Below are 72,089 nucleotides of genomic sequence, written 5' to 3'. Positions count from 1 at the left end.
ATTATGGTTTTTGAGGTTAATAATACTTTGGGATCAAAATGACCCCCAAATTCTATGATTTAAGCTGTTTTTTAGTGTTTTTTTAAAAAAAAACACCCGAATCCAAAACACACCCGAATCCGACAAAAAAAATTCGGTGAGGTTTTGCCAAAACGCGGTCGAACCCAAAACACGGCCGCGGAACCGAACCCAAAACCAAAACACAAAACCCGAAAAATTTCAAGTGCACATCTCTAGAGCCAACTAACCTTCCAGTATATGTTTGGGTTGTGGGAGGAAACCGGAGTACCCGGAGGAAACTCATGCAAGTACGGAGGGAATAATTAATCTCCACACAGTTAAGGACATGGTGGGAATTGAACCCATGTCCTGAGAGCTGTGAGGCAGTAATGCTAACCATTAAACCATCCTTGCTGTCCTTAAAATCACACCTGGCAGATATCTAGTCACTGATAGCCTGCCAGGAGTTTTCAGCCAGACCAGCACACGGACATTTGTGGCGGAAAACAGAAATGCCCTCCCAACTTCATGATCTGTCGGCGTGCCCCCTGGGACCCGCCGTGCCCTTGCAGCTGCTTAGGTTGTCTAGTCAGGGGCAAACGCAGGATTTACTGGGGAAGGGGGTCCGTAGGAGTGTATATATATATATATATATATATATAAATAAAAAGAACAAACACGTCTGGCACTCTCCTCTGGACAGGCTGAGCAAGGCTCCTGCTCCGGTGCCCTCCCTGCAGACACAGCAGTCAGCATACATATAATGGAAGAATAATGGCGGCACTCTGGAGACTTTGTTTAAAGAGGTGAAAAAATTAGTGCAGTTTAATCAACGTTTCGGGGGTACTGGTCCCCGTCTTCAGGATACACTCACAAAGTGACACAGTGCAAAAAAAACAGAATTTAAATGACTTACCAAGCGCGCGTCCAGCCGCCCACTCCACGCCGCTGCCGACTTCCGGACTCAGCGCTTCCTGTCCCAGGATCCGGTCACCTGACCTGACGCGAGCTCCAAGAGCCGTCGTGCAGGGGCGGGAGGAAGCGTTGCTATGGAGAGCGCTATCAACAAAACAAACATAACATTGTTAAAACTGTGCACAAAGGACAAATAACGGACATCAAGTACATAATTTGATATATTGACAAAGTGCTAAAGCTTATATTAAAACATACATATCTATGCTGGATAAAGCTATTACTAAATCAAGTGAAAAAAACTCCTACCAGTGTACAAATGAACTATACCAATAAAAATATAAAAAAATAGCCGATGTTAATAGAATATGGAGCCAATATAGTTGACTTATAACTTGTAATAAGACCTACTTCCTCTATACCTGGCGGTAAACCTAACTTAGAACAAATGTATTGGTAAACTTACATATTTGGGTACAGCGTGGTCTATAACTATTTTACCTATCTAATATAGTAATTAATAAACGTGATGGCTTAACTTCAAGGTGTGTATTCCACAATGTTGGCATATCACAGATAGCTCAACTAATTATGGGCATAATGTGATGTTGCGTTATGTCATGGGACTCGAAACAAATTGTACTATACTAAGCTGCTGTTAAAGATGGACCATTATAAGAAATTACCCATGCCAAGGGACTCATTGAGCCCTCTTGGACTCAGGGTATCCAAAGTTAGATCCATCTTGTTTCTAATTGTAGGAGTCGTCTGGCTCTGTCCCCCTCTCTGATGGAAAATGGTACCTGATCTATAATGCGGTATCTTAATGATGCTAGGGGGTGTTTGGCCAGAGCAAAATGCCTCGCTACTGGTTGTTCACTTGTGCCTGTCTGTAAGGCTGCCCTGATAGATGATCTGTGTTGGGTCATCCTAACTTTAAATGTGCACTCCGTCTTGCCAACATAATATTGGCCGCATGGACATGATAATAAGTACACCACAAATTTAGAATTGCAGGTATAGGCAGCTTTAAGATTAATTTTTTTGCCTGTATATGGATGCTTAAAAGAATCCCCTGGTACAAGAAAGTTGCAGGTGGTGCATCCGCACCTATAGCAACCCTTCCTGGACCCCAAGAAACTTCTTTCAGTTGCCTTTTTTGTCGAGACATCCGTCTTGACAACCATGCTTCTAATATTTCTGCTACGTGTGTAGCTGGGCATAAACTTTGTGTCTTTGAGCATCCATAACTCAGGATCCGTCTTGATAATGGACCATAACTCTTTGGCTTTTTTACCCGTGTGCTTACTGGAAGTATTATACTGGTTGACCCAGGGAAATCTTTTCCCTTTTTCTTTAGTCTCCTGGACCTTCAGGAGTTCGCCTCTGGGTATTCTCGTGGCATTGTCCCGAGCCTGTTGTAACAGACCATTGGGATAACCCCGATCTTTAAATTTACGGATCATCTCATCCAACTGCTGATCCCGGACATCTATGTCACTATTGATTCTGCAGACCCTGAGCATTTGTGAATACGGTAGCCCATTAACCGTGGATCTGGGGTGGAAACTGTCAAATCTTAACAGGGTGTTTCGGTCCGTGCTCTTAGTATATAACGATGTGGTAATCTTGGTGTCAACTATAGATATATGCACATCTAAAAAATCAATTTTGTGCTCATCCATTGTCATGGTGAGCTTCACCGGACTAGATGACTCATTATGTATTCTGATGGTTTCCTCAAGATCTGACCGTGGACCTGACCAGAAAACCAGTAGGTCATCTATATAACGTGTATACAGAACCAAATGCTGCGTGATGGATGGATGGCTCAAAAACAAATCCCTGTCTACACCCCACATAAAGGAGTTAGCGAACGACGGGGCCACACAGGACCCCATCGCGCAACCCGTCAGTTGGATGTAGAAATGATTATCATGAATGAAATAATTGTGTGTCAACGTAAAATGTAACAACCTTAAAAAGAAATCTATGTCTGGCCCTTTATACAACACGTTGTTAGTTATAAGTATCTTCACCGCTTGCATTCCCATATCATGGGGAATATACGTGTACAGACTAGACACATCGATGGTGGCTAATGTCATCCCCTGTGGTACTGTCTTCAAACCCTCAAATATCCTCAAGAGGGCTGACGTGTCCTTGAGGTGCGTCTGGGTCGTCTGGATACAGGGCTGCAGGTAAGAATCTAAATAGATGGATATTGATTCACATAACGACCCTCTGGCCGAAATAATTGGTCTGCCAGGGGGGTTGTGCTCATCCTTATGTATCTTTGGGATGATGTAAAATAGTGGTACAACTGGATGGGGTTTGGACAAGGCTCGATGTTCAGCCATAGATATAATGCCTTCTCGGGTCGCCTCTGATAATATATTATCAAGTTCCTTCTGGAACTGTTGTGTCGGATCCCTAGGTAATCTGGCATAAGTCAAAGTGTCACTCAACAGTCTTGTGCATTCATCCAAGTACTTGTCTTTGTCCATCACCATGATGGCCCCCCCCTTGTCCGCTCCACGGATAACCACATCATCTCTGGCCTGTAAGTCCCTTAACGCCTGATATTCACCTTTTGATAAATTCGGGTAAGTCTTACCCCAGTATTCTGTGAGAGACCCCTCAACCATCCTGTGAAAAGTCTTAATGGAAGGATTAAGGGAAATTGGATCAAAACTGGACTTGGGTTTGATCCTTTTCAATATATTTGGTGCAGTGTTAACATCAATGATGTCTGTCGTTCTTGGATTCTTTCCATAGTATTCCTTAAGTTTCAGGTTGCGCAATAAGCGATGGTTATCGATTTTCCACTGTATCTCATCAGGGGTATGAGTGGGCACATATGAAAGACCCTTACTTAATACCCCTATGGTGTCAGGAGAAAGTGGACTAGATGATAAGTTAAAGATTAGCTGCGCATTCCTTTTGGAGGTTTCTTGTCTGCCTTCGCTCCTCTCCCTCCGCCTCGTCTGCCCGCCCCTTATTTCTTATTTCATGGAAAGACATTATCGGATTATTACCGGGCAAAGCAAATCCCTCGCGGTTTCCGCATTCACAACATGCCTACGATAGGCCGGTATAGCGTCACATTCTGCAAACGTTGGATATCAGTTTTAAATAAATGTTCTATGGATTTATTACTCTTGGTTATAGAGGAATCCAAGAAAGAGTTAAATAACACTAAGGAGAACATCAACAAATTTGAAACTGAACATCTACCAACGTTGGAGGCTGACACCACTACTAAATGGATGGAGAAATTAAAGCAACAACTGGAGCAGTATTAAAGAGAACTGATCAAATACAAAAAGGAAAAACTGATACGGGTCCAGCAAGATTACTCCCAACACAAGGTGTATGCATGGTTGGGAGCCAATCCGCAGAAACAACAGCAAGGCCCAAGAGGGTCCTTCAGGAGGAGGCACACTGTACGGTTCTCGAGCACGTCTGCCAGTGACACTGATGAAGCACAGGCCAACACAAGAGGAGATGGGCAACAGAGTGGCCCTTTAGGCGTACGCACCAGGGCAGTGGTGAATGGCCGAAAAGTAAGCCCACGAGGAGGGGCGGGCAGATGAGGATCAAACCCAAGTCCAGTTTTGATCCTATTTCCCTTAATCCTTCCATTAAGACTTTTCACAGGATGGTTGAGGGGTCTTTCACAGAATACCGGGGAAAGACTTACCCGAATTTATCAAAAGGTGAATATCAGGCGTTAAGGGACTTACAGGCCAGAGATGATGTGGTTATCCGTGGAGCGGACAAAGGGGGGCCATCGTGGTGATGGACAAAGACAAGTACTTGGATGAATGCACAAGACTGTTGAGTGACACTCTGACTTATGCCAGATTACCTAGGGATCCGACACAACAGTTCCAGAAGGAACTTGATAATATATTATCAGAGGCGACCCGAGAAGGCATTATATCTATGGCTGAACATCGAGCCTTGTCCAAACCCCATCCAGTTGTACCACTATTTTACATCATCCCAAAGATACATAAGGATGAGCACAACCCCCCTGGCAGACCAATTATTTCGGCCAGAGGGTCGTTATGTGAATCAATATCCATCTATTTAGATTCTTACCTGCAGCCCTGTATCCAGAAGACCCAGACGCACCTCAAGGACACGTCAGCCCTCTTGAGGATATTTGAGGGTTTGAAGACAGTACCACAGGGGACGACATTAGCCACCATCGATGTGTCTAGTCTGTACACGTGTATTCCCCATGATATGGGAATGCAAGCGGTGAAGATACTTATAACTAACAACGTGTTGTATAAAGGGCCAGACATAGATTTCTTTTTAAGGTTGTTACATTTGACGTTGACACACAATTATTTCATTCATGATAATCATTTCTACATCCAACTGACGGGTTGCGCAATGGGGTCCTGTGTGGCCCCGTCGTTCGCTAACTCCTTTATGTGGGGTGTAGACAGGGATTTGTTTTTGAGCCATCCATCCATCACGCAGCATTTGGTTCTGTATACACGTTATATAGATGACCTACTGGTTTTCTGGTCAGGTCCACGGTCAGATCTTGAGGAAACCATCAGAATACATAATGAGTCATCTAGTCCGGTGAAGCTCACCATGACAATTGATGAGCACAAAATTGATTTTTTAGATGTGCATATATCTATAGTTGACACCAAGATTACCACATTGTTATATACTAAGAGCACGGACCGAAACACCCTGTTAAGATTTGACAGTTTCCACCCCAGAGCCACGGTTAATGGGCTACCGTATTCACAAATGCTCAGGGTCTGCAGAATCAATAGTGACATAGATTGCCGGGATCAGCAGTTGGATGAGATGATCCGTAAATTTAAAGATCGGGGTTATCCCAATGGTCTGTTACAACAGGCTTGGGACAAGGCCACGAGAATACCCAGAGGCGAACTCCTGAAGGTCCAGGAGACTAAAGAAAAAGGGAAAAGATTTCCCTGGGTCAACCAGTATAATACTTCCAGTAAGCACACGGGTAAAAAAGCCAAAGAGTTATGGTCCATTATCAAGACGGACCCTGAGTTATGGATGCTCAAAGACACAAAGTTTATGCCCAGCTACACACGTAGCAGAAATATTAGAAGCATGGTTGTCAAGACGGATGTCTCGACAAAAAAGGCAACTGAAAGAAGTTTCTTGGGGTCCAGGAAGGGTTGCTATAGGTGCGGATGCACCACCTGCAACTTTCTTGTACCAGGGGATTCTTTTAAGCATCCATATACAGGCAAAAAAATTAATCTTAAAGCTGCCTATACCTGCAATTCTAAATTTGTGGTGTACTTATTATCATGTCCATGCGGCTAACATTATGTTGGCAAGACGGAGTGCACATTTAAAGTTAGGATGACCCAACACAGATCATCTATCAGGGCAGCCTTACAGACAGGCACAAGTGAACAACCAGTAGCGAGGCATTTTGCTCTGGCCAAACACCCCCTAGCATCATTAAGATACCGCATTATAGATCAGGTACCATTTTCCATCAGAGGGGGGGACAGAGCCAGACGACTTCTACAATTAGAAATAAGATGGATCTTAACTTTGGATACCCTGAGTCCAAGAGGGCTCAATGAGTCCCTTGGCATGGGTAATTTCTTATAATGGTCCATCTTTAACAGCAGCTTAGTATAGTACAATTTGTTTCAAGTCCCATGACATAATACAACACATCACATTATGCCCATAATTGGTTGAGCTATCTATGATATGCCAAATTGTGGAATACACACCTTGAAGTTAAGCCATCACGTTCATTAATTACTATATTAGATAGGTAAAATAGTTATAGACCACGCTGTACCCAAATATGTAAGTTTACCGATACATTTGTTCTAAGTTAGGTTTACCGCCAGGTATAGAGGAAGTAGGTCTTATTACAAGTTATAAGTCAACTATATTGGCTCCATATTCTATTAACATCGGCTATTTTTTAATATTTGTATTGGTATAGTTCATTTGTACACTGGTAGGAGTTTTTTTTCACTTGATTTAGTAATAGCTTTATCCAGCATAGATACGTATGTTTTAATATAAGCTTTAGCACTTTACACTTTGTCAATATATCAAATAATGTACTTGATGTCCGTTATTTGTCCTTTGTGCACAGTTTTAACAATGTTATGTTTGTTTTGTTGATAGCGCTCTCCATAGCAATGCTTCCTCCCGCCCCTGCATGACGGCTCTGGGAGCTCGCGTCAGGTCAGGTGACCGGATCCTGGGACAGGAAGCGCTGAGTCCGGAAGTCGGCAGCGGCGTGGAGCGGGCGGCTGGACGCGCGCTTGGTAAGTCATTTATATTCTGTTTTTTTTGCACTGTGTCACTTTGTGAGTGTATCCTGAAGACGGGGGCCAGTACCCCCGAAATGTTGATTAAACTGCACTGATTTTTTCACCTCTTTAAACAAAGTCTCCAGAGTGCCGCCATTGTTCTTCCATTATATATATATATATATATATATATATATATAGTATAGAAATAGAGGAAAAATGGCGCCCCAGGGGTTTACAAATACCCTTATACAAAGACTATTGCTTAACAGGATTTGCAATCAATATATATACAGGTTTTTAAAACACATAACGGACTGTTCTTTTCATAAAAATGTATTAAAACAATTATACAAAAACATGAAGTATATCCATCATTATTACATGTACATTATGATGTAGTTTCTCCTACAGAAATCCATCAATGGGATATGGAGGAAAGAAGGCAACCTTTCTGTTGTATCCTTATTCTTCCTCATTAAATATTCGGAGATAACATCAACAAGAAATATAGTAAACCAACGCGTTTCGTCTAGGAACTAGACTTCATCAGGGGTGCGTCTAGAAATTATAGAACAACCATTCAATAAAATATATAAATACATGAAAATACATAAAAATACATAAGAAAATGTACAAACAATCCGAAAGAACAGTCCGAAAAAACAAAGATGTGCAAGACAAGGAAAAAACCGAAAACATGGAATGAGCAGTTGATAATCTCACATAATTAGAAGAGACTTTAAGATGTTATTCATAAATATGGTCCACCGAAAAAGATTTTATGTTAGACATACCTTAGATAATAATGTCTATCCAAGAGAGTGATAGGCCCAGATCATTGGCCGAATAGGTTCATACGTGGGCTTCCAAACATCAATGAGGCGTGAAATAAGGGCATAAATTCAGCCTAATTGGGAATATAACAAGTTCTTAAAGGGATCTATTATCTAGATTCAATTAAACCGTAGAGGTTGAATAATGTACCACATACCTCGTGAATCTGGTAACTCAGATTACGTAGAGCTCAAAAGGGAAGCATTCGTATGAAAAAAGAGGAATCAGCAACTTCATGCACACATGGAGGACCTAATGAGTTAATTATCATTCGTTAGTGTCTCACCTTATCATGGTGAAAGGTATACATAAAGGGAGGGCCTAGACTCAGATACCACTCATTTCAAGAATCACTGGTATATGAACGCCTTCACATCTGAAATGTGAGGACTAGTCAGACCATAAAGATATGTTCTAGGAGATTACTATTAATCTTTCCATATGTCATAAACCTTAACCTTAATTTAAAATAAAATAAAAATGGGCGTATATTACCTCTAGTCTATTTTTTTCTGTCTTTTTAGACTAGAATTATAAAATTAATTGCTTCTATATGAAGCACATATGCTGATGAATCTGCACCTTATCAATGAAGACTCTATTTTTTATTGTAATTAATCTATTAACATTAAGATTCCACAAGCACAAAATACATTAGTCATAACATACCTCAGAAGTCACAATACAGGTGAAAAATGCAGAAATGTATACAGAGTCCTTATGGTATCCTATGGATATGATACCTAGAGGTTTTAATTGTATAACAGCAGTTAGGACCTATGTTAACTAAGTCCCAATCTGAGAACACATGTGTATAATCACACTAATTAAAACCAATTGACCCAGGGATATAAGGAAACAGACAGCAAAAACTCTAAAGAATCCACTACTTAATTACCAACAGGTGGACAATGAAAGGAAGCTGTGCTAGGAGTATAAAATTGCACAGCCCAGCATGAAGGCTTAAAAATAAAAATATATATCAGCAATTTAGCAAAGTATGAATACATATTTGTGTAAAAAGAAATCCAGCATCAACTTAAGCTAAATAGAGCCTGGTGTAGAATGTCATAAAGACAAGTTTTCCTTACCTTCCAAATAGTGATCAGCAGTGAGCCAGTGATCATGCAATGAAGCATGGAGGCTAAGTGCATGTTTATATAGGAGGAACTTTGATGACCTCACTTCCTTCAGTGATACTAATTAGTGTTTAAATGACTGTGAATAACTAGTATTATGAAGTAAAAAAGGGATCTTTATAAATCCCCAATAACAATGTTAGTATATAAATATTTTACAACTAGTGAAAATTACCATAAACCTAAAGTTAAGCCACATATAGTTTGATTAATTGGCTTTCCCATAATGCCCTGTTGTGGCTAGTGTCTATGTGAATTAAATGTGGTTCTGATTGACAGCTAACGGTAGCCTATAGAGAAGTGAATGGGAGTGGAGGCGGGACATAAACTTTCCACACTTATTCTAATTGGTGTCCGTCAGGACAGGCCTCCCCAGCAAGGCGACTTCGGTTGCCCATAGCAGCTCCAAACGTGCTGCACTCAGTCGTGCCGACGCTGGAGCTGAAAGCCCCGTCATCCGGCGCCGTGGGTTGTTAGTCAGACCGGGAAGTCAGGGAGACTGACCGCGTCACGTGACTGTGTCACGTGAACGGAAGACGTTGGGACGGGACGGCTTGCGTTCCGTCTCCATGGTGACCCTTACGTCCTAATTTCTCAATAGGAGTTACATTCTGTGAGACACCCACAGATTGTATCAATCGGCAACAGTGATTTATAAGTACATCATACATCCATAAATGCGCTATTTAGATAGATTCATCAGGAACTATGAGTATTTAACTCATAAAATATAGTTGTACTGTTAGTCTTATTAGATCTCACTATATACAGAAGGAACTTTGTGGAATAGCAGTAATATGAATTCTCTACAAGTGACAATAAGTGGTAAATTAGCAAAATATCTAAGGAATCAATTGAAATATTGATATTTGTTAGTCTTAAAATTACATAATAGACAAACTCAAAGTTTGAAGGACAGTATTACCTTCAGAAACAGGGGACCGCGATGGGGACCAAGTTTGCCCCATCGTATGCTAACATCTATATGGACCAGTGGGAACAGGAGTACATATATACCAAGGAGAAGTTTAAACATTCTAACATTAAGTTCTATAAAAGATACATCGACGATTTGATCCTAATTTGGGACGGTCAACTAGAGACACTCGTCAGTTTTATCTCCTGTATCCAAGATAACCCCTATAATCTGAGGTTCACATACAAGCAACATCCGTCAACGATAGATTATCTTGATATCCTCCTTAACATTGATGCAGATGGATTACTGAATACAAAAAGCCATTTTAAAGAAACCGATGCCAACAGTTTCATACCACGTAACAGTTGCCATCTCACTAGATGGAAGACAACAGTACCTTTTTCACAGTTTACTAGAATGCGAAAAAATTGTAACAACATGGTCAGCTACTGGGAACAATCCTCTGCATTAGTAGAACAGTTCGCTGATAGGGGATATGAAGATTCCGAGCTACGTAGGGATCAAATTCGGGCATCCGAGTTAGAAAGAGACAGATTTTTCACAACCGAAAGAAAAACTAAGGACCATCTAAAGAATGAGAGACCCTTCATCACACAATACAATCAAGAAAATGGGAAAATCAGACACATTTTGAATAAACACTGGCATCTGCTACGTAAGGATCCTATACTTGGACCACATCTATCAGAAAGACCTAATATGGTATTCAGGAAGTCTAATAACCTTAAGAATATTCTGGCACCTAGTAAACTACACCCCTGCCAACCAATCAGTGATAATACTGCTAAACACCCTTTAATATCACGAACAGGGCTATTTCCCTGCAATAGATGTATATGCTGTCGACATATTGATAAGAAAGCCTTTTGCTGGAAAGACGAAAGAATGAGAACTCATAAGTTGAAGTCAATTGTTACTTGTAACACGAATTATGTCATTTACAAAATCTGCTGTACCTGTAAGCTTTCGTATATCGGTAAGACTAAGAGAAGTCTAAAAATAAGAATTCAAGAACACCTGCGGAATATCAAAAATAAAGTCCAGAACCACAGCCTCCCCAGACATTTCCAAGAATACCACAACTCATTCATGAGTTGACGTTTACAGTCCTAGATCATATTCAGGAAAGTAAAAGGGGTGGGGATAGAGATATACGCTTGGCCCAAAGAGAATCATATTGGATTTACACATTGAATACGCTTATTCCGCATGAGAATATAGACATGACCTGCTTTTTATAGAAAGTGAAATCCATATTCTTCTTTTTTCTCTTTCCTCCCTGAGATTTCTTTAGACCTGTCCTTATTCAGCTTGTTAATAGCCAATATGTGTCTAGTTTACCACTCTGAGCCTTGGTTAGGGATCTGTAGAACTAGTAATATATCGACCAGTGGGAGGTCCTTATGATTACCATCACATTAATTATTCATTTACAATTGTTAGGTGTTAATGTGTCAAATGGTGTGTATACAAAAAAAATAAAAAAAAATTTGTAAAAATAGAGCCTTGTCTATTATGTCATTTTAAGACTAACAAATATCAATATTTCAATTAATTCCTTAGATATTTTGCTAATTTACCACTTATTGTCACGTGTAGAGAATTCATATTACTGCTATTCCACAAAGTTCCTTCTGTATATAGTGAGATCTAATAAGAATAACAGTACAACTATATTTTATGAGTTAAATACTCATAGTTCCTGATGAATCTATCTAAACAGCGCATTTATGGATGTATGATGTACTTATAAATCACTGTTGCCGATTGATACAATCTGTGGGTGTCTCACAGAATGTAACTCCTATTGAGGAACTGAGGACGTAAGGGTCACCATGGAGACGGAACGCAAGCCGTCCCGTCCCAACGTCTTCCGTTCACGTGACACAGTCACGTGACGCGGTCAGTCTCCCTGACTTCCCAGTCTGACTAACAACCCGTGGCGCCGGATGACGGGGCTTTCAGCTCCAGCGTCGGCGCGACTGAGTGCAGCGCGTTTGGAGCTGCTATGGGCAACCGAATTCGCCTTGCTGGGGAGGACTGTCCTGACGGACACCAATTAGAATAAGTGTGGAAAGTTTATGTCCCGCCTTTACTCCCATTCACTTCTCTATAGGCTCCGTTAGCTGTCAATCAGAACCACATTTAATTCACATAGACACCAGCCACAACAGGGCATTATGGGAAAGCCAATTAATCAAACTATATGTGGCTTAACTTTAGGTTTATGGTAATTTTCACTAGTTGTAAAATATTTATATACTAACATTGTTATTGGGGATTTATAAAGATCCCTTTTTTACTTCATAATACTAGTTATTCACATTCATTTAAACACTAATTAGTATCACTGAAGGAAGTGAGGTCATCAAAGTTCCTCCTATATAAACATGCACTTAGCCTCTATGCTTCATTGCATGATCACTGGCTCACTGCTGATCACTATTTGGAAGGTAAGGAAAACTTGTCTTTATGACATTCTACACCAGGCTCTATTTAGCTTAAGTTGATGCTGGATTTCTTTTTACACAAATATGTATTCATACTTTGCTAAATTGCTGATATATATTTTTATTTTTAAGCCTTCATGCTGGGCTGTGCAATTTTATACTCCTAGCACAGCCTCCTTTCATTGTCCACCTGTTGGTAATTAAGTAGTGGATTCTTTAGAGTTTTTGCTGTCTGTTTCCTTATATCCCTGGGTCAATTGGTTTTAATTAGTGTGATTATACACATGTGTTCTCAGATTGGGACTTAGTTAACATAGGTCCTAACTGCTGTTATACAATTAAATCCTCTAGGTATCATATCCATAGGATACCATAAGGACTCTGTATACATTTCTGCATTTTTCACCTGTATTGTGACTTCTGAGGTATGTTATGATTAATGTATTTTGTGCTTGTGGAATCTAAATGTTAATAGACTAAGTACAATAGAAAATAGAGTCTTCATTGATAAGGTGCAGATTCATCAGCATATGTGCTTCATATAGAAGTAATTAATTTCATACTTCTAGTCTAAAAAGACAGAAAAATTAGACTAGAGGTAATATACGCCCATTTTTATTTTATTTTAAATTAAGGTTAAGGTTTATGACATATGGAAAGATTAATAGTAATCTCCTAGAACATATCTTTATGGTCTGACTAGTCCTCACATTTCAGATGTGAAGGCGTTCATATACCAGTGATTCTTGAAATGAGTGGTATCTGAGTCTAGGCCCTCCCTTTATGTATACCTTTCACCATGATAAGGTGAGACACTAACGAATGATAATTAACTCATTAGGTCCTCCATGTGTGCATGAAGTTGCTGATTCCTCTTTTTTCATACGAATGCTTCCCTTTTGAGCTCTTCGTAATCTGAGTTACCAGATTCACGAGGTATGTGGTACATTATTCAACCTCTACGGTTTAATTGAATCTAGATAATAGATCCCTTTAAGAACTTGTTATATTCCCAATTAGGCTGAATTTATGCCCTTATTTCACGCCTCATTGATGTTTGGAAGCCCACGTATGAACCTATTCGGCCAATGATCTAGGCCTATCACTCTCTTGGATAGACATTATTATCTAAGGTATGTCTAACATAAAATCTTTTTCGGTGGACCATATTTATGAATAACATCTTAAAGTCTCTTCTAATTATGTGAGATTATCAACTGCTCATTCCATGTTTTCAGTTTTTTCCTTGTCTTGCCCATCTTTGTTTTTTCGGACTGTTCTTTCGGATTGTTTGTACATTTTCTTATGTATTTTTATGTATTTTCATGTATTTATATATTTTATTGAATGGTTGTTCTATAATTTCTAGACGCACCCCTGATGAAGTCTAGTTCCTAGACGAAACGCATTGGGCTAGGGCTGTAACACACACTCCGGTTTTTCCCGGATGGCAAAAAGCCGTAGAAACTTTGTCCGGCTTTTTGTCATCCCGGAGAAACCGGCAGAGTCTGTCACACAGGACGGCTTTGAGCCGTGTGTGATGCTGTGCGCATGCGCAGCATTAGACACGGCTTGGGGAAAAACCGTTGTGTGTGAAAGCTCCCCTTCACACACACGGTTTACTGGCTGCAAAGACGGCCAGGCGCCCGCCCGGCAGCCGGACCTTCCAGTGGTGAGACCCGGATGCAACCCGGCAGCCGGGCCGGGACCGTGCCATGTGTAAGGACACATTGCGCTGCATGTGTCTTTACATCACGGCAGCGGTTTAAAGTCGGCCGGGTGTTTGCCGGGCGGCGCCAGCCGCCTCGTGTGTTTCGGCCCTTACTGTATTTCTTGTTGATGTTATCTCCGAATATTTAATGTTGAAGAATAAGGATACAACAGAAAGGTTGCCTTCTTTCCTCCATATCCCATTGATGGATTTCTGTAGGAGAAACTACATCATAATGTACATGTAATAATGATGGATATACTTCATGTTTTTGTATAATTGTTTTAATACATTTTTATGAAAAGAACAGTCCGTTATGTGTTTTAAAAACCTGTATAAATATTGATTGCAAATCCTGCAATAGTCTTTGTATAAGGGTATTTGTAAACCCCTGGGGCGCCATTTTTCCTCTATTTCTATACTCTATTTTCTTTGCTCAGTTCCTCCTAACAAGGAACTCAGAGGAACCAGGCAGCCCATCCTAGAGATAGCTATACCTAATCGCCTATTTTGAAACCAATTAGCGCAGGAGGAGAGTGTTTGTGGAGTATATATATATATATATATATATATTGTGTGTATAATAAATACATATCTATTTTGTATTCGTGTCTCACACACACACACACACACACACACACACACACACACACACACACACGTGTACATTACTAACGCACAAAACACACCACTAACATACTGTACACACATACTGTACCCGGGGCCAGGCTGAGAGGAGAAAAAGCCAGGTCCTCTGAACAGTCTGCCAGTGATTTTTAACCTTTTTAAACTTGTACGTTTTTTTTTTAAATCAGATATATCAACAGAAATAAAACAAATACATTTACCCCAGCAGTAATGAAACATAGTAATAGTAATTCCACACACTGTCCCCCACAGTAAATACACCACACACTGTCCCCTAAAGTAATTCCACACATTGTACCCCCCTCCCCCCACAGTAATTCCACACACTGTGCCCACATAGTAATTCAACACATCGTAATCCACCCCATAGTAATGCCACACACTGTGTCCACATAGGGGGTCATTCTGAGTTGATCACTCGCTAGCTACTTATAGCAGCCGTGCAAACGCATAGTCGCCGTCCACGGGTGAGTTATTTTCGCTTTGCAAGAGTGCGAACGCCTGTGCAGCCGAGCGGTTACAAACACATTTTGTGCAGAACAAGACCAGCCCTGTAGTTACTTATTCTGTGCGATGATTGTTGCGACGAGGGTCCCGGAATTGACGTCAGATACCCGCCCTGCAAACGCCTGGCCACACCTGCGTTTTTCTAAACACTCCCAGAAAATGGTCAGTTGGTACCCATAAACTCCCACTTCCTGTCAATCTCCTTGCGATTGGCTGTGCGAATGGAATCGCCGCTAGAACCTGTGCAAAACCACGATGCACTTTGTACTCGTACGCTGCGCATTACAGCACATACGCATGCACAGTTTTGCCGTTTTTTTAAATGATCGCTGCACAGCGAACAACGGGAGCTAGCGATCAACTCGGAATGACCCCCATAGTAATGCCACACATTGTACCCCTCTCCCCCTACAGTAGTTCCACACACTGTGTCCACATCGTTTTTCCACACATTGTAAACACACACAATAATTCCAAAACTGGCCCCCCACTTCAATAAAAATAAAAATAAAAAAAAAACACTGGCTCCAACCTCAGTTTCCAGCTCAGTATCAGAGCAGTGAGGAGCAGCACAGAGACAGAGCATTCCCTTCCAGCATCTTAGCAGAGCCCGGCTCCAACCCCAACGAAGCAGGATTGGCTGGGCGGGCGAGCTTGCAGGCGATGTAGCGTGCATGACCTGTGAGGCACACCCACATAACCAAACAGCAGGTCACAGCCAGCCTCTGCGGTGCCCGAGCCCAATGGCAATGACTGCGGCAGCTGGCGTCTCTCTAGTAGGCGGGCGTGCGGTGGCTCATCTGACAGCATTGCTCTATGCAGAGCTCCCTGCAGCAGCTGTGATTGCGATCACGTACGCGATCGCGGTCGCGGTTTGTAGTGAGATGGAGGCACAGCTGTCTCCGTCTCTTAAAAGAATTTGGTAGATCAGGGGGGGGGGGTTTCTCGGTGCTCGGAAACCCCCCCTGCGTGCGCCACTGCTAGTGGTAAATCTGCTACTACATGGTAGCCAGTTCGCTAACTTAATTGTCCGTCCTCGTATAATGGAGTCACAATAAAGTCACTCATATATAGTCAATACAGTCACTGAGGGGTGCAGTGATGGGTAGTATAAGGGATGGGGTACCTGCTAATAGGGATTGGGTAATGTGCTACTGTACAACCCTTCTTCTCTCACTAATTGATCTTCTTAATCTTCACAGAGAGGGTAAGTTGAATTATGTGAGTTAGTCATTACACTAAAACAAACACTTTTGTTTGAAATTGTTTAATATCAGCGTTCAAAGAAAATCTTAAACAGACGTTCATTAAACAGTAAATCATTGGCAAATTACGGTAAGTAAACTAGTATTATCTCATAAAAGTAGTTATTCGTTCACTCGAGCCACAAAAATAACTTTTACTTCACAGCAACCGACGATCTCTGCTGGTCCCACTTCCTTGGAAGGAAAATAATTAAATTGCCATCAACAGTATTACAGGTTGAGTATCCCTTATCCAAAATGCTTGGGACAAGAGGTATTTTGGATATGGGATTTTTCCGTATTTTGGAATAATTGCATACCATAATGAGATATCATGGTGATGGGACCCAAGTCTAAGCACAGAATGCATTTATGTTACATATACACCATATACACACAGCCTGAAGGTCATTTAATACAATATTTTTAATAACTTTGTGTATTAAACAAAGTTTGTGTACATTGAGCCATCAAAAAACAAAGGTTTCACTATCTCACTCTCACTCAAAAAAGTCCGTATTTCGGAATATTCCGTATTTCGGAATATATGGATATGGGATACTCAACCTGTATTACTTCTTTTACATAGCAATAAAACTCCTGCAAATCCTATGCATCAGCTATAAAGAATCAATATTTAATAAAACAATTATACTCCCAACAATCTTAATGCAAGCGCTCTTTCCCTTCAGTGACTATCTATCCTACACAGCGTCCTATGGCCATGTCGTTAGTGCACATGAAGTCTTTGATAATCAAGATCTTACAGCTGTTTTATTGCGCAATATCTTTACATCCAATAGAATGATATTAAAATAAGGGATTTGTGATCCTTGACAGAAGTGATGGAAGTAGATTCTGTAACATCCAATATTAACAAAAACTGGTTATAGTTTCTGATATAACGCCTAAAAATAAGGAGATATGCTGCCTTAGTCTGCATATAGTTATCTCCAATTGTCTGTAATTCCTTTACTAGAATGTAGTATGCTGGTATTTTCTTGGGTGGGTTCTCATACTAATATAAATACATTTATTTACTTTAGTTTGCTACAACTTATGGAGAAAGTTTCTGGACATCCCAAATCTGAGGATCATTCGGAAGAGTAAGCGGCTGGTTAACTGCGTCTTTACTGCTGCTGCCGTAAGTATATTCTTATATATTAACAGTATATTTTATTTGCTGACTAACTGTTGTTTTCTCCTCATAAACTCAATATTGTCTCTCTGAATCTTGATAAACTACTCTTCCAAAGTTATTTTAGTCTGAATGTATAGGAGAGGATGCGATGTTATATTGAATTACTTCCAGTATAGCGCTATGGTACTAGAAACTCTTAGTGAGATGCGGAGATATTTTCCCGTCAGCGTGAGGCTGCAGTGGCATAGTCTCTTATGGAGCCTAGACTAATATTCCCTTCCATGAGAGGCCCTTCTCTGTGTCAGTCTCTAGGCCGCCCGCCTCTCACCTTATATGGGATGTCTGGAGCCGCCCTCCGCCCTGCCTTATTTGGTCACTCACTGCTTAATCGGATTAGTGGGCCGACTCAGGGGTGTCATCAAGGGGCGATCTCACCAGTTAGCTCCGCGGACCTCCTCCTCCGTCACCGCCGTCACGTCTATAGACCGCCTCCTCTCTTATCTGGACGGAGCCGCAGGCAGTCGAAATTGCGCTGTCCGAATCGGGGACCACAACAGGTAATGCCCGGTAACAGTTGCGGTGACCCTCCGGTATTACAGGCGGCAGCGCTCTTTGAAACACCCGGCACACTGCTCCAGCCTCGCTGCGCACTACTCTTTCTTCTCTCCTCACCTCAGAGTCCCTCAATGGTCCTCCCATACTTCCTTTTATCTCCTCCGTCTCAGGTTCCCGGATCAGTCCCGCTCTCACTCAATACACGCGCCGGCTTCTCTTCTTCCAGTCGCGCTCCGAGCACTCCCACCACCTTGCCAGTGGGCAAGTCCTGGGGCCACGAGCACATCCAACTCCTGGGCTACCAATTGTCCTGCCCAAAGTATTTACCCTCTGTGGGGGTGTTATACACGTTATATAAGTTTCTGCCCTCTATGAGGGTACCATGAATTATGAATTCTCAATAACAGTTATCACCAAGTGGCATTTTTACAGTAAAACCCATGAACTTAACTTAAAGTGCTTATATAATTTTATTTGAACATAACATACCTATATACGTGACTACATATTAGACTACTTCACTAATCGCCAGGGTACTACACTACGGGCCTAGGGGGGTAATTCCGAGTTGATCGTAGCTGTGCTAAATTTAGCACAGCTACGATCATTCACACTGACATGCGGGGGACGCCCAGCACAGGGCTAGTCCGTCCCGCATGTCAGTGCCGGCTCCCCCCAACAGAAGTGCAAAGGCATCTTACAGCAGCGATGCCTTTGCACTTCAAGAGTAGCTCCCTACCAGCGCAGCTTTAGCGTGCTGGCCGGGAGCTACTCGTCACTCCCCGGCCCGCAGCGGCTGCGTTTGACATCACGCAGCCGCCCCGGCCCGCGCTCCCCCCAACGGTCCGGCCACGCCTGCGTTGGCCAAACCACGCCCCCTAAATGGCGGCTTAATGCCGCCGTCCAGCCCCCTCCCGCCCAGCGACCGCCTCTGCCTCAGAGGCGATCGCTAGGCAACAACGGCTGGCATGCGCCAGCACACTGCGGCGCATGCGCAGTTCCGACCCGATCGCTGCGCTGCGAGAAACTGCAGCGAGCGATCGGGACGGAATTGGTCCCCTAGTTCAGACCTGATTGTAGATGTGCTAAATTTAGCACATCTACGATCAGTCACACAGACATGCAGGGGAACGGCCAGTACCAGGCTAGTCCGCCCCGCATGGCAGGCCCAACCCCCCCGCACAAGTACACAAGCATCGCACAGCGGCAATGCTATTGTACTTGCAGAGTAGTTCCCTGCCAGCGCAGCTCCTGCGCGCTGGCAGAAGCTACTCGTCGCTGTGAGGGTCGCAGCGGCTGTGCGTGATGTCACGCAGCCGCCGCAGCCTGCCCCCCCAATGGTCCGGGTACGCCTGTGTTGCCCGGACCACGTCCCCTAAATGGCGGCCAGATGCCACCGCCCCGCCCCCTCCTGCCCAGTGACCACCTCTGCCTGTCAATCAGTCAGAGGCGATCGCAGGGCTGAGACAGCTCAGCTGGCGCATGTGCAATTCAGACCTGATCGTCGGCTGGTGCATGGCCGGCGAAAATGCACAGCACCGATCAGGTCTGAATTAGGCCCTACAATCAGTATATCAGCACTGATATATAATGCAGGCACCCATACCATATAATACTTATTATTACACCCAATTATATAGTGTTGACTGCATTATAGTGCCTCTCCCCCCTCCCCCCTTACTTATTGTAGCAGCCTAGTAGGTCCTCTATCCCGTATAATGGGGGTCATTCTGACTCGTTCGCACGCAGCGGTTTTTCGCTGTGGTGCGAACGGGTGCGGAATGCGCATGAGCGGCGGGCACAGTGCGAGTGCGCGACGTTGCCCGGCAACAGGGGTCGCCGGGTTACGTCGTGGCTACCGACGGAAGCGGTCACAGCGGCGACCGCTAAGAAGATTGACAGGAAGGAGGCGTGGATGGGCTGATCCGGACCGTTGCAGAGCGTTTTCGGGGAGTGGTAAGTAAAACGCAGGCATGTCCAGGACAACGGAGGGCGGAAGTGTGACTGTTATATCCTGATGTACATCTCTATCTCAATGAATCATGCAGTATGAAGATTATATATTTTATTTCTTATTGGTAAGTAGTACTTGCATGGTTACAAGATAGACATCAACTCCACATGCTGCTCTCCTTCTCCTTACTCTCCTTCTACTTCCTACTTCCTTCTACTTCCTGATCACATGTTCAACTGTGCAGCCAGATTCTTAAAGGTACACTACCTCATCTAGCTAATGCACATAAACTATCTTCATAGATACTACATCTCCCCCTTCCTTTCATATATGTAAATGAATATATTTCTTTAAAACACATAAAATTGATTTTACGTTCAACCAATTAAACATACAACAATATGCTGACTGAATTTGAGCATGAACATTAACCCACAATATACAATACACTTAAACTGGAAAATATTTTTGAACAACAAATTATGAGCTTTAAGATGAAAGTCATATCTGCTCAATAAGCCTTGTAGGAGGTTTAATGACTCTGCCTGCTTTCGTCCGAGTATATGATCTTTCAGTCAAAGGAACAGACACAATAGAATCACTTGGTGCTGAGGATGTTATAGGTGGTATGTTGACATCTTCTTGACTTGGTGCATCAGAAGATAAGGATGGGAATATCTTCTTGAAATGGGACACATTACTTGTCACAGTGTGATGGTCATTTCCTGCAACAACCATTGTTCCTTTCCTTTTCACTACAGTCAGTGGACTTGGGTGAAAAGCAGTCATGTCCTTACGTACTACTTTTTGTTTAACCAGAACACGATCTCCTTCTTGTAAGTCCGAAACAATAGCTCTCCTTTTCCGGTCTGCATATTGTTTAGACTTTTGTTTATTGGCAGAGTCCTTCTGTCTAACCCGATGATCTCTAGATGAAGGAGTCAAATGGATTTCTGGAAGAGTGGATCTGATTACTTTTCTTTGAAACATTAATGTCTGAGGAGGGACATTTGTTGTGGAATGAGGCACTGAGCGATATTGTCTGAGAAATTGATTTAGAGATTGTTGAATTGGAATTCGGGATACTTTACAAATCTTTCTTTGCTTTCCCAGATTACGCATGAAACGTTCAACAAGACCATTAGCCTGTGGCCACAGGGGAGTGATTTTTTGATGTCGAATTCCAAAATGTTTCATGAATTTGCTGAAATCATCACCTTGAAATGGCGGACCATTATCAGTCTTTATTGTTCCTGGAATTCCATAAGTAGTAAATATTCTATCCAACGCTGGTAAGACAGATGTGGCAGACGTTGAAGATATTATTTCAAGAACAGGATATCTTGAATATTCATCCACAGCCACTAGTACATATTTACCATTGTATAATAGTCCATAGAAATCAACATCGACATTTTCCCAGACATTGTCAGGTAGATTAGTCATCCGCAATGGTTCACTGCTAGTTTGCGTAGAAAGAAGGGTGCATGTCATACAGTTACGGATTTCCGATTCAACAAGTTGCTCCATGGAGGGAAACAATACCTTTTCACGTAAAAGTTGTTTGGTCTTTACGATTCCTAAATGACTGGCATGGGCAATATCAATTACCCTTTTTCTCAAAACAGCTGGAGTAACAATTTTGTCACCTCTGAGAATTATTGAATCATCATGTACAGTAAGTTCTTGACAATGTTTATGAAGTGTTCGGAATTCTTGTTCCTCATCAGTTGAAAATAAAAACTGTGCCAGTCGCCAATCATTGGAAATAATGCAGTGTTTTACTGCTGACAAAACTTTATCTGAGGAAGAAGCCTCTTTGATGTTGGCACTAGTAAGTGAATCAGGAATTGAATTGTTAATAATAAAGTTCACATATTCCTCCACTGAAGTAGACTGCGATATGTCAGAAGGCAGAGGATGTCTGGACATGTAATATGAGGGATTGTCAGCACTAGCTCTATGAATGATGGAGAAATTGTAAGCCTGCAAATGTAAGCCCCATCGCTGTATCCTAGCTGGTTGTTTGGATTTTAGATTTCCAAAAAGTGTCACTAGGGCTTGATGATCAGTCTGGATGGTAAAGTCAATGCCGTATAGATAGAGATGAAAGCGTTCACAACCCCAGACTACTGCAAGAGCTTCCCTTTCTGGTTGAGAGTAGTTTTCCACCTCTGTCAAACTGCGACTTGCACATGCTACAATATGATGATCCCCATGTGTATTCACCTGAGTCAAGATAGCTCCGAGCCACAGGACTGGCATCCACAATAAGTTCTGTTTTCCAGTCAGTGTTGTAATATGACATTGGGACACTATCCTGCAGACATCGTTTTATGTCATCAAATGCTTGTGATTGAGAGGAAGTCCATATGAATTTTGCATTTTTCTTTGTGAGTTCCCTAAGTGGGGCAGTCAGAGTAGCTTAATTTGGAATGAATTGGGAGCAATAGTTAGTCATCCCAAGAAACGACTTGACCTCACCAGCATTAGCAGGTTTGGACATATTTGTGATAGCCTGGACTTTTTGTGGATCAGGACCAACTCCATTGTGAGAAAAGATATGCCCAAAATTTTTTAGCTCCTGTTGAAGAAAGACGCATTTATCTTTAGTCAGTGTTAAGTTTTTGGCTTGAAGACACTGCAACACTTGACGCAGAGTCGATGTATGATATCATCCATAGTAGGAGTAATATGGCGCTCTCTTTTAATGTCAACATTAGGACAACGCATATCAACACATATTCTCACTGCATTTGGTTGACCTGGTTTGGGCACTACCACAATAGGGGATCCCCATGGTGTCGGACCAGATACCTTTTCAATTATATCTAAGTCTTCAATTTCTTCTTCCACTTGCTTCCTTATATTGATAGGAATACGCTGATGTACTTGAGCAATTGGGATAACTGAGTGATCAATGTGAAGATGAACTTGATAGTCTTTAAGTTTTCCAATGCCATGAAAAAGATGATCATACTCCCGTAGTAAAACATCCACATCACTTCGTAGTGGTTTTGGGTCATGTAGGACAGGAGTGAGATTGGGAGGGTCATGTAAGACATGAGCGGAATCATGAGTGTGTGCCACAATTTGTATAAGACCCAACTCTGATGCAGTATCCAATCCCAAAAGATTACCTCTTGCATACTTAGTGACATAAAATACAGCTTTTGTCATTTTGTCATTTTTGCGTGCAATTATGTCAAAAGAACCCTTTAGTGGAAGAGGTCGTTTATTACCATAGGTGAATATTTTCACAGATGTTGGATTCAAAATTACTCTGCCATGCAGCTTCTTGAAACTAGTAGCATCCATTATATTTACAGAAGCACCGGAATCTATGAGAAAGTCGACAGAAGTGTGTTCTAGTGTGATGGCAGTTTTTGGACTGAACTTGTTTTTTCCAACTTGATGAATCATGTAGATAAATCCTTCTGACTTATCATCACTGTCAGATGATTCTGCAGGCAGATCCACTGTAGAATGTTGATCCACACAACGCACTGTCTTTCGCCTGGATTTAAACTGCCGTGAAGATTGTCTAGGACGGTGTAGACTTGATTTCCTTAGATTTACAAACAGAGGAAAAGTGATTCATTTTGCCACATGTAGTGCAAATTTTACCTGTGGCAGGACAGTCTCCTGAATGTGGATAGGAGCGTCCACACCTGTAACATGATCTAGATTTCCCTGTCTCCGGAATGGTACTTGTGTCAGTGTGTAATTTATTGCACACTTGCAGCTGGGTCATGCCCCTCTCCATGTCTTTAGCATGTGTCTCTGAAAGTTCTAAACTTCTAGCATATTGCTGCAGCTCAGTCAGCGTCATTTCAGATTTAAGAGCATGTCTGCGCAACTTTCCACATGTTCCAAATAGAGATGAGCGGGTTCGGTTTCTTTGAATCCGAACCCGCACGAACTTCACTTTTTTTTCCACGGGTCCGAGCGACTCGGATCTTCCCGCCTTGCTCGGTTAACCCGAGCGCGCCCGAACGTCATCATGACGCTGTCGGATTCTCGCGAGGCTCGGATTCTATCGCGAGACTCGGATTCTATATAAGGAGCCGCGCGTCGCCGCCATTTTCACTCGTGCATTGAGATTGATAGGGAGAGGACGTGTCTGGCGTCCTCTCCATTAGAATAGAGATAGATAGATTAGATAGAGAGAGATTGTGCAGAGTCGCAGACAGAGTTAGTTTACCACAGTCAGTGACCAGTGCAGTTGCTAGTTAACTTTTATTTAATATAATATATCCGTTCACTTCTCTCTGCTATATCCGTTCTCTGCCTGAAAAAAAAAACGATACACAGCACAGTCAGTCACACAGTGTGACTCAGTCTGTGTGCACTCAGCTCAGCCCAGTGTGCTGCACAGTCATCAATGTATAAATTAAAAGCTTATAATTAATTGTGGGGGAGACTGGGGAGCACTGCAGGTTGTTAGCAGGAGCCAGGAGTACAATTATATTAATTAACAGTGCACACTTTTGCTGCAGGAGTGGTGACCAGTGCCTGACCACCAGTATAGTATTGTTGTATACTACTAATATCTCTTTAAATATCAACCAGTCTATATTAGCAGCAGACACAGTACAGTGCGGTAGTTCACGGCTGTGGCTACCTCTGTGTCGGCACACGGCAGGCAGTCCGTCCGACCAGAATTGTATTATTTATTATTATATACCTACCACCTAACCGTGGTTTTTTTTTCATTCTTTATACCGTCATAGTGTCATCCTAATTGTTACGAGTATACTACTATCTCTTTATCAACCAGTGTACAGTGCGGTAGTTCACGGCTGTGGCTACCTCTGTGTCGGCACACGGCAGGCAGTCCGTCCGACCAGAATTGTATTATTTATTATTATATACCTACCACCTAACCGTGGTTTTTTTTTCATTCTTTATACCGTCATAGTGTCATCCTAATTGTTACGAGTATACTACTATCTCTTTATCAACCAGTGTACAGTGCGGTAGTTCACGGCTGTGGCTACCTCTGTGTCGGCACACGGCAGGCAGTCCGTCCGACCAGAATTGTATTATTTATTATTATATACCTACCACCTAACCGTGGTTTTTTTTTCATTCTTTATACCGTCATAGTGTCATCCTAATTGTTACGAGTATACTACTATCTCTTTATCAACCAGTGTACAGTGCGGTAGTTCACGGCTGTGGCTACCTCTGTGTCGGCACACGGCAGGCAGTCCGTCCGACCAGAATTGTATTATTTATTATTATATACCTACCACCTAACCGTGGTTTTTTTTTCATTCTTTATACCGTCATAGTGTCATCCTAATTGTTACGAGTATACTACTATCTCTTTATCAACCAGTGTACAGTGCGGTAGTTCACGGCTGTGGCTACCTCTGTGTCGGCACACGGCAGGCAGTCCGTCCGACCAGAATTGTATTATTTATTATTATATACCTACCACCTAACCGTGGTTTTTTTTTCATTCTTTATACCGTCATAGTGTCATCCTAATTGTTACGAGTATACTACTATCTCTTTATCAACCAGTGTACAGTGCGGTAGTTCACGGCTGTGGCTACCTCTGTGTCGGCAGTCGGCAGGCAGTCCGTCCATCCATAATTGTATTATTATTATAATATATACCACCTAACCGTGGTTTTTTTTTCATTCTTTATACCGTCATAGTGTCATACTAGTTGTTACGAGTATACTACTATCTCTTTATCAACCAGTGTACAGTGCGGTAGTTCACGGCTGTGGCTACCTCTGTGTCGGCAGTCGGCAGGCAGTCCGTCCATCCATAATTGTATTATTATTATAATATATACCACCTAACCGTGGTTTTTTTTTCATTCTTTATACCGTCGTCATAGTGTCATACTAGTTGTTACGAGTATACTACTATCTCTTTATCAACCAGTGTACAGTGCGGTAGTTCACGGCTGTGGCTACCTCTGTGTCGGCAGTCGGCAGGCAGTCCGTCCATCCATAATTGTATTATTATTATAATATATACCACCTAACCGTGGTTTTTTTTTCATTCTTTATACCGTCGTCATAGTGTCATACTAGTTGTTACGAGTATACTACTATCTCTTTATCAACCAGTGTACAGTGCGGTAGTTCACGGCTGTGGCTACCTCTGTGTCGGCAGTCGGCAGGCAGTCCGTCCATCCATAATTGTATTATTATTATAATATATACCACCTAACCGTGGTTTTTTTTTCATTCTTTATACCGTCGTCATAGTGTCATACTAGTTGTTACGAGTATACTACTATCTCTTTATCAACCAGTGTACAGTGCGGTAGTTCACGGCTGTGGCTACCTCTGTGTCGGCAGTCGGCAGGCAGTCCGTCCATCCATAATTGTATTATTATTATAATATATACCACCTAACCGTGGTTTTTTTATACCACCTAACCGTGGCAGTCCGTCCATAATTGTATACTAGTATCCAATCCATCCATCTCCATTGTTTACCTGAGGTGCCTTTTAGTTCTGCCTATAAAATATGGAGAACAAAAAAGTTGAGGTTCCAAAATTAGGGAAAGATCAAGATCCACTTCCACCTCGTGCTGAAGCTGCTGCCACTAGTCATGGCCGAGACGATGAAATGCCAGCAACGTCGTCTGCCAAGGCCGATGCCCAATGTCATAGTACAGAGCATGTCAAATCCAAAACACCAAATATCAGAAAAAAAAGGACTCCAAAACCTAAAATAAAATTGTCGGAGGAGAAGCGTAAACTTGCCAATATGCCATTTACCACACGGAGTGGCAAGGAACGGCTGAGGCCCTGGCCTATGTTCATGGCTAGTGGTTCAGCTTCACATGAGGATGGAAGCACTCAGCCTCTCGCTAGAAAACTGAAAAGACTCAAGCTGGCAAAAGCACCGCAAAGAACTGTGCGTTCTTTGAAATCCCAAATCCACAAGGAGAGTCCAATTGTGTCGTTTGCGATGCCTGACCTTCCCAACACTGGACGTGAAGAGCATGCGCCTTCCACCATTTGCACGCCCCCTGCAAGTGCTGGAAGGAGCACCCGCAGTCCAGTTCCTGATAGTCAGATTGAAGATGTCAGTGTTGAAGTACACCAGGATGAGGAGGATATGGGTGTTGCTGGCGCTGGGGAGGAAATTGACCAGGAGGATTCTGATGGTGAGGTGGTTTGTTTAAGTCAGGCACCCGGGGAGACACCTGTTGTCCGTGGGAGGAATATGGCCGTTGACATGCCAGGTGAAAATACCAAAAAAATCAGCTCTTCGGTGTGGAGGTATTTCACCAGAAATGCGGACAACAGGTGTCAAGCCGTGTGTTCCCTTTGTCAAGCTGTAATAAGTAGGGGTAAGGACGTTAACCACCTCGGAACATCCTCCCTTATACGTCACCTGCAGCGCATTCATAATAAGTCAGTGACAAGTTCAAAAACTTTGGGTGACAGCGGAAGCAGTCCACTGACCAGTAAATCCCTTCCTCTTGTAACCAAGCTCACGCAAACCACCCCACCAACTCCCTCAGTGTCAATTTCCTCCTTCCCCAGGAATGCCAATAGTCCTGCAGGCCATGTCACTGGCAAGTCTGACGAGTCCTCTCCTGCCTGGGATTCCTCCGATGCATCCTTGCGTGTAACGCCTACTGCTGCTGGCGCTGCTGTTGTTGCCGCTGGGAGTCGATGGTCATCCCAGAGGGGAAGTCGTAAGCCCACTTGTACTACTTCCAGTAAGCAATTGACTGTTCAACAGTCCTTTGCGAGGAAGATGAAATATCACAGCAGTCATCCTACTGCAAAGCGGATAACTGAGTCCTTGACAACTATGTTGGTGTTAGACGTGCGTCCGGTATCCGCCGTTAGTTCACAGGGAACTAGACAATTTATTGAGGCAGTGTGCCCCCGTTACCAAATACCATCTAGGTTCCACTTCTCTAGGCAGGCGATACCGAGAATGTACACGGACGTCAGAAAAAGACTCACCAGTCTCCTAAAAAATGCAGTTGTACCCAATGTCCACTTAACCACGGACATGTGGACAAGTGGAGCAGGGCAGGGTCAGGACTATATGACTGTGACAGCCCACTGGGTAGATGTATGGACTCCCGCCGCAAGAACAGCAGCGGCGGCACCAGTAGCAGCATCTCGCAAACGCCAACTCTTTCCTAGGCAGGCTACGCTTTGTATCACCGCTTTCCAGAATACGCACACAGCTGAAAACCTCTTACGGCAACTGAGGAAGATCATCGCGGAATGGCTTACCCCAATTGGACTCTCCTGTGGATTTGTGGCATCGGACAACGCCAGCAATATTGTGTGTGCATTAAATATGGGCAAATTCCAGCACGTTCCATGTTTTGCACATACCTTGAATTTGGTGGTGCAGAATTTTTTTAAAAACGACAGGGGCGTGCAAGAGATGCTGTCGGTGGCCAGAAAAATTGCGGGACACTTTCGGCGTACAGGCACCACGTACAGAAGACTGGAGCACCACCAAAAACTACTGAACCTGCCCTGCCATCATCTGAAGCAAGAAGTGGTAACGAGGTGGAATTCAACCCTCTATATGCTTCAGAGGTTGGAGGAGCAGCAAAAGGCCATTCAAGCCTATACAATTGAGCACGATATAGGAGATGGAATGCACCTGTCTCAAGTGCAGTGGAGAATGATTTCAACGTTGTGCAAGGTTCTGATGCCCTTTGAACTTGCCACACGTGAAGTCAGTTCAGACACTGCCAGCCTGAGTCAGGTCATTCCCCTCATCAGGCTTTTGCAGAAGAAGCTGGAGGCATTGAAGAAGGAGCTAAAAGGGAGCGATTCCGCTAGGCATGTGGGACTTGTGGATGCAGCCCTTAATTCGCTTAACAAGGATTCACGGGTGGTCAATCTGTTGAAATCAGAGCACTACATTTTGGCCACCGTGCTCGATCCTAGATTTAAAGCCTACCTTGGATCTCTCTTTCCGGCAGACACAGGTCTGCTTGGGTTGAAAGACCTGCTGGTGACAAAATTGTCAAGTCAAGCGGAACGCGACCTGTCAACATCTCCTCCTTCACATTCTCCCGCAACTGGGGGTGCGAGGAAAAGGCTCAGAATTCCGAGCCCACCCGCTGGCGGTGATGCAGGGCAGTCTGGAGCGACTGCTGATGCTGACATCTGGTCCGGACTGAAGGACCTGACAACGATTACGGACATGTCGTCTACTGTCACTGCATATGATTCTCTCAACATTGATAGAATGGTGGAGGATTATATGAGTGACCGCATCCAAGTAGGCACGTCACACAGTCCGTACTTATACTGGCAGGAAAAAGAGGCAATTTGGAGGCCCTTGCACAAACTGGCTTTATTCTACCTAAGTTGCCCTCCCACAAGTGTGTACTCCGAAAGAGTGTTTAGTGCCGCCGCTCACCTTGTCAGCAATCGGCGTACGAGGTTACATCCAGAAAATGTGGAGAAGATGATGTTCATTAAAATGAATTATAATCAATTCCTCCGCGGAGACATTGACCAGCAGCAATTGCCTCCACAAAGTACACAGGGAGCTGAGATGGTGGATTCCAGTGGGGACGAATTGATAATCTGTGAGGAGGGGGATGTACACGGTGATATATCGGAGGGTGAAGATGAGGTGGACATCTTGCCTCTGTAGAGCCAGTTTGTGCAAGGAGAGATTAATTGCTTCTTTTTTGGGGGGGGTCCAAACCAACCCGTCATATCAGTCACAGTCGTGTGGCAGACCCTGTCACTGAAATGATGGGTTGGTTAAAGTGTGCATGTCCTGTTTTGTTTATACAACATAAGGGTGGGTGGGAGGGCCCAAGGATAATTCCATCTTGCACCTCTTTTTTCTTTTCTTTTTCTTTGCATCATGTGCTGATTGGGGAGGGTTTTTTGGAAGGGACATCCTGCGTGACACTGCAGTGCCACTCCTAGATGGGCCCGGTGTTTGTGTCGGCCACTAGGGTCGCTAATCTTACTCACACAGCTACCTCATTGCGCCTCTTTTTTTCTTTGCGTCATGTGCTGTTTGGGGAGGGTTTTTTGGAAGGGACATCCTGCGTGACACTGCAGTGCCACTCCTAGATGTGCCCGGTGTTTGTGTCGGCCACTAGGGTCGCTAATCTTACTCACACAGCTACCTCATTGCGCCTCTTTTTTTCTTTGCGTCATGTGCTGTTTGGGGAGGGTTTTTTGGAAGGGACATCCTGCGTGACACTGCAGTGCCACTCCTAGATGGGCCCGGTGTTTGTGTCGGCCACTAGGGTCGCTAATCTTACTCACACAATCAGCTACCTCATTGCGCCTCTTTTTTTCTTTGCGTCATGTGCTGTTTGGGGAGGGTTTTTTGGAAGGGCCATCCTGCGTGACACTGCAGTGCCACTCCTAGATGGGCCCGGTGTTTGTGTCGGCCACTAGGGTCGCTAATCTTACTCACACAGCTACCTCATTGCGCCTCTTTTTTTCTTTGCGTCATGTGCTGTTTGGGGAGGGTTTTTTGGAAGGGCCATCCTGCGTGACACTGCAGTGCCACTCCTAGATGGGCCCGGTGTTTGTGTCGGCCACTAGGGTCGCTAATCTTACTCACACAGCTACCTCATTGCGCCTCTTTTTTTCTTTGCGTCATGTGCTGTTTGGGGAGGGTTTTTTGGAAGGGACATCCTGCGTGACACTGCAGTGCCACTCCTAGATGGGCCCGGTGTTTGTGTCGGCCACTAGGGTCGCTTATCTTACTCACACAGCGACCTCGGTGCAAATTTTAGGACTAAAAATAATATTGTGAGGTGTGAGGTATTCAGAATAGACTGAAAATGAGTGTAAATTATGGTTTTTGAGGTTAATAATACTTTGGGATCAAAATGACCCCCAAATTCTATGATTTAAGCTGTTTTTTAGTGTTTTTGGAAAAAAACACCCGAATCCAAAACACACCCGAATCCGACAAAAATAATTCGGTGAGGTTTTGCCAAAACGCGTTCGAACCCAAAACACGGCCGCGGAACCGAACCCAAAACCAAAACACAAAACCCGAAAAATTTCAGGCGCTCATCTCTAGTTCCAAATGCGATTAGCTGCTGCTTAATTTCATCCTCTACATCATGGAACTGACAAGTTTTGGCAAGAATCTGTAATCTAGTAACGTATGCATCAACAGATTGATGGGCAGATTTATTAAGGCTGGTGAAGTGATAAAGTGGAAGGTGATAACGCAGCAGCCAATCAGCTCCTAGCGTCCATGTTACAGGCTGGGTTTGAAAAATGACAGTTAGGAGCTGATTGGCTGGTGCGTTATCACCTTCCACTTTATCACTTCATCAGGCTTAATAAATCTGCCCCTCAGTTTGCAGTTGCATAGCTGTCCTGAATAGGTATTTTGAATGTGACAGGCTGCATTTTGGAGCAAAATAAGCAGTCAGAGAGTCCCTGCATTTGTTATAATCCCTGGTGTCTACCTCTGGCAAAGTATCATACAGTTCATAAATCTTGGAGCCAGCACTGAGAAGAAGCATGCTTTTCTTTTTGTTATCAGAAGTAACCCCCATAGCTTCAATATAGTGATCAAACTGGGCAAGCCATTTTCTCCATAACTCTGCTGCATGAGGGGCATCAGTATGCAGAAACTGAGGGATTAATGCTAGCATATCAGCCATGGTGACTAAGAGGAATGTACAGTAGCTGAGTGGAAGTAGTTAAAAGTTTATCCTCGTCGCCAGTTGTTATATCCTGATGTACATCTCTATCTCAATGAATCATGCAGTATATGTGGGATTATGGTGGTGGTGGGATTATCTGCTAGGGGGCACCAGCCAAAATCTTGCCTAGGGCACCAAATTGGTTAGGGTCAGCTTTGATTGCAGGGATGAGTTTCATTTGTAGCCTCTGTCCCTGCATGTAATTTTTAGTACGGGAGGCAATCACGAGACCGCCTGTCGGGATCCCAACAGTCACAATGCCGCCACCGGAATCCCGACATGCGGCGAAATGCTGCCACCACTCCCAGAGGAAGACCCTAACAGGTCGAAACGCGTTGGAGCTACCCATCTATACTACATTGGACTGAGGACGAATATTCACTACAAAGAAGGACAGTACTGCTAATCCTTTCCGCAAACCATCCGGTCACGTGATCCGGAGTTCCGGAAGCAACCGGTTGCCAGGCGTCGGAAGAAGCCAGAGACAGCGGAGAGTGGAAGGCGGAGGGGAAGGGAGAAGGTAAGTCCCTGTAGGAGGAGGAGAGGCGCGGCCAGCCGCTCGGAGAGCTCCGGCCGGGTCCACTTCACCTCTGTGACAGGCGCACACCCCAGGTCAGCGGCCCCACAGAGCGGGCCTGATTCGGGCGCTCTACTGTGGGACGTGCTGCAGGAGGAATAGCGCCAGTCCAGGGTCCTTATTCTCCACTCTAACCAAAGCATACACTACCGCTGTCAACTGTTCATCACTTCACAAGAGAATCCTTCACTTCAGAGCACAGATTAGCGGGACGCCGCTGTCTATATAGACTTGTAAACCGTTTGGACTTTAGTACATATTATCATTAATATTTTTTTGTGGCATTTTTCTTTTTCTTTTTCTTTTTTTCGACTTTACAAAGATTACAGCATTTGTTCTTTCAATTGAACCTTGCACTTCAGAATTTAAGCTCAAACCAGGAGCGTGCCCCAATCACTGATTGACTTTTAAACCGAATTTATGCCTGTTGGGAAAGAAAGTATCTCAGCATCTTAGAATAAACAACCTTAAGTATATTACCTGCTTTTTCATTATTGATTTTAGTTTCACTTTATAACCGTATCATTCACCACTACAAATAGGGTTTCAGCGCTGGTTCCCTGTGGATTTATCCACATCTGTATACTTACCATTTAAGGGGGGGTGGGACACCCCTCATTACCAGCAGCACACCCCGCCTCAGATTAACACCTCAGTGCGCAGAGAACCCATTTCTGTTTAAGTTTTCCAATGCCATGAAAAAGATGATCATACTCCCGTAGTAAAACATCCACATCACTTCGTAGTGGTTTTGGGTCATGTAGGACAGGAGTGAGATTGGGAGGGTCATGTAAGACATGAGCGGAATCATGAGTGTGTGCCACAATTTGTATAAGACCCAACTCTGATGCAGTATCCAATCCCAAAAGATTACCTCTTGCATACTTAGTGACATAAAATACAGCTTTTGTCATTTTGTCATTTTTGCGTGCAATTATGTCAAAAGAACCCTTTAGTGGAAGAGGTCGTTTATTACCATAGGTGAATATTTTCACAGATGTTGGATTCAAAATTACTCTGCCATGCAGCTTCTTGAAACTAGTAGCATCCATTATATTTACAGAAGCACCGGAATCTATGAGAAAGTCGACAGAAGTGTGTTCTAGTGTGATGGCAGTTTTTGGACTGAACTTGTTTTTTCCAACTTGATGAATCATGTAGATAAATCCTTCTGACTTATCATCACTGTCAGATGATTCTGCAGGCAGATCCACTGTAGAATGTTGATCCACACAACGCACTGTCTTTCGCCTGGATTTAAACTGCCGTGAAGATTGTCTAGGACGGTGTAGACTTGATTTCCTTAGATTTACAAACAGAGGAAAAGTGATTCATTTTGCCACATGTAGTGCAAATTTTACCTGTGGCAGGACAGTCTCCTGAATGTGGATAGGAGCGTCCACACCTGTAACATGATCTAGATTTCCCTGTCTCCGGAATGGTACTTGTGTCAGTGTGTAATTTATTGCACACTTGCAGCTGGGTCATGCCCCTCTCCATGTCTTTAGCATGTGTCTCTGAAAGTTCTAAACTTCTAGCATATTGCTGCAGCTCAGTCAGCGTCATTTCAGATTTAAGAGCACGTCTGCGCAACTTTCCACATGTTCCAAATGCGATTAGCTGCTGCTTAATTTCATCCTCTACATCATGGAACTGACAAGTTTTGGCAAGAATCTGTAATCTAGTAACGTATGCATCAACAGATTGATGGGCAGATTTATTAAGGCTGGTGAAGTGATAAAGTGGAAGGTGATAACGCAGCAGCCAATCAGCTCCTAGCGTCCATGTTACAGGCTGGGTTTGAAAAATGACAGTTAGGAGCTGATTGGCTGGTGCGTTATCACCTTCCACTTTATCACTTCACATAATGCTAGCATATCAGCCATGGTGACTAAGAGGAATGTACAGTAGCTGAGTGGAAGTAGTTAAAAGTTTATCCTCGTCGCCAGTTGTTATATCCTGATGTACATCTCTATCTCAATGAATCATGCAGTATATGTGGGATTATGGTGGTGGTGGGATTATCTGCTAGGGGGCACAAGCCAAAATCTTGCCTAGGGCACCAAATTGGTTAGGGTCAGCTTTGATTGCAGGGATGAGTTTCATTTGTAGCCTCTGTCCCTGCATGTAATTTTTAGTACGGGAGGCAATCACGAGACCGCCTGTCGGGATCCCAACAGTCACAATGCCGCCACCGGAATCCCGACATGCGGCGAAATGCCGCCACCAGAATACCAGTGCCACAGGCGTTTCTCCCTCTATGGGTGTCCACGAGAGGCAACAGACACAGGCAGTTTAGAGAAATATTAGGGCTAGACATCTTGGGGTATATTTACTAAGATTCGTATTTGTAGGGATTTGGTGGGAGATTAAACACGAATGACATCGGTTGTGTGAATTTGCAACTTTTTTAATAAAGTGCATGTAATTTACTAAACTGCCGAGTTGTCTTCATTTGTATTTTCCGGTGTCGATGTGATTCGTATTGTCGGGCAGTGTTTTACGGGAGTGATTAGTAAAACACTGCCGTACTTAACACAATGAATCCCGGCGGGATCAGTGAGATCCGTGCAGGGCTTCATTGTATACATTATATGAAGTCTGGAAAGTGTTAAAAATCTTTTAAAAAATTGCGTGGGGTCCCCCCTCCTATGTATAACCAGCCTCGGGCTCTTTGAGCCGGTCCTGGTTGAAAAAATACAGGGAAAAAATGAATAGGGTCCCCCCATATTTCATCAACCAGCACCGAGCTCTGCGCCTGGTCCTGGTGCAAAAAATACGGGGGACAAAAAATTTAGGGGTCCCCCGTATTTTTAACACCAGCACCGGGCTCCACTAGTCAGAGAGATAATGCCACAGCCGGGGGACACTTTTATACTAGTCCCTGCGGCCGTGGCATTTCCCCCCCAACTAGACACCCCTGGCCGGGGTACCCTGGAGGAGTGGGGACACCTTAAATCAAGTGGTCCTCCCCCTTCAGACACCCAAGGGCCAGAGGTGACGCTTGAGGCTGTCCCCCCCCCCCCCCCCCATCTGTGGGCGGTGGATGGGAGGATGATAGCCATAGTGTAAAAATAAAGAATATTGGTTTTTGTAGAAGAACTACAAGTCACAGAAAGCCTCCCCCGCAAGCTGGTACTTGGAGTACCACAAGTATCAGCATGTGGGAGAATAACGGGCCCGCTGGTACCTGTAGTTCTACTACAAAAAAATAACCCAAATAAACCACAAGGCACACACCGTGATAGTACAACTTTAATTTACATACATGCACACTTACACACATACATACTTACCTACGTTGACACGGAGCCCCTCGGTCCTCTTCTCCAGTAGAATCCACGGGGTACCTGTAAATAAAAAATATACTTACAAACAATCCTGTGTAGATCGGTCCTCTTCTCTAAATTTGTAATCCAGGGACTTGTTAAAATAAAAAAACTAACAACCCGAGCCACGAGCTGAAAGGGGTCCCATGTTTGCACATGGAACCACTTTCCCTGACTGGCGGGACCCCCCGTGACTCCTGTCAGTGAAGGTCCCGTCAGCCAATCAGGGAGCGCCACGTCATGGCACTCTCCTGATTGGCTGTGCGCTCCTGACCTGTAAATCAGAGGAGCGCACTGGTTACAATGTAGCATAGCGGCGCTCCATTGTAACCAATGATGGGAACTTTGTGGTCTGCGGTTAACCGCAAAGTTAATTGGGGTCACCCACAAGAGTGACCCCACTTAACCTCGCCGTCTACCGCAGACCGCAAAGTTCCCACCATTGGATATGAAGTAGCACCGCTATGCTACATTGTATCCACAGTGCTCCGCCTGACTGACAGTGCAGGAGTGCACAGCCAATCAGGAGAGTGCCATGATGTGGCGCTCCCTGATTGGCTGAAGGGACCCTCTTTGACAGCAGTCACGGGGGGTCCCGACATTCGGGGAAAGGGGTTCCATGTGTAAATATGGGACCCCTTCCAGTGCGTGGACCGGGTATTTCTTTTTTTTATTTTAACAAGTACGTGGATTATAACTTTTAAGAAAAGTACCGCTCTACACTGGATTCTTTGTAAGTATAATTTTATTTACAGGTACCCATAGATTCTACTGGAGAAGAGGACCGAGTGCTTTGTGTCAACATAGGTAAGTATGTATGTATGTAAGTGTGCATGTATGTTCATTAAACTTTCTCTAACGTCCTTGAGGATGCTGGGACTCCGTAAGGACCATGGGGAATAGACGGGCTCCGCAGGAGATAGGGCACTTTAAGAAAGCTTTGGATTCTGGGTGTGCACTGGCTCCTCCCTCTATGCCCCTCCTCCAGACCTCAGTTTTTACACTGTGCCCAGAGCGAGATAGCGAGATGGGTGTACTGCAGGGAGCTCCCTGAGTTCTCTGCCTAGAAAGCATATTTGTTTGGATTTTTTCTACATTTTTACAGGGAGCACTGCTGGCAACAGGCTCCCTGCATCGAGGGACTGAGGAGAGAGGGGCAGACCTTCTTGTCTAAGATAGGCTCTGCTTCCTCAGCTACTGGACACCATTAGCTCCAGAGGGGGTGAACAAAGGTTCTTACTGGGCGTCCACCCCCAGAGCCGCGCCGCCGTTCTCCTCACAGAGCCAGAAGAAACAAAGTCAGAAGACGTCTCAGGCGGCAGAAGCCTTCAGAGCTTCACTGAGGTAACGCACAGCACCGCAGCTGTGCGTCATTGCTCCCGTACACCTCACATACTCCGGTCACTGTAAGGGTGCAGGGCGCAGGGGGGGCACCCTGGGCAGCAATATAACACCTCTATTATGGCAAAAAGTAAATATACATGTACAGGTGGGCACTGTACATATATATACAAGAGCCCCCGCCATATTTTAGTAAGTTTGAGCGGGACAGAAGCCCGCCACCGAGGGGGCGGTGCTTCTCCCTCAGCACTCACCAGCGCCATTTTCTCTCCACAGCACCGCTGAGAGGAAGCTCCCCGGACTCTCCCCTGCTTGACACACGGTGAAGAGGGTTTTAAAGTAGAGGGAGGGCACATATTTGTCGATTATACATTACAGCAGCGCTACTGGGTAAACATTCTGTGTTTTTTCCTGGGTTATATAGCGCTGGGGTGTGTGCTGGCATTCTCTCTCTCTGTCTCTCCAAAGGGCCTAGGGGGGAACCTGTCTTCAGATAAGAGATTCCCTGTGTGTGTGGAGTGTGTCGGTACGTGTGTGTCGACATGTCTGCGGTAAAAGGCTCTCCTAAGGAAGAGATGGAGCAAATCTGTGTGGGTGCGTGGTGTCTCCGTCGACAACGCCGACACCTGATTGGATATGTGAAATTAAGTGCTAAGATGAACTTATTACAAAAGATTAGAGAACAGACAGGGAATCTACCCATGTCTGCCCCTATGTCACAGAGACCTTCAGAGTCTCACAACGCTCACTATCCAAAATAATAGACATCGACACGGAGTCTGACTCCAGTGTCGACTACGTTAATGCAAAGTACAGCCAAGACTGGCAGAAAAGTATTCAATATATGATTATTGTAATAAAAGATGTTTTGCATATCACTGATGACTCATCTGTCCCTGACACGAGGGTACACATGTTTAAGGGGAAGAAAGCTGAGGTAAATTTCCCTCCTCTCATGAAGAAAAAGAGCGTGAATCTCCAGACAAGAAGCTGCAGCTTCCCAAAAATAATTCTCAGGGAGTATCCTTTCCCTAATGGGGCCAGGATACGATGGGAATCTTCCCCAAGGCATTGACACGTTTAACCAAAAAGGTAGCGCTGACTTAACAGCTATCCTCAGGGATCCTGCAGATAGCATGCAGTAAAAGTACTTTGAAGTCCATTTACACATATTCTGGTACACTACTCAGACCGGCGATTGTGTCGGCCTGGGTTTTATAGCGCTGTAGCAGCATGGTCAGATACCTTATCAGCGGAGGTTGAAACCCTAGATAAGGATGACATATTATTGTCCCTAGTATATAGATATAAATATATATATATATATATATATATATGTAAAAGATGTCGGCTTATATATATTGTGAGTAGGCACAATAATTCACCCAGTCCGATTAAATTGACCCTTACCACCAGTAGAGAGGAAATTTGTTTCCTCGATATCCATATCAGATTAGTGGCAGGCCGGATTGTGACCAAACTTTATTCTAAACCCACTGATCGCAATACACTCTTACGCCATGACAGCTTTCATCCGGTCCCCACTCGGAAAGGTTTACCCTACTCACAGTTTTTAAGGGTGTGTAGGGTGAATAGTGACGAGAGTGAGAGGGACAAACAGCTAGACGAGATGGAAGAGAAATTTAGACAGCGGGGATATCCATCTCTGCTGTTGCAAAATGCCAGAAAAAAAGCCCTGGTACAGGATAGAAGCAGGCTCCTCAAGTCCAATACAAACCAGAAGCCCAGCAAAGTCACCACTGCTGTCACATGGGTTAATGAATTTAACTCCGTGAGTGTCAGAACGAGTAAAGCTGCTAAGAAATACTGGCCCATTGTGTCTTCTGACACTGACCTTCCGAAGTTATTCCACAAGAAACTCATGCCCAGCTACACTAGAGGGCGCAATATTCGGGATATTGTGGTGAAAACCGATATCTCAAATATGAAAACATCAGCTACACACTTCTTATCGAGAAAGAATGGGTGTTATAAATGCCTGGCATGCACCACGTGCACATATATGTCACCCGGGAATACGATCACGCATCCCTTTTCGGGTAAAAAATTTCCAATTAAGTGGCCCTTAACGTGTAGTACTAAATTTGTTATTTACGTAATTATGTGCCCGTGTGGCACTTACTACGTTGGTAAGACAGAGTGCCAATTCAAAACTCGCATGGCACAACACCGACAAGCCATACGTAATGCGCTGAACACGGGGGTGGCAGAACAACCTGTAGCCAGACATTTCCTGGAATTTAAACATAACATGGCAATGCTGAGACACAGGATTATAGATCATGTGCCTGAATCCAATAGAGGGGGAGATAGAGGGAAGAAGTTATTGCAACTTGAGTCCCGGTGGATTTTTAAGCTACAGACTATGCGTCCCAGGGGCCTGAATGACACATTAGGCCTTATTCACTGGTTATGAGTTGCTTTTTCGTCAAGTTTTTGCGTAGGCGGGTTTGCTAATGTGTGGGGTTGCCTTGGCCATATTGATGTTCAGGATCTGTTTGGATAAAGTTTAGGCTGTGAAGAGCCATTTTGGTCTTTTAGATAACATCCACATGAGCAGGGGTCCATGGCCACATTGGTTGGTAACATTGTTATAGTCTGGGCAGTTATGGATGGTAGTATGGTTAGATATCATTCAGTGGTCTGACAGGGGAATGTTCCTGCACATCAGTCACTTAACGACAGCAGCAGGTTTTTTAAGATTTTTTTAATTTTTTTCTTTCTTAAAATTGCTGTGTGTATTAAAGTTTTTTCTTATGCACTATACCTGTTCTTAAATATGTTTTGTTAGAACAGCCTAATTTTTATATTCACGTTTAATGCACAAATGTGTGTTATTTTAACGAACTGTTTGTATTTTTATCTTTATTTGTATAGCGTTTCCCTGGTTACGAGCCGAGCCCCGGTGTGTCATTTCCGCTAGGCTGGAGGGAGCAGAAGGCATCGCGGGAGTCCACCGGGGGGCCGTGACAGCAGGTTGCCATGGTCACCATGCCGGGCCGGGCGACGTCACTTGCGCCCCGCCGCCGGAAGTTGTGAGTGTACACCGGAGTGTGCGGGACATCGTGACTGGGGACGCACGACGGTGTGGGAGGTCCACGGGGTAAGTGGGTATTTATTGTTGGTTTTGCACATTGTTAAATTGTTCTGAGGAAGGGGAGCACGTCCCCGAAACGTCAACACTCTTGTGATAATACATTTCACGTCTTTTGCTGACTTCGAGTGCCGCCTCTTTTGTTTGCCACTATTCCGGGGTGACCCCCCTGTGGGAAGGCACAGGAGCAAGTATTCTTTATTCTGCCATTTCAGTGGAGTGCCGGAGTTACTACAGCTGTATATATATATATATATATATAAATATATATATATAAATATATATATATATATATATATATATATATATATTTATATATAAAGACATGCCCAAAGAGACGTTAGTCTACTGGGTTCTAGAGTCAACGCTATGCCGATTTCTGCTAGACTTGTCCTGTGGAACATGCAATGGACAGGTGATGCCGACTAAAGGAGGCATATGGAGGGTTTACCTCACAAGGCTGAGGAATTGTGTGGAGAAGGGCTCTTGGACCTGGTCTCCACAACTATAGCGGGTAATTCTGATCTTTTGCCTTATATTCCCTCACAGACTTAGAAAGCACGACATAATCGAATGCAGTCCTTTCGGTCGCAGAATAACAAAAAAGTATGAGGAGTGTCCTTTCTTACCAGAGGTAGGGCACGGCGCACAGCTAGTTTCCAGGAACAGAAGTCCTCCCCGGCCTCTACTACATCCACCGCAGGATGCGGGAGCTCCGCTAAGGGAGTCCGTCCCAGGGGGAGCACGTCTTCGACTCTTCAGCCACATCTGAGTTCACTCACAGGTGGATCCCGGGGCAATAAAAATTGTTCTCAGGGTTACAAAGGAATTCGAAAGGTGCCTCCTCGCCGGTTTTTCCTTATCGGACCTACCGGCTTCTCCCCCAGAAGGGGAGTTATATTAAATACAATTCACACATTGTATCTCCAACAGGTGGTGCTCAAGGTTCTCCTCCTGCAACAAGGAAGGGGCTATTACTCAACCTTGGCTGTAGTTCCGAATACGTACGGTTCGGTCAGACCTATTTAAAATTAAAACCTCTGAACCTATACTAGAAAAGGTTCAAAATTAAAGTGGAATCGCTCAGAGCGATCATGGCCAGCCTGGAAAGGGGGGATTTGATGGTGTATCTAGACATAAAGGCTGCATACCTTCATGTTCCCATTTATCCACCCCATCAGGCGTACCTGACAATTGCGGTACAGTATTGTCATTACCAATTTCAGGGTAATTGGCAGAAAATAAGATTTTACTTACCGGTAAATCTATTTCTCGTAGTCCGTAGTGGATGCTGGGGACTCCGTAAGGACCATGGGGAATAGACGGGCTCCGCAGGAGACAGGGCACTTTAAGAAAGAATTTGGATACTGGTGTGCTCTGGCTCCTCCCTCTATGTCCCTCCTCCAGACCTCAGTTAGAGAAACTGTGCCCGGAAGAGCTGACAGTACAAGGAAAGGATTTTGGAATCCAGGGCAAGACTCATACCAATCACACCAATCACACCGTATAACTCGTGATAAACTTACTCAGTTAACAGTATGAACAACAACGGAGCATCAGATCAACCCTGATGCAACCAACATAACCCTTATTTAAGCAATAACTATATACAAGTATTGCAGAAGAAGTCCGCACTTGGGATGGGCGCCCAGCATCCACTACGGACTACGAGAAATAGATTTACCGGTAAGTAAAATCTTATTTTCTCTAACGTCCTAGTGGATGCTGGGGACTCCGTAAGGACCATGGGGATTATACCAAAGCTCCCAAACGGGCGGGAGAGTGCGGATGACTCTGCAGCACCGAATGAGCAAACACAAGGTCCTCCTCAGCCAGGGTATCAAACTTGTAGAACTTTGCAAAGGTGTCTGAACCTGACCAAGTAGCCGCTCGGCAAAGCTGTAATGCCGAGACCCCTCGGGCAGCCGCCCAAGAAGAGCCCACCTTCCCTGTGGAATGGGCCTTAACTGATTTAGGCAGCGGCAACCCAGCCGCAGAATGAGCCTGCTGAATCGTGTTACAGATCCAGCGAGCAATAGTCTGCTTCGAAGCAGGCGCCCCAAGCTTGTTGGAAGCATACAGGATAAACAAAGAGTCTGTTTTCCTGACTCTAGCCGTTCTGGCTACATAAACCTTCAAAGCCCTGACCACATCTAGTAACTCGGAATCCTCCAAGTCACAAGTAGCCACAGGCACCACAATAGGTTGGTTCATATGAAAGGATGACACCACTTTTGGCAGAAATTGTGGACGGGTCCGCAATTCTGCCCTGTCCATATGGAAAACCAGATAGGGGCTTTTATGTGACAAAGCCGCTAATTCTGACACACGCCAAGCTGAAGCCAAGGCTAATAGCATGACCACCTTCCACGTAAGAAATTTTAACTCCACGGTTTTGAGTGGCTCAAACCAGTGTGACTTCAGGAAACTCAACACCACGTTAAGATCCCAAGGTGCCACTGGAGGCACAAAAGGGGGCTGAATATGCAGCACTCCGTTTACAAACGTCTGGACTTCAGGAAGAGAAGCCAGTTCTTTTTGAAAGAAAATGGATAGAGCCGAAATCTGGACCTTAATGGAACCCAATTTCAGGCCCAAAGTCACTCCCGACTGTAGGAAGTGAAGGAAACGGCCCAGCTGGAATTCCTCCGTAGGGGCATTCCTGGCCTCACACCAAGCAACATATTTTCGCCATATACGGTGATAATGTTTAGCCGTCACGTCCTTCCTAGCCTTTAACAGCGTAGGAATAACCTCATCCGGAATGCCTTTTTCTGCTAGGATCCGGCGTTCAACCACCATGCCGTCAAACGCAGCCGCGGTAAGTATTGGAACAGACAGGGCCCCTGTTGCAACAAGTCCTGACTTAGAGGCAGAGGCCATGGGTCTTCTGTGAGCATTTCTTGCAGATCCGGATACCAAGTCCTTCTTGGCCAATCCGGAACAATGAGTATTGTTCTCACTCTTCTTTTTCTTATGATTCTCAGCACCTTTGGTATGAGAGGAAGAGGAGGAAATACATAAACCGACTGGAACACCCATGGTGTCACTAGTGCGTCCACAGCCATCGCCTGAGGGTCTCTTGACCTGGCGCAATATCCCTGCAGCTTTTTGTTGAGGCGGGATGCCATCATGTCCACCTGTGGCAGTTCCCACCGCCTTGCAATCTGCGTGAAGACTTATTGATGAAGTCCCCACTCTCCGGGTGGAGGTCGTGGCTGCTGAAGAAGTCTGCTTCCCAGTTGTCCACTCCCGGAATGAACACTGCTGACAGTGCTCTTACGTGATTCTCCGCCCAGCGAAGAATTCTGGTGAATTCTGCTCCTTGTGCCGCCTTGGCGATTTACATGAGCCACTGCGGTGATATTGTCTGATTGAATCAGAACCGGTTGGTCGCGAAGCAGGGACTCCGCTTGACGTAGGGCGGTGTATATGGCCCTTAGTTCCAGGATGTTGATGTGAAGGCAAGTCTCCTGACTTGACCACAGCCCTTGGAAATCTCTTCCCTATGTGACTGCCCCCCTCCCTCGGAGGCTTGCATCCGTGGTCACCAGGACCCAATCCTGAATGCCGAATCTGCGACCTTCGAGAAGGTGAGCACTCTGCAGCCACCACAGGAGAGACACCCTGGCCCTGGGGAATAGGGTGATTAACCAATGCATCTGAAGATGTGATCCGGACCACTTGTCCAGTAAGTCCCATTGGAAGGTCCTCGCATAGAACCTGCCGAAGTATGATGCCACCATTCTTCCCAGGACTCGAGTGCAGGGATGCCCTGACACCTGTTTTGGCTTTAATAGATTCCTGAGCTCTCTCTACTGGGAGATAAACCCTTTTCTGGTCTGTGTCTAGGATCATGCCTAGGAGAGGCAGATGAGCTGTAGGAACCAACTGCGACTTTGGAATATATAGAATCCAGCCGTGTTGCCGTTACACTTCCAGAGAAAGTGATACGCTGTTCAGCCACTGCTCTCTTGATCTCGCTTTTATGAGGAGATCGTCCAAGTACGTGATAATAGTGACACCTTGCTTCCGCAGGAGCACCATCATTTCTGCCATTACCTTGGTGAACATTCTCGGGGCCGTGGAGAGACCAAACGGCAACGTCTGAAAATGGTAATGACAATCCCGTACCGCAATTCTGAGGTACGCCTGATGAGGTGGATAAATGGGGACATGAAGGTATGCATCCTTTATGTCCAGAGTCACCATAAAATCTCCCCCTTTCAGGCTTGCAATGACCGCTCTTAGCGATTCCATCTTGAACTTGAACCTTTTCAGGTATATGCTCAGGGATTTTAAATTCAATATGGGTCTGACCGAACCGTCCGGTTTCGGGACTACCACATGGTCGAATAATAACCCCCTCCTTGTTGAAGGAGGGGAACCTTGACCACCACCTGTTGAAAATACAATTTGTGAATTGCAGTTAACACTGTTTCCCTCTTGTGGGGGGAAGCTGGCAGGGCCGTCGGTGAGGGGGCATCTACTCAAAGTCCAGCTTGTATCCCTGAGATACAATATCTATTGCCCAGGGATCTAACAGGGAGTGAACCCACTTGTGGCTGAACTTACGAAGGCGTGCCCCCACCGGGCCTAGCTCCGCCTGTGGAGCCCCAGCGACATGCAGTGGATTTTTGTAGAGGCCGGGGAGGACTTCTGTTCCTGGGAACTAGCTGTGTTGTGCAGCTTCTTTCCTCTGCCCCTGCCTCTGGCAAGAAAGGACGCACCTCAGACTTTCTTGTTTCTTTGTTCGAAAGGCTGCATTTGATAATGTCGTGCTTTCCTAGGCTGTGCAGGAATATAAGGCAAAATATCAGAATTACCAGCTATAGCTGTGGAGACCAGGTCCGAGAACCCTTCTCCACACAATCCTCAGCCTTCCATATGCCGCTTAAGTCGGCATCATCTGTCCATTGAATATTCTACAGGACACGTCAAGCAGAAATTGACATAGCTTTGACTCTAGGACCCAGTATACTCATGTCTCTTTGGGCATGTTTTATATATATATATATATATATATATATATCTCTTAAGACAGCATCTTTAATATATATATATATATATATATATACATATATATATATCTACAAACTAGGGTCTCAATCTCTGCTGATAAGGTACCTGTCCACGCTGCCACAGCGCTATAAACCCACACCGACACAATCGCCGGTCTGAGTAGTGTACCAGAATGTGCACGCTATCTGCAGGATCCCTGAGAATAGCTGTTACATCAGGGCTTTTGGGCAAATGTGATACCCTAGGGGAAGATTCCCATCATATCCTGGCCCTAGTGGGGAAAGGATACTGCCTGAGAATTCTTTGTGGGAAACTGCAGTCTCTTGTCTGGAGATTCCCGCTCTTTTTCATCATGAGAGGAGGGAAATTTACCTCAGCTTTCTTCCCCTTAAACATGTGTACCCTTGTGTCAGGGACAGATGTCAGTGATATGCAAATCATCTTTTATTACAATAATCATATATTGAATACTTTTCTGCCATTTTGGCTGTAACTTTGCATTATCGTAGTCGACACTGGAGTCAGACTCCGTGTCGATATCAGTGTCTATTATTTTGGATAGTGAGCATTGAGAGACTCTGAAGGTCTCTGCGACATAGGGACAGACATGGGTAGATTTCCTGTCTGTTCTCTAATCTTTTGTGCAATAAATTCACCTTAGCACTTAATTACACATATCCAAAACAGGTGTCAGCGTTGTCGACGGAGACACCCTCACACACACATATTTGCTCTATCTCCTCCTTAGGGGAGCCTTTTACCTCAGACATGTCAACACACACGTACCGACACACCACACACTCAGGGAATGCTCACCTGAAGACAATTCCCCCATAAGGCCCTTTGGAGAGACAGAGAGAGAGAGTATGCCAGCACACACCCCAGCGCTATTAACCCAGGAATAACACAGTAACTTAATGTTAACCCAGTAGCTGCTGTTTATATTGATTTTTGCGCCTAATTATGTGCCCCCCCCTCTCTTTTTACCCTCTTCTACCGTGTAACTGCAGGGGAGAGACTGGGGAGCTTCCTCTCAGCGGTGCTGTGGAGAAAAAACATGGCGCTGGTGAGTGCTGAGGAAGAAGCCCCGCCCCCTCAGTGGCGGGCTTCTGTCCCGCGTTTCTGTGTAAAAATATGGCTGGGGCCCATGCATATATACAGTGCCCAACTGTATATATGCCCACTTTTGCCAAGAGGTCTTTAATTGCTGCCCAGGGCGCCCCCCCCTGCGCCCTGCACCCGACAGTGACCGGAATATGTGGGTTTAGTGTGGGAGCAATGGCGCACAACTGCAGTGCTGTGTGCTACCTCATATGAAGACTGGAGTCTTCTGCCGCCGATTTCGAAGTCTTCTTGCTTCTGTCACCGGCTTCTGTCTTCTGGCTCTGCGAGGGGGACGGCGGCGCGGCTCCGGGATCGGACGACCAAGGGTGCGATCCTGTGTACAATCTCTCTGGAGCTAATGGTGTCCAGTAGCCTAAGAAGCAGGACCTATCTTCAGTGAGTAGGGCTGCTTCTCTCCCCTCAGTCCCACGTAGCAGAGAGTCTGTTGCCAGCAGATCTCTCTGAAAATAAAAAACCTAACAAAATACTTTCTTTTTAGCAAGCTCAGGAGAGCTCACTAAGTAGCACCCAGCTCGTCCGGGCACAGATTCAAACTGAGGTCTGGAGGAGGGACATAGAGGGAGGAGCCAGAGCACACCAGTATCCAAATTCTTTCTTAAAGTGCCCTGTCTCCTGCGGAGCCCGTCTATTCCCCATGGTCCTTACGGAGTCCCCAGCATCCACTAGGACGTTAGAGAAATGATGGTGCTCCTACGCAAGCAAGGAGTCACAGTTATCCCATACTTGGACGATTTCTTATGAGGCGAGATCAAAAGAGCAGTTGTTGAACAGCGTGTCACTTTCGCTGAAGGTGTCACAGCACCACTGCTAGTTTCTCAATATCCGGAGGTCACAGTTGGTTCCTATGACTAGTCTGCCCTTCTTGGGTATGATTCTGGATACGGACCAGAAAGGGGTTTACCTTCAGATAGAGAAGGCCCAGGAACTCATGACTCTGGTCAGGAACTTTTTGAAACCAAGACAGGTGTCGGCATCGCTGCACCCGAGTCCGGGGAAAATCATTCCCTTCGGCAGGTTCCATGCGAGGTCTTTCAAATGGGACCTACTGGACAAGTGGTCCGGGTCACATCTACAGATTCATCAGTTGATCACCCTCTCCCCCAGGGCCAGGGTATCTCTCCTGTGGTGGCTGCAAGATGCTCACCTTCTATAGGGCCGCAGGTTCGGCATTCAGGACTGGATCCTGGTGACCACGGACGCAAGCCTCCGAGGTTGGGGAGCAGTCACACAGGGAAAAATAAAATGTCCAAGGTCTTTGGTCAAGTCAAGAGACTTGTCTTCACTTCTTGGTACTAAGGGCCATATACAACACCCTACGTCTGGCGGAGACCTTATTTCGCGACCAACCGGTTCTGATCCAGTCGGACAACGTCACCGCAGTAGCTCATGTAAACCGCCAAGGCGGCACAAGGAGCAGAGTGGCGATGGCGGAAGCCACCAGAATTCTTCGCTGGGCGGAGAATCATGTAAGCGCACTGTCAGCAGTGTTCATTCCGGGAGTGGACGTCTGGGAAGCAGACTTCCTCAGCGGACACGACCTACGTCCTGGAGAGTGGGGACTACATCAGGAAGTCTTAGCATAGATTACAATTCGGTGGAGACTGCCACTGCTAGACAGGATGGCGTCCCGCCTCAACACAAAGCCGCAGAGTTATTGCGCCAGGTCAGGAGACCCTCAGGCAGTAAGCTGTGGACGCCCTAGTGACACCGTGGGTGTTCCGGTCAGTTTCTGTGTTTACTCCTCTTCCTCTCATACCCATGGTGTTGAGGATAATAAGAAAAAGAGGAGTGAGACCAATTCTCATTGTTCCAGATTGGACACGGAGGACCTGGTATCCAGATCTGCAGGAAATGCTAACAGAGAATCCGTGGCCTCTTCGTCTAAGACAGGACCTGTCGGTTCCCATACTTACCGCGGCTGCGTTTGACGGCATGGCGGTTCAACGCAGGATCCTAGCGGTAATGGGTATTCCGGAGGAGGTCATTCCTACCCTAATTAAGGCTAGGAAGGAAGTGACATTGAAACATTATCACCGAATATGGCGAAAATATGTTTCCTGATGTGAGGACAGGAATGCTCCTACGGAGGAATTTCTTTTGGGCCGTCTGCTTCACTTCCTTCAAACTGGAATGAACTTGGGCCTAAAATTAGGATCGATAAAGGTTCAGATTTCGGCCTTATCCATTTTCTTCCAAAAAGATTTGGCTTCTCTTCCGGAAGTACAAACGTTTGTGTAGGGAGTACGGCATTTTTAGCCTTCTTTTGTACCGCCGGTGGCACCTTGGGACCTTAACGTGGTGTTACAGTTCCTTAAGTCTCATTGGTTTGAACCACTTAAGTCAGTGGTGTTGAAATATTTCACCTGGAAGGTGGTCATGTTGTTAGCCTTGGCTTCGGCTAGGCGAGTTTCGGAATTGGAGGCTTTTATCACTAAAAGCCCTATCTGATTGTCCATAGGGATAGAGCGAAATTGCGGACCCGTCCTCAATTCCTTCCAAAGGTGGTCTCATCCTTTCATATGGACCAACCTATTGTCGTGCCTGTGGCTATACGTGACTTGGAGGATTCCGAGTTCCTTGATTTGGTCAGAGCTTTGAAAATTTACGTGGCCAGAACGGCTAGGATCTGCAAAACAGAAGCACTGTTTGTCCTGTATACAGCCAACAAGGTTGAGGCCCTGCTTCAAAGCAGACTATTGCTCGCTGGATCTGTAACACGATTCAGCTGGCTCATTCTACGGCAGGATTGCCATTACCTAAATCGGTTTAGGCCTATTCCACTAGGAAGGTGGGCTCTTCTTGGGTGGCTGCCCGAGGGGTCTCGGCACTACAGCTGTGCCGAGCTGCTACTTGGTCGGGGTCAAATACCTTTGCAAAGTTCTGTAAGTTTGATATCCTGACTGAGGAGGACCTTGTGTTTGCTCAAGTCGGTGCTGCAGAGTCATCCGCACTCTCCCGCCCGTTTGGGAGCTTTGGTATAATCCCCATGGTCCTTACGGAGTCCCAGCATCCTCAAGGACGTTAGAGAAAATAAGATTTTACTTACCGGTAAATCTATTTCTCGTAGTCCGTAGAGGATGCTTGGCGCCCGTCCCAAGTGCGGACTTCTTCTGCAAGACTTGTATATAGTTATTGCTTACACAAGGGTTATGTTATAGTTTATCGGTTGAACCGAGGCTATGTTGTTGTTCATACTGTTAACTGGGTAGTTTATCACAAGTTATACGGTGTGATTGGTGTGGCTGGTATGGATCTCGCCCTTAGATTTACAAAAATCCTTCTTCGTACTGTCCATCTCCTCTGGGCACAGTTTCCCTAACTGAGGTCTGGAGGAGGTGCATAGAGGGAGGAGCCAGTGCACACCCAGAATCCAAAGCTTTCTTAAAGTGCCCTATCTCCTGCGGAGCCCGTCTATTCCCCATGGTCCTTACGGAGTCCCAGCATCCTCTACGGACTACGAGAAATAGATTTACCGGTAAGTAAAATCTTATTTTTACTTTCATGGTGTTTGTGTTTTGTTTTTATTTGGGTCTTTTTTTGTAGTAGAACTACAGGTACCAGCGGGCCCGTTTCCCCCCCGCATGCTGGTACTTGTGATTCTCCTAGTACCAATTTAGCGGGGGAGGCTTGCTGGGACTTGTAGTTCTGCTACAAAAACAATATTCTTTTTTTACACAAAAGGCTATCAGCCTCCCATCCACCGCCCACAGATGGGGGGACAGCCTCGGGCTTCACCCCTGGTCCTTGGGTGGCTGGAGGGGGGACCCCTTGATTTAAGGGGTCCCCACTCCTCCAGGGTACCCCGGCCAGGGGTGACTAGTTGGGGATTTAATGCCAGGGCTGCAGGGACCAGTATAAAAGTGTCCCCCGGCTGTGGCATTATCTCTCTAACTAGTGGAGCTCGCTGCTGGTGTAAAAAATACGGGGGACCCCTACGTTATTTGTCCCCCATATTTTTTGCACCAGGACCAGGCGCAGAGCCCGGTGCTGGTTGTTTAAATATGGGGGAACCCCAGTCATTTTTTCCCCTGTATTTTTACAACCTGGTTATGCTTAGATGGAGGGACCCAAACAATTTTTTTTTTTTAGATTTTTAACCATTTCACACCCCTTCCCAAAGATAAACATGCACGGATCTCACTGATCCATGCATGCCTATCAGAATACGGGGAAAAAAGCAGGTCTATTTGAAAACTGCTTTTTTTTACGATTTGTACTTTTTCACGGCAGTGTTTGGCTATTGCCGGCAGTGATTGTGAATACGATTTTTTAGTAAATTACTGAGTTGTATCAAATAACAGGCGTGTTTGATCGATGGTGACTTAAAAAAAAATACGAATGCCCTCATCACTGCCGAGATTTGAGTTTAGTAAATTCCCGAGATGACACTTTGAAAAAAAAAACCACAAAATCGGTCAAAATCGGGAGCTTAGTAAATATACCCCTCTGTGTGAACTCCAAAATTACTCAAAGGATTAAAGTCCCAAAATCCTGTGCACAGGTCCAAGTTCAAAACGGGGACATTTCTCATATTATGTGTGCTCGGGTACCCGATGTTAACGTTTATAAAGCAATTAAGTATTGTTGTGATATCTGATTGATGTCTTGTTTAAAGTTCATCTTTGAAATGTATTAGAGTCATCTAACTATTTAATCTAAGTGAAGTCACAGAGTTGGCTGGAGCTCAGCCCTGTCCTTTAGAGAGGGTAGTTGAGCCCTGCCTAAAGGTCCAGTAGTCCGAGTCACCCAAATGATGACCCTAGGGTGTCTGTGACATTTGCTAACTTATACAGGTAATGGTGGACGGGTGAGATAGAGAAAGTATTAGGCATCGATTGACCATATATAAAGTTTGTGACAAAAAGTTAGCACTGTCAGGACCAAATGTACTAGACTAAACTACTACTATGAAAGTGCGTAAATGGTATTACAGGCACTGATCCTCGCATTGAATAAACGTGCATTGTTAATTATCGTTGTCTTTCATACTCAAGAGGGTGTCACTCATACCTTCAGACCTCTCTGTGAAGAGAATAGGAGAATCGTTGATTAACTGGATTCTGGTAAGAACATTACCACAAGGGATTAATTTGAGAGTACCACACAATCTCAACACCGGGATCCCAGTGTCAGCATGGTATGGATACCATTTGTGATTTGAGGTGCTGCGCTCGGCCCTATCTGTTATCTACAGGTGTCTCGTGTGAACAGTGGAAATTAAATGAGCTATAATGCAATGTAAAAACAAGTAATCTCAAAACTAGAGATGTGCACTTGAAATTTTTCGGGTTTTGTGTTTTGGTTTTGGGTTCGGTTCCGCGGCCGTGTTTTGGGTTCGACCGCGTTTTGGCAAAACCTCACCAAATTTTTTTTGTCGGATTCGGGTGTGTTTTGGATTCGGGTGTTTTTTTCAAAAAACCCTAAAAAACAGCTTAAATCATAGAATTTGGGGGTCATTTTGATCCCAAAGTATTATTAACCTCAAAAACCATAATTTCCACTCATTTTCAGTCTATTCTGAATACCTCACACCTCACAATATTATTTTTAGTCCTAAAATTTGCACCGAGGTAGCTGTGTGAGTAAGATAAGCAACCCTAGTGGCCGACACAAACACCGGGCCCATCTAGGAGTGGCACTGCAGTGTCACGCAGGATGGCCCTTCCAAAAAACACTCCCCAAACAGCACATGACGCAAAGAAAAAAAGAGGCGCAATGAGGTAGCTGTGTGAGTAAGATAAGCGACCCTAGTGGCCGACACAAACACCTGGCCCATCTAGGAGTGGCACTGCAGTGTCACGCAGGATGGCCCTTCCAAAAAACACTCCCCAAACAGCACATGACGCAAAGAAAAAAAGAGGCGCAATGAGGTAGCTGTGTGAGTAAGATAAGCGACCCTAGTGGCCGACACAAACACCGGGCCCATCTAGGAGTGGCACTGCAGTGTCACACAGGATGGCCCTTCCAAAAAACACTCCCCAAACAGCACATGACGCAAAGAAAAAAAGAGGCACAATGAGGTAGCTGTGTGAGTAAGATAAGCGACCCTAGTGGCCGACACAAACACCGGGCCCATCTAGGAGTGGCACTGCAGTGTCACGCAGGATGGCCCTTCCAAAAAACACTCCCCAAACAGCACATGACGCAAAGAAAAAAAGAGGCGCAATGAGGTAGCTGTGTGAGTAAGATAAGCGACCCTAGTGGCCGACACAAACACCGGGCCCATCTAGGAGTGGCACTGCAGTGTCACGCAGGATGGCCCTTCCAAAAAACACTCCCCAAACAGCACATGACGCAAAGAAAAAAAGAGGCGCAATGAGGTAGCTGTGTGAGTAAGATAAGCGACCCTAGTGGCCGACACAAACACCGGGCCCATCTAGGAGTGGCACTGCAGTGTCACGCAGGATGGCCCTTCCAAAAAACACTCCCCAAACAGCACATGACGCAAAGAAAAAAAGACGCGCAATGAGGTAGCTGTGTGAGTAAGATAAGCGACCCTAGTGGCCGACACAAACACCTGGCCCATCTAGGAGTGGCACTGCAGTGTCACGCAGGATGGCCCTTCCAAAAAACACTCCCCAAACAGCACATGACGCAAAGAAAAAAAGAGGTGCAATGAGGTAGCTGTGTGAGTAAGATAAGCGACCATAGTGGCCGACACAAACACCTGGCCCATCTAGGAGTGGCACTGCAGTGTCACGCAGGATGGCCCTTCCAAAAAACACTCCCCAAACAGCACATGACGCAAAGAAAAATTAAAGAAAAAAGAGGTGCAAGATGGAATTGTCCTTGGGCCCTCCCACCCACCCTTATGTTGTATAAACAGGACATGCACACTTTAACCAACCCATCATTTCAGTGACAGGGTCTGCCACACGACTGTGACTGAAATGACGGGTTGGTTTGGACCCCCACCGAAAAAGAAGCAATTAATCTCTCCTAGTGTGAGAGGTTGGTTGGACTGCGGTGCATGTGGTGGTGCCTGCTGCCGTGCAGGTGTAGACTCGGTACTCACCAGGCGCCGCTCTCTCTCACCTTCAGGTACCGGAACCTTCAACGGACCTGGAATTCTTCAGTCGGATCCGGACACGGCGATTCCCTCTTGGAGCTGACCGTCGACCGAGCGTCACAAGTCTTGCACTCCGATCTTCTCCACTTACAGGTCCCTGACCCGCTGAGAGAGGCACCAGGGGGGAGCTTCGGCAGCCCTTTGCTTCCCACCCCTGGTGACCCCTCCGGCGCTGTTCTTTAATCTTCGGCCGCTGGCCCGTCCTGGCCAGCGGCGCCGCCGTCGTCGCGCCGCGTCCAGCCGCCGCTGGACATCTTCTTCTCCGAGCCCGTCTTCTTTCTTCTTGCCGCCCGGATCTTCTTTCCTCTTCGCGCTCTTCTGCGCGCGCGCCCTCTTCGGCTCCCGCCCGGCGTCTCTTCTGCCTTCGCCGCTCTTCGGCGCGGCCTCCTGCTCCCCGTCCCGCCTGGCGTCTGACGCCAGACGCCGGGGGCGGGGCCTATGACGCGGCGAGCGCCGATTGGCTCGCCGCGTCTCTCTACGATTGGCTGCCGCTCCGGGAGCCGCGATTGGCTCCCGGAGGGCGCCAAGATTCAAACGCTGCGGGCGGCGCTTCTGATTGGCGGCCCGAGTGGCGCCAAGTTCAAAGCGCCGCCGCGCCGCTCCCCGCCGCCGCACACTCCGCGCTGGGGACAGACAAGCTGCCCCAGCGCGGCCCCCAGTTAGGGACAGCAGCATGGATGTGCCCACAGGGCACATCCTTACATTTCCCCCCCCTTTTTCCTTTGTAGTCCCTACAAAGTTCCTCACGACGTCCATCGTCCGCGGGTCAGGGAATTCCAAGGTCCTTCCGGCGAGGGTGCATTCGGGGGCCCAGCCTGGACCAGCTGTGACCCCACATCCTTCCTCCTCCAGCTCCGGGTTCCTCTTACGGCCTGACCTCCATCGGCGGATCCTCTGGGGGAGTGGCATCTCCTCACGGTCGCTTGACGCTGGCCACCAAGGGGAATCTTCCTCCACGGGGACAACAGTCACCCACTCTTGGCCTCTGATATTGTCTGTGGCTTCGTCCCTGTCTTCCGGGTGTGGTATCGACCACCACCCAACAGCGGAATCCTCCGGGGCATCCGTTTCCTCCCGGGTAACAGCCACCACATGTCGAATTTCCTCGTGGGGCATCTCCAAAGGTCCTGTGTCTTCCTCTGGAACGGGTCCTCCCACGGCATCACAGTCCTGTCCCCGTACGTCGGTCCATCTCGACACTCCTGGCAGGTACTCTTGCTCCAGGACTATCTCCTCCTCTTCACGGAGGGCATTCAACTGGGAGCATGACTCCACCCGATCCTGCCAGTCTCTCTCGTCGGCGCTTCCGATGCCAGAGTCGTCCTCCATCTGTTCTTGGAGGGATTCGTCGGCGGACAGCTCACCGTAGTCCGAGTCTTCTTCCGATATCTGGACTGGGGTATTTCCCTCCTCAGCGTACTTAGTCTTTTCCGCTGGCACCTCTGTTTCCTCAGCGTACTCCTTCGCTTCCGCTGGATCCTTTTCTTCCTCAGCGTACTCCTGCGCTTCCGCTGGCATCTCTTGGTACCCAGGACACTCCTGTTCCGCACGTCCTGGCCGGGGACGGGTCCATCGTGGGGAGATTCCGGACGTCTCAGTCACTGGGTCTTCACGCTTTTCTTGACAGCGTGGCCTCTTCACCTCCCAGTCGTCCACCTCCGCCTCATGCGGGAAAGGATCCTGCCTTACTGGGGTCACTTTCTTGGGACAAAGTAGGTCCGCGGCATCTTCCCAAGGGCACTCACTGGCCGCATGTCCTGGTCGCCGACACTTCCAACAAGGGAGGGCCACTGCCACCTTCTCCAAGACGGGTTCCTGGTCCACCTCCTTCACTGGGGAATCTTCACCCGTTGGTTCCGGCTCAGAGGAAATGAGCACCTGCGAATTAACTTCAAGCAAGGCCTTCCGCTCCATTTCCCTGGTTTCCTCCTCCCATCTCTGGGCGCGACCATCCGCAATCATCCGGTCTTCATTCCACGGACAATCGGGAAGCGCATGTCCTTTTGCCTCGCAGAGCGCACACACAGGCTCTGCAGCCACCCGGTCCCAAAGCTGCTGACGAGATTCCGTCAGCTGCTTCACCGTGGCCTCGTAGTCCGTCCTGTCTTCCGTCCATGGACATTCCAGGAGCCGATGTCGGGGATCTCCACAGCTTTCACACCGGGAATCAACCTCGTCTTCGCTCAACTCTTCGTCCCAAGGACAACTGTTGTGCTCATGCCCGTAGTTTCCGCAGAGCAAACACCAGGACTCGTTCTTCGCTTGGCCCTTCTGACGTCTTCGGTCCGCTTCCTGGACCACCTTCTTTGGGGACGTCTCTCGCCAAGTACACTCGTCGGCAAAGTGACCTGTTTGCCGACATTTCTTGCAGGGCGTCACAGCGGCCTTCTTGCGCCCCTTCTCCCGGCGCTCTTCTTTTTCACGCTGGACCGACCGCTGCACCATCTTCAGGATGTCTGCCCCAGACACCGTCACCCAGTCGCTCTGATCCGCACACGTCCGGGGGTGAGTCTTCTTCGGAGCCGTCCGCAGGGAGGTCTTCTTGGTGGCGTTCCACATCGTGTCCGTGATCCGGTCTCTTTGATCCTGCCGACTACGCCAAGTGTGAGAGGTTGGTTGGACTGCGGTGCATGTGGTGGTGCCTGCTGCCGTGCAGGTGTAGACTCGGTACTCACCAGGCGCCGCTCTCTCTCACCTTCAGGTACCGGAACCTTCAACGGACCTGGAATTCTTCAGTCGGATCCGGACACGGCGATTCCCTCTTGGAGCTGACCGTCGACCGAGCGTCACAAGTCTTGCACTCCGATCTTCTCCACTTACAGGTCCCTGACCCGCTGGGAGAGGCACCAGGGGGGAGCTTCGGCAGCCCTTTGCTTCCCACCCCTGGTGACCCCTCCGGCGCTGTTCTTTAATCTTCGGCCGCTGGCCCGTCCTGGCCAGCGGCGCCGCCGTCGTCGCGCCGCGTCCAGCCGCCGCTGGACATCTTCTTCTCCGAGCCCGTCTTCTTTCTTCTTGCCGCCCGGATCTTCTTTCCTCTTCGCGCTCTTCTGCGCGCGCGCCCTCTTCGGCTCCCGCCCGGCGTCTCTTCTGCCTTTGCCGCTCTTCGGCGCGGCCTCCTGCTCCCCGTCCCGCCCGGCGTCTGACGCCAGACGCCGGGGGCGGGGCCTATGACGTGGCGAGCGCCGATTGGCTCGCCGCGTCTCTCTACGATTGGCTGCCGCTTCGGGAGCCGCGATTGGCTCCCGGAGGGCGCCAAGATTCAAACGCTGCGGGCGGCGCTTCTGATTGGCGGCCCGAGCGGCGCCAAGTTCAAAGCGCCGCCGCGCCGCTCCCCGCCGCCGCACACTCCGCGCTGGGGACAGACAAGCTGCCCCAGCGCGGCCCCCAGTTAGGGACAGCAGCATGGATGTGCCCACAGGGCACATCCTTACACTTGCACAAACTGGCTCTACAGAGGCAAGATGTCCACCTCATCATCATCCTCCGATATATCACCGTGTACATCCCCCTCCTCACAGATTATCAATTCGTCCCCACTGGAATCCACCATCTCAGCTCCCTGTGTACTTTGTGGAGGCAATTGCTGCTGGTCAATGTCTCCACGGAGGAATTGATTATAATTCATTTTAATGAACATCATCTTCTCCACATTTTCTGGAAGTAACCTCGTACGCCGATTGCTGACAAGGTGAGCGGCGGCACTAAACACTCTTTCGGAGTACACACTTGTGGGAGGGCAACTTAGGTAGAATAAAGCCAGTTTGTGCAAGGGCCTCCAAATTGCCTCTTTTTCCTGCCAGTATAAGTACGGACTGTGTGACGTGCCTACTTGGATGCGGTCACTCATATAATCCTCCACCATTCTTTCAATGGGGAGAGAATCATATGCAGTGACAGTAGACGACATGTCCGTAATCGTTGACAGGTCCTTCAGTCCGGACCAGATGTCTGCATCAGCAGTCGCTCCAGACTGCCCTGCATCACCGCCAGCGGGTGGGCTCGGAATTCTGAGCTTTTTCCTCGCACCCCCAGTTGCGGGAGAATGTGAAGGAGGAGATGTTGACAGGTCGCGTTCCGCTTGACTTGACAATTTTCTCACCAGCAGGTCTTTGAACCCCAGCAGACTTGTGTCTGCCGGAAAGAGAGATCCAAGGTAGGTTTTAAATCTAGGATCGAGCACGGTGGCCAAAATGTAGTGCTCTGATTTCAACAGATTGACCACCCGTGAATCCTTGTTAAGCGAATTAAGGGCTCCATCCACAAGTCCCACATGCCTAGCGGAATCGCTCCGTGTTAGCTCCTCCTTCAATGTCTCCAGCTTCTTCTGCAAAAGCCTGATGAGGGGAATGACCTGACTCAGGCTGGCAGTGTCTGAACTGACTTCACGTGTGGCAAGTTCAAAGGGCAGCAGAACCTTGCACAACGTTGAAATCATTCTCCACTGCGCTTGAGACAGGTGCATTCCACCTCCTATATTGTGCTGAATTGTATAGGCTTGAATGGCCTTTTGCTGCTCCTCCAACCTCTGAAGCATATATAGGGTTGAATTCCACCTCGTTACCACTTCTTGCTTCAGATGATGGCAGGGCAGGTTCAGGCGTTTTTGGTGGTGCTCCAGTCTTCTGTACGTGGTGCCTGTACGCCGAAAGTGTCCCGCAATTCTTCTGGCCACCGACAGCATCTCTTGCACGCCCCTGTCGTTTTTTAAAAAATTCTGCACCACCAAATTCAAGGTATGTGCAAAACATGGGACGTGCTGGAATTTGCCCATATTTAATGCACACACAATATTGCTGGCGTTGTCCGATGCCACAAATCCACAGGAGAGTCCAATTGGGGTAAGCCATTCCGCGATGATCTTCCTCAGTTGCCGTAAGAGGTTTTCAGCTGTGTGCGTATTCTGGAAACCGGTGATACAAAGCGTAGCCTGCCTAGGAAAGAGTTGGCGTTTGCGAGATGCTGCTACTGGTGCCGCCGCTGCTGTTCTTGCGGCGGGAGTCCATACATCTACCCAGTGGGCTGTCACAGTCATATAGTCCTGACCCTGCCCTGCTCCACTTGTCCACATGTCCGTGGTTAAGTGGACATTGGGTACAACTGCATTTTTTAGGACACTGGTGAGTCTTTTTCTGACGTCCGTGTACATTCTCGGTATCGCCTGCCTAGAGAAATAGAACCTAGATGGTATTTGGTAACGGGGGCACACTACCTCAAGAAATTGTCTAGTTCCCTGTGAACTAACGGCGGATACCGGACGCACGTCTAACACCAACATAGTTGTCAAGGCCTCAGTTATCCGCTTTGCAACAGGATGACTGCTGTGATATTTCATCTTCCTCGCAAAGGACTGTTGGACAGTCAATTGCTTGGTGGAAGTAGTACAAGTGGGCTTACGACTTCCCCTCTGGGATGACCATCGACTCCCAGCAGCAACAACAGCAGCGCCAGCAGCAGTAGGCGTTACACGCAAGGATGCATCGGAGGAATCCCAGGCAGGAGAGGACTCGTCAGAATTGCCAGTGACATGGCCTGCAGGACTATTGGCATTCCTGGGGAAGGAGGAAATTGACACTGAGGGAGTTGGTGGGGTGGTTTGCGTGAGCTTGGTTACAAGAGGAAGGGATTTACTGGTCAGTGGACTGCTTCCGCTGTCGCCCAAAGTTTTTGAACTTGTCACTGACTTATTATGAATGCGCTGCAGGTGACGTATAAGGGAGGATGTTCCGAGGTGGTTAACGTCCTTACCCCTACTTATTACAGCTTGACAAAGGCAACACACGGCTTGACAAATGTTGTCCGCATTTCTGTTGAAATACTTCCACACCGAAGAGCTGATTTTTTTGGTATTTTCACCAGGCATGTCAACGGCCATATTCCTCCCACGGACAACAGGTGTCTCCCCGGGTGCCTGACTTAAACAAACCACCTCACCATCAGAATCCTCCTTGTCAATTTCCTCCCCAGCGCCAGCAACACCCATATCCTCCTCATCCTGGTGTACTTCAACACTGACATCTTCAATCTGACTATCAGGAACTGGACTGCGGGTGCTCCTTCCAGCACTTGCAGGGGGCGTGCAAATGGTGGAAGGCGCATGCTCTTCACGTCCAGTGTTGGGAAGGTCAGGCATCGCAACCGACACAATTGGACTCTCCGTGTGGATTTGGGATTTCGAAGAACGCACAGTTCTTTGCGGTGCTTTTGCCAGCTTGAGTCTTTTCATTTTTCTTTTTTTTTTTTTTCTTTTTTTCAAAATATTTTTATTGAGGTCAAAAAGGCATGTTGAATCATAACAGATGAGGACATATAATGACATATAATTCAACTGTACCTGGGGCCACATTAGCCCCCGGAACCGTCGTGTATGAAAAGAAAGAGAAAATAGAATCCGAAGCCCAGAACAGAGAACCTCACATTTTCACTTTTTACATCGATACGTTTAGATATATGTTATATCATAGTATTGTGTAACCAAATAGCAAAGTTAGTAAACATAAAATATGATGGAACAGCTAATGTGTTCCTGCTAATTAGCAGATTCTTTGCCTAGCAGTAAAGCATATTAATGCGTCTCCCCCTTTGGGGATCGCTAAATCCTAAAACAATAAAAACACTAACAGTATTAACAACATTATTAACATTATTAATCGTACCTGCCAGGACCCGGGGGCCGCCGACCCATCCACGGAGACATCAACAGTGTGATAAGAAGAGATAGACGATAGATATCCAGTGTTAGGGAGTAGGAGGAGGTAGATGTAAGAACTTAAGGGTCAGGTGCGGGCAATCAGAGTTGAGATGATGAGAGGGAATAGAAAGCAAGAAAACAAGAGAAGAGTAGAAGGTAGGGAAGAGGAGAGGGGGCTAGGGTGCATTTATGGAAGAGCGATGGGGGGGTCATCTGCTAGAACTTGGTGTCCGTACCAGGTGGTGCAGTGAAAGCTTTGTTTGATGGCTGTTTTTGTCGGAGTGGGTAGTGTGTTGATAAATCGTCTCCAGCAGTGAAACAGGGTGGGGGTTAATATTTCTTTGTTAAGGGAAGTCTCCAGCCAGTCCATCGTGAATAGGAATAGTAGTCTAGAGGTAGCTAGAGGTAGTGTGGGAGGGGTATTGGATATCCATTGTTGTAATATGGCCTTCCTGCCCACCGCTGAGAGGATCATAATTAGTTTCGTGTCTCGAGAGGGAATATCGTTTTGGTCACGGACATACCCGAATAGCGCCCAAGAGGCAGTACATCGGAAGCGCAAGCCCAACTCGGCAGTTCCGTAGGTGTGTAGTTCTGTCCAAAATTTTTGGATGTGGCTGCAGTGCCAGAAGCAGTGCATAAGATCTGCTATTAATGAAGAGCATTTTAAGCATTTAGCCGAGTCGGACAAGCCCATCAAATGGCTCCTCCTTGGTGATATGTAGGCTCTGTGTAGTATTTTGTATGCCATTTCTTGATAGAGGCTGGCAGGGATAAGTTTGAGGGAGCTCGCAAAGCTATCCACTATGTTCTCCGGGGACATTGACGGGATTTGGGTGGACCATGTTTGTATTTGTGTGAGGTCTGTAGTGGGTATGTGTTCCGTGCGTATGCGGGTATATATTGCTGAGATGGAGCAGGTCCCTGAGCGCAGAAGTGCGTCCAGAGAGTTAACCAGGTCTGGGGCAGTAAGATGTGAGAGGGTCAATCGTATGTAGTGTGATATTTGGTAGAAATAAAAGCGATGGCGGAGGCTAATTCCATATTTGGTTGACACCTCCGTGAAGGTGAGTATTCTTTTGTTGGAGTCGAGAAGGTTTCCTATACATGTGATACCTGAGGTGTGCCAATTGGTAAAGGGGATATGGGCCTGACCATTTTGGAATTGTGTATTTCCGACCAAAGGGAGAAAGAGTGAGTAGGTGTGGTGTAGCTTAAGAGATCTGCGGGAGAGTCTCCACGCTACAATAGTAGAGGTTAATAGAGGGTTATCCAAATGAAGGTTAGATATTTCCGATTTGTTTGCATGGAGGATGTAGCTGAGGGATAGGGGGGCACAGAATTGGGAGTCGACTAGTGAGTCGGTAAAGGTAGACGTTCCGTGGATCCAGTCCACAGCGAATCGGAGGAGACAAGCATGGTGGTACTGCTCCACGCTCGGCAGATTCACCCCTCCGTTTTGTATTGTTTGGGTTAACTTAAAAAGACTTATCCTGGGTCGTTTATTGGCCCAGATAAATTTCGAGATCGAGGAATTGAGATGAGATACATCAGCTTTTGAGAGTATGATGGGCAACATCTGCAGAACGTAGAGCAGTCTGGGGAAACTAACCATTTTGACCAGATTACAGCGCCCCAAGAGATTTAAGGGTAGTGTTTGCCATAGCGTAAGTTCTGTCTGAATCTTAATGAGAATTGGGTGGATGTTGTCGGTGTATAGATGGGTGGGGTCAGCGGGTAGTATGATGCCTAGATATGTAATGTGGGTGCTAGCCCATCGGAATGGGAAGGGGGTATCCCAGCCTTTAGTAATCTGGGGAAATATGGCCAATGCTTCCGACTTGTCGAAATTGACGGTGAAGCCTGCAAAAGAGGAAAAGCGGTCAATAGCTTCTTGTAGTGCTGTTATCGACTGTCGTGGGTTGGAGGTAAGTATAAGGATGTCGTCTGCAAACGCCATAAGTTTAATTTCCCTGTTGCCAATTTTTATACCACGAAAGGTGGGTAAGTTGGTGATATATCGTATAAGGGGTTCTAGGGCGATGTTGAAGAGGAGGGGGGAAAGGGGGCAACCCTGTCTAGTTCCTCTCTCTAGGAGAAAGGGTGGGGAGGGGGTATTGTTAACTATCACCTGCGCAGATGGATTAATGTAGAGAGAGTCAACCAGTCCCCGAAACGTCTCGCCAAATCGCTGGTAGAGTAGAGCTCTTGTTAAGTGAGGCCAGGCGATCTTGTCGAAAGCTTTTTCAGCGTCCAGGTTGATTAGGATGTTGTCTGTGATATTATTGGTGTGGGAGTGAGTAATGGCTGCCAGCGCCACTCTGATGCCTCGCACTGATTGTCTGTGTTTAAGAAATCCCATCTGCGCTGGCGATATAATACGGGAAAGGCATAGCTGTAGTCGATTGGCCATCAGTTTGGTGAGGACTTTAAAGTCTTGATTAAGGAGTGAGATCGGTCTGTAGGACCCAGGCAGGGAGGGGTCTTTGCCTGGTTTTGGTATGACAATAATTGTGGCTTCGTTAAATCTAATGGGGATTTGTTTAGAGGTGAGAATATGGTTATAGAGTGATGTGAGGGTAGGGGCGAGTTCGTCTCTTAATATTTTGTAAAATTCCGCTCCGTATCCATCTGGGCCGGGGCTTTTGTTGTTTGGTAGGGTCTTAATGACCTCCACCACCTCCTCCACTGTTATCGGTTTATCTAGGGAGTCCCTCTCCTCTTGGGTCAAAATGGGGAGGTCTGCTTCCTTCAAAAATGATTGGTTGGCAGCAGGATCATCAGGGCCTTTGGTATATAAAGATTGGTAGAAATTTCTAAATTCTGAACAAATGAGGTCAGGAGTGGTGGTCAGTTTGTCTGCATGCATGATCGCGTTGACCCAGTTACGGGATTTGGGTCCTTTGATTAAATTTGCTAATAATTTGCCTGATTTGTTACCCCATCTGTGGAGTCTATTCCGCTGATAGTCGTAGGAGAGCTGAGCCCGTTCCGTGAGAAATGTATCATATACAAGCTTGGCTGAGAGGTACGCCTCTTTGTGGGCGGGGGTCTCGTGTTGTGTGTAGCTGCGGTATGTTGAGGTGAGAGTGGAGCTCAGGGCGTGTAGTTGTGAGCAAAATTTTTTCCGTTTGGCGTGTGTATAGGACATGATGTGTCCCCTAAGGACGGCCTTTGCCGCCCCCCAAAAGATTGGTGAATCTAATTGTTGATCGCTATTGTCTGAGGTGTAGTTATGCCAGGACTGTTTGAGGTGAAGCATAAAATCAGTAGACTGGCTGAGGTAGGCTGGAAATCGCCATCTCAAGGCGGTGCGTTGTGGTAATCCTAGTTGGAGACGGAGAGATATAGGGGCGTGGTCCGAGATGATAATATTCTCGATAGACGTATAAGTGATTTTGGGTAGGAGATTGGTGCCGGTAAAGATGTAGTCGATTCTGGAGTGGGATGAATGGGGGTGGGAATAAAAGGAATAGTCTTTTTGGGTGGGGTGGAGTATTCTCCACGGGTCTAGGAGGTTTAGTTGGGTACAGAAGGAGGAGAGCAAGTGGGTGTGGGGAGTAGAGGTAGTAGCACTTACCCTGGATCTGTCCATGGATGGGTCGACGACCGTGTTAAAATCTCCGCCAACTATCAAGTTTTGGCCTCCCCAGGTTATAAGGGTCGATAGCAGATCTGCAAAAAAAGAATCTGGTGAAGTATTTGGTGCATATACGTTAAGGAGAGTGTATGTCGTGTTTTGTATGTTTATATCTAATAATAAAAATCTGCCCTCTGGGTCTAGCTGTTTTCTGAGGATTGAGTGTTGTAGGTTGGCATGGATTAAAATCGCCACACCCCTAGATTTCGCGTGATAGGGAGAAGATATGCAACTCCCTATCCACGGGGCACGGAGGGTGTGTCTAGGATCATCCAACCAGTGTGTCTCTTGTAAAAATACAATCTGAGGAGACAAACGTTTCAAATGAGCCAGCACTTTTTTCCGTTTGACCGGGTGATTAAGGCCCTCTACGTTCCAAGATACCATGTGGAGTAGTGTGGCCACTGGGTCTACGTCTATGGGAGTTTGTGAGTGGGAGTCGGAGGGCATATTATCCCACTCCCATCGGGAAAAATATCATTAGAAAGGTTGGAAGGATAAGATGGGGTCCCACCCCGACCCAGCGAACGGGGGGGGGGGTTTCCCAGTGGGGGGAGGGGGCTCAGACTCAGGCAGGCACAACTGACAAAACATAAAAACAATAACATAAGTAGTTTCCAACTATGGAAACCTAAACAACAGAAAATATACATGAGTGCGGGATATTCGCACTCCTTATATTCTGCATTTGAGACCCGAAAAGAAGGTTCGGATAGTGTTTAGCCATAATCAAAAAGAGTCACATGGTGATCAAGTGGAAGGAAGGGCGAAGTGTAGCCTAGCTTCGTCTGGATCTTCAAAGAACTTCGGACGTCCGTCTTCAAAAACTCTGAGGCGCGCTGGGTATAGTAGTGCGAATTTGATCTTTGCCTCGAAGAGGTGTCTGCATATGGGGGCAAACTCTTTGCGTTTCGCCGCCACCACAGCTGAGAAGTCCTGAAAGATGAGAAGGCGTTCTCCGTTGATCGTCAGATTGGCTGTTTTTCGGTATTGGTCTAGGAGTCTCGTTTTATCTGCGGAATTTAAGATCCTCATGATGACCGGACGTGGGCGGCCTGATGGGTTTTTCCGTTCTGGGCCTAATCTGTGTGCTCTTTCAATGATCAGGGGGGATCCCTTGAGGTTCATGGACAGTTGTTCTGGGATGGCTAGCGAGAGGAGATCTAAGAGCTCGTGGCCTTTTACGGATTCGGGGATACCGATGACTCGTAGGTTATTTCTTCTGCTGCGATTTTCCAAGTCATCGAGCTTATCCGAGAGATCCGCGACTTCGAGTTGTTTCGCCTGTAAGGTTCTTTGAGCTTCAGTCAGGTCATCCTCTAGGGCCGAGATCCTTTGCTCTGCCTTATCCAGGCGAGTGGAGTGTTGTTACAAGTTCAAGTTCAAGTTCAAGTTACAAGTTCAAGTTTATTGTCATCAGCCAAAACAAATTGACAGACGAAATTACATTGTACAAGGCATCAAATAGTAGCAAGCGAGAACATAAAACAAACATAAAAATAAATCATTCGTTTAACATACGTACAGCAGATGGGATAAAACTAACCCTAAACCGGTTGGTACGAGCCATCAGAGAACGAAATCTCTTTAGTGACGGAAGTTTTACAAAAAGCATATTAAAAGGATGAGCACTATCTAGTAAAATACACCTGGCTTTGCTTAAAACCCTACTCCTATACAAATCATCAAAGCTAGGCAGTGGTGAACCAATAATTTTACTAGCCGATTTCCTTATCCTCTCTAATGCCCATCGATCTTTTAGAGTACAACCGCCATACCATGCCACGATCCCATAACTAAGAATGCTCTCTATCGAGCACCTATAAAAATTTAACATGGTCTGAGCACCAACACCTGCGGCCCTTAAACGCCGCAGGAAGAAAAGTCGTTGTTGAGCCTTTTTTCCTATCGATAGCAAGTGCTCAGACCAAGTCAAGCATGACGAGATCTGAATACCTAAAAACCGGAATGAGTTAACCATTTCCACTTCCTGATCGCCAACAAACACTGGTAACTTCGGTAGCTGCCTTCTCCTAAAATCAATAATCAGTTCTTTTGTCTTCCCACTATTTAAAAATAAATGATTTTCATTACTCCAATTAACTAACTTTGCAACTTCCGTCCTGTATGCCAGCTCATCATTACCACTAATTAACCCAACTACGGCAATATCATCCGCAAATTTAATCAATTTAACTGATGCGTCTGCTGATACACAATCATAAGTAAACAATGAATATAAAAAAGGACTAAGAACACAACCCTGGGGTACACCTGTATTAATTTGTGCCTCGTCAGACCTAATACTGCCCATTTTAACCACTTGAGGACGATTAGTCAAAAATGCTAAAATCCAATTACAAGTGAAACAATCAAGGCCTAATGCGGATAATTTATTAATTAGGGAGATTGGAATCACTGTGTTAAAAGCCGAACTAAAATCAACAAATAAAATCCTAACATAGGCATTACTCACTTCCAAATGGGACAGAGTAAAGTGCAACAGTGAAATAATCTCATCATCAGTGCATCGGTTTTGTCTGTAGGCAAACTGAAATGGGTCAAAATCGGCAGAGAAAAAAGATTTAATATGATTCAGTACCAGTCTCTCAAAACATTTCGTTATGAGAGGTGTTAATGCTATAGGCCGATAGTCATTTAAGCCTTTTACTAACCCTTTCTTCGGGACGGGGACAATACTAGTCATCTTAAAGCACCTCGGTACTACACAGTGCGTGAGTGATAGATTAAACAAAATTGTCAATATTCCACACAATTGCTCCGCACAACCATGGAGAACCTTCCCTTGAATGCCGTCAGGCCCTGCTGCCTTACCAGGATTTATTTGACGCAGACATTTAGCCACAGTGGCCTCGTCAAGTACTAGGGGGGTATCACCCATACTAGGACATAGCGGTGACTGGGATAAGTTGTTACTCTCCTCAAATCTGCAATAAAATAAATTCAGATCCTCCACCAGTGCCTTACTAGTCACACCAAAATCATGCTTCTTAGCTTTACACCCCGTCACCTCATATATCAGTTGCCACAGACTCCTCGGATTCTTATTCAAGGAGCTAAGATCTTCGATCTTTTTTGAGTAGCTAATTTTCGCCTTTTTTATACCTACCCTAAGTTGAGCCCTAGCAAGTCTTAAAACAGCCTGATCACCAATCCTAAAAGCACTATCCCTAGCTTTAATCAAAGCACGAACCTCCCCGTTTAACCAAGGTTTCTCATTGGGGAAAGTTTTTATTACCTTCTTTATCGTAACACTCTCTATACATGTGTTAATATAACAAAAAATCAGAGAAGCCAATAAATCAGTCTCAATTGATCCATTGATCAAACTCTCTTCAATAAACAGTTCCCAATTTGTAAATTCCAACATATCCTGCAACCTCATCATTGCCCCATCAGGCCAGATAGTAACAATTTTAACCTCAGGCTTTGCTCTTTTAACCTGTGGTTTATAAATAGGCCGCAAAAATAGGGACAAATGATCAGAGTTGCCGATATGAGGACAAGCGGAAGTCTCAAATGCTAAACTTAGATTAGAATAGACCTGATCTAAAGTGTGTGTACCCCTTGTGGGAATTAACACATACTTATGAAATCTTGGCATAACTTTGTTAAAATCCGCCTGATTAAAATCACCTGCCACAATAAAACATGCTTCAGCATAACTAGTCTGTAAAGAACTTACGACATTAAAAAGAATCTCCAAAGCCTGATTAACATTCGCACTAGGGGGTATATAAACAGCAACAATAATTATAACAGAAATTTCCCTAGGTAGGTAAAAAGGTCTACACTTAACAATCAAATATTCAATATCCACTGAACAGAAAGAATCAAGCAAAGTAGCATCGGCACACCATGACCTATGCATAAAAACACAGAGTTGGGTTAATAGAGTTGATGATGATTCGATAGCTTCCTTTATGCCCGCTAGTTTTTCGTCGAGAAGAGGGCCTAGTACCGCCAGTAGCTCTTTGTGCTTCATCTTGGGTTGTTTGGCAGGCGGTTTAGATTTGCGGGAGCTTCTGGAAAGTGAGCGTGTAGTAGAGTGATCAGAGTCCGATGAGTCTATTTCCGGGGTGTCCTCTCGGGTTTGTTGGTCAGTCCCTGCGGGCATTACGGATAGGGGTATCAAGAATTTTTCCATGCAGGGTCGCCCAGAGGGGGAGGTTAAGGCTAGAAACACTAGGTGCTTAGGTAGTAAATGATGTAGTGGGTCTCATATGCTAGGTGGTTATTTATTGCTGGTCTTCATTTAGTGCGTTGCAGGTGCTCATCAAATATGGCATCTAGCTCACTAAAGCAGAGATCAGGGTGAGGGGGGTATGGGTATCTCTTGACCGATGTTGAGGAGGTTGTCAGAGGTATGGATAAGAGTTGCAATAGGCTTGATTTTCGCTATCAGCAGCCGCCGCCCCGATTCCGCAGTCCGGGTCTGGTGAGAGCGGGGTGTTGAGGGATGTCTGACAGGGAGGCAGGTGTCGGCTGAGTCCTCAGGCTTCCGGCGCGGGAGCCGCCGAAGTTGAGGCCTCGGCTTTTGCTCTGTGACTGGGCCGCAATCTGCGGGAGCGTCCACGTTGCTCCCCGATTCCGCGGTCCGGGTCTGATGAGAGCGGGGTGTTGAGGGGAGGGTTAGTGAGTGGGGGTAATGGATAGGAGCGGGTCTTGACGGTCCTGGAGCGGATTTTTGATGTTTTAAAGCAGGAGCTCCTCCAGGCTGCGACTGCTCTTCTCCTGTGCCAGGCCACGCCCCCCAGGCCTCACCTCCCACATCCGCAGGGTACACCCGTCGGTTCCACAAACCTCACCAGCTGTTGCAGGTCTCTGTTATACAGGAGAATATACCCCAGGTCGCCAGGGAGCAATGTGATTAATATAAAATTTGATCCCAAGGCAGGAGTTCCAGCTCAACACATCCGTTCGGGCTGCTGCCAAGCCACGCCCCTCCACATCGGTTATTTCAAGATGATATACAATGATGATGATGATTCCCCTCCGGTTGTCAGAGAGGAGACCTGTGGGCATGCAGGATTATAGGGATAAATGTGTAGCAGCTGTAAATCCAGAAGCAACCACCAGAGGGAGCTCCTATTACAGCCTATCTCCAGCTATGAAGCAGGATGGGTGCCTCGCCAACCTCAAGATGGCCGCCGCCAGTCGATGAGACCAGGTCCCTCCGGAGCTCTCCCGGTCGCCATCCACCGTCAGCGGGGTGGGGGAGCTGTCAAACGGGGGTATGTGAGGCGGGGGGCGGGTGTCAGGCGTCCGCGGTGGCCGGGGGGCCGGCGAGGCAGCGCAGATGATGGGGTTTTAGGCGGCGCCAACCACAAGATGGCCGCCGGCCGTCCGTTCTGTGTGTCCCGGCCACTGTCTCCTGCAGGCCGCCCGGTCTCCGGTCCTCTCTGGGGTTTACTGGGCAGGGTGTCCGACCTCCGGAGAGCTGCTTAGGTGGAGGGGAAAGTCTGTGCAACCGCCGCTCCGGGCCCGGCGGTCCCCCGTCCTCACCCCAAAATCGAGGCCCCGGCTTCAGGGACAGAGGTAGGCCGCAATCCGCAGGGGGCAGCGCAGGGCCCCCCCGATTCCGCAGCCTCAACCTCTGTATGCAGGGTGGTTCAGCAGGGCTTAGGGGCTGTGTGATTATACAGAAGCCCTCAGATTTGGGCCAGGGGGTCCCTCTTAAAAAGTTGCTGGCTGGAGCTCTGCACAATCCTGACCTCCCTCGATGCCAGCCAGGCCACGCCCCCGTCTTTTCATTTTTCTAGCGAGAGGCTGAGTTCTTCCATCCTCATGTGAAGCTGAACCACTAGCCATGAACATAGGCCAGGGCCTCAGCCGTTCCTTGCCACTCCGTGTGGTAAATGGCATATTGGCAAGTTTACGCTTCTCCTCCGACAATTTTATTTTAGATTTTGGAGTCCTTTTTTTACTGATATTTGGTGTTTTGGATTTGACATGCTCTGTACTATGACATTGGGCATCGGCCTTGGCAGACGACGTTGCTGGCATTTCATCGTCTCGGCCATGACTAGTGGCAGCAGCTTCAGCACGAGGTGGAAGTGGATCTTGATCTTTCCCTAATTTTGGAACCTCAACATTTTTGTTCTCCATATTTTAATAGGCACAACTAAAAGGCACCTCAGGTAAACAATGGAGATGGATGGATACTAGTATACTTATGGATGGACGAGCGACTGCCGACACAGAGGTAGCTACAGCCGTGGACTACCGTACTGTGTCTGCTGCTAATATAGACTGGATGATAATGAGATGAAATCAATATATATTATATCACACTAGTACTGCAGCCGGACAGGTAGATATATTTATTATGTAATGACTGATGACGGACCTGCTGGACACTGTCAGCTCAGCAGCACCGCAGACTGCTACAGTAAGCTACTATAGTAGTATGTATAAAGAAGAAAGAAAAAAAAAAACCACGGGTAGGTGGTATACAATTATGGATGGACGAGCGACTGCCGACACAGAGGTAGCTACAGCCGTGGACTACCGTACTGTGTCTGCTGCTAATATAGACTGGATGATAATGAGATGAAATCAATATATATTATATCACACTAGTACTGCAGCCGGACAGGTAGATATATTTATTATGTAATGACTGATGACGGACCTGCTGGACACTGTCAGCTCAGCAGCACCGCAGACTGCTACAGTAAGCTACTATAGTAGTATGTATAAAGGAAAAAAAAAAACACGGGTAGGTGGTATACAATTATGGATGGACGAGCGACTGCCGACACAGAGGTAGCTACAGCCGTGGACTACCGTACTGTGTCTGCTGCTAATATAAACTGGATGATAATGAGATGAAATCAATATATATTATATCACACTAGTACTGCAGCCGGACAGGTAGATATATTTATTATGTAATGACTGATGACGGACCTGCTGGACACTGTCAGCTCAGCAGCACCGCAGACTGCTACAGTAAGCTACTATAGTAGTATGTATAAAGAAGAAAGAAAAAAAAAAAACACGGGTAGGTGGTATACAATTATGGATGGACGAGCGACTGCCGACACAGAGGTAGCTACAGCCGTGGACTACCGTACTGTGTCTGCTGCTAATATAGACTGGATGATAATGAGATGAAATCAATATATATTATATCACACTAGTACTGCAGCCGGACAGGTAGATATATTTATTATGTAATGACTGATGACGGACCTGCTGGACACAGTCAGCTCAGCAGCACCGCAGACTGCTACAGTAAGCTACTATAGTAGTATGTATAAAGAAGAAAGAAAAAAAAAACACGGGTAGGTGGTATACAATTATGGATGGACGAGCGACTGCCGACACAGAGGTAGCTACAGCCGTGGACTACCGTACTGTGTCTGCTGCTAATATAGACTGGATGATAATGAGATGAAATCAATATATATTATATCACACTAGTACTGCAGCCGGACAGGTAGATATATTTATTATGTAATGACTGATGACGGACCTGCTGGACACTGTCAGCTCAGCAGCACCGCAGACTGCTACAGTAAGCTACTATAGTAGTATGTATAAAGAAGAAAAAAAAAAACACGGGTAGGTGGTATACAATTATGGATGGACGAGCGACTGCCGACACAGAGGTAGCTACAGCCATGGACTACCGTACTGTGTCTGCTGCTAATATAGACTGGATGATAATGAGATGAAATCAATATATATTATATCACACTAGTACTGCAGCCGGACAGGTATATATATTTATTATGTAATGACTGATGACGGACCTGCTGGACACTGTCAGCTCAGCAGCACCGCAGACTGCTACAGTAAGCTACTATAGTAGTATGTATAAAGAAGAAAGAAAAAAAAAAACCACGGGTAGGTGGTATACAATTATGGATGGACGAGCGACTGCCGACACAGAGGTAGCTACAGCCGTGGACTACCGTACTGTGTCTGCTGCTAACATAGACTGGATGATAATGAGATGAAATCAATATATATATATATATAATATCACTAGTACTGCAGCCGGACAGGTATATATATTTATTATGTAATGACTGATGACGGACCTGCTGGACACAGTCAGCTCAGCAGCACCGCAGACTGCTACAGTAAGCTACTATAGTAGTATGTATAAAGAAGAAAGAAAAAGAAAAAACCACGGGTAG

General features: G+C 46.1%; 1 long non-coding RNA gene across 1 annotated transcript; it reads left to right on the top strand.

Annotated features, from left to right (window-relative positions):
• The first annotated feature begins 13,632 nt into the window (after nucleotides 1-13,632).
• Nucleotides 13,633-22,279, top strand: LOC134957031 (uncharacterized). Its single transcript, XR_010186398.1, has 3 exons — nucleotides 13,633-13,716; nucleotides 17,740-17,837; nucleotides 21,457-22,279. It is a non-coding gene; the product is annotated as an uncharacterized LOC134957031 (long non-coding RNA).
• The last annotated feature ends 49,810 nt before the right edge of the window (nucleotides 22,280-72,089 follow it).

This window comes from Pseudophryne corroboree, chromosome 9 (genome assembly GCF_028390025.1).
Source record: "Pseudophryne corroboree isolate aPseCor3 chromosome 9, aPseCor3.hap2, whole genome shotgun sequence".
In the NCBI taxonomy this organism is placed as follows: domain Eukaryota; kingdom Metazoa; phylum Chordata; class Amphibia; order Anura; family Myobatrachidae; genus Pseudophryne; species Pseudophryne corroboree.
This window is presented reverse-complemented; position numbering and strand designations above follow the sequence as displayed.